Genomic DNA, 72,089 nt, shown 5'->3' with positions numbered 1-72,089 from the left:
TCTTGGGAGAGCTCTGAAGGAGTCTAGCCCATACCATGTGCAACAATTATCCTAGTTTTCTTTTTTCTTTTTCTTTCTTTCTTTCTTTTTTTTTTTTTTTTTTGAAAGAGTCTTGCTCTGTTGCCAGGCTGGAAAGCAGTGGCACGATCTCGGCTCACTGCAAAGTCCACCTCCCAGGTTCAAGCAATTCCCCTGCCTCCGCTTCCTGAGTAGCTGGGACTACAGGCACTTGCCACCACACCTGACTAATTTTTGTATTTTTAGTAGAGACGGGGTTTCACTATGTTCGCCAGGATGGTCTCGATCTCCTGACCTCATGATCCACCCGCCTCAGTCTCCCAAAGTGCTGATATCACAGGAATAAGCCACTGCACCTGGCTACAATTATTCTTACTGGTCCAGTGGAGAATCAAACTCCTATGTGCCAAAACTAACTATGCATGCATATACACATACACACATACATAGGTTGTGGACTGTTCATTGTATTATTTTTTGTTGCACATATTTGAAGTGTACAGCATGATGTTTTGATATACAAATATAAAATAAAATGATTACTATAGCCAACACAATAGACGTGTTTATCATCTCACATATTTAATTTTTTACTGGGAGTGTGTAAGAACAGCTAAAACCTACATTCGTAGAAAAATTTTAGTATGCCACACAATATTATTAATTATAATTATTGTGTGGCACATTAGATTTCTAGGCTTATTTAATTGATCATATATGACATGACTACAGTCTAACGACTGTTGTGATTACAATACTCTTTAAAAATAAGTCTATTCAAGAAAAAACTGGAATGACACCCACAAAAATTTGATTAAATGTTTATAATAAACAACTATGAAAGAAAGAAAATGTGCTTTGAAAAGAATTAAAATTACAGAATTTGTGTTAAATTATTTAACAAATGTTATGTTTTGGCTAACTTGCCTACATTTTATTTATTTTGATAACATTCTACCAAAGAAACATATACATTAAAACTAATATTTTAATGAAAGTAGATCATTTATGCTGCATGATAACTAAAATGTCACTGAAACACTGCATAGAAAGATTTGAGGGGGTGGCGGAGCAAGATGGCCGAATAGGAACAGCTCCAGTCTCCAACTCCCAGCGCGAGTGACACAGAAGACCGGTGATTTCTGCATTTTCAACTGAGGTACTGGGTTCATCTCACTGGGGAGTGCCAGACGATCGGTGCTGGTCAGCTGCTGCAGCCCGACCAGCGAGAGCTGAAGCAGGGCGAGGCATCCCCTCACCTGGGAAGCGCAAGGGGGAAGGGAATCCCTTTTCCTAGCCAGGGGAACTGAGACACACAACACCTGGAAAATCGGGTAACTCCCACCCCAATACTGCGCTTTAAGCAAACAGGCACACCAGGAGATCATATCCCACACCTGGCCGGGAGGGTCCCACACCCACAGAGCCTCCCTCATTGCTAGCGCAGCAGTCTGTGATCTACCGGCAAGGCAGCAGTGAGGCTGGGGGAGGGGCGCCCGCCATTGCTGAGGCTTAAGTAGGTAAACAAAGCTGCTGGGAAGCTCGAACTGGGTGGAGCTCACAGCAGCTCAAGGAAACCTGCCTGTCTCTGTAGACTCCACCTCTGGGGACAGGGCACAGTAAACAATAACAAAAACAGCAGAAACCTCTGCAGAAGCAAACGACTCTGTCTGACAGCTTTGAAGAGAGCAGTGGATCTCCCAACACGGAGGTTGAGATCTGAGAAGGGACAGACTCCCTGCTCAAGTGGGTCCCTGACCCCTGAGTAGCCTAACTGGGAGACATCCCCCACTAGGGGCAGTCTGACACCCCACACCTCACAGAGTGGAGTACACCCCTGAGAGGAAGCTTCCAAAGCAAGAATCAGACAGGTACACTCGCTGTTCAGCAATATTCTATCTTCTGCAGCCTCTGCTGCTGATACCCAGGCAAACAGGGTCTGGAGTGGACCTCAAGCAATCTCCAACAGACCTACAGCTGAGGGTCCTGACTGTTACAAGGAAAACTATCAAACAGGAAGGACACCTACACCAAAACCCCATCAGTACATCACCATCATCAAAGACCAGAGGCAGATAAAACCACAAAGATGGGGAAAAAGCAGGGCAGAAAAGCTGGAAATTCAAAAAATAAGAGCACATCTCCCCCGGCAAAGGAGCGCAGCTCATCGCCAGCAACAGATCAAAGCTGGACGGAGAATGACTTTGACGAGATGAGAGAAGAAGTCTTCAGTCCATCAAACTTCTCAGAGCTAAAGGAGGAATTACGTACCCAGCGCAAAGAAACTAAAAATCTTGAAAAAAAAGTGGAAGAATTGATGGCTAGAGTAATTAATGCAGAGAAGGTCATAAATGAAATGAAAGAGATGAAAACCATGACACGAGAAATACGTGACAAATGCACAAGCTTCAGTAACCGACTCGATCAACTGGAAGAAAGAGTATCAGCGATGGAGGATCAAATGAATGAAATGAAGTGAGAAGAGAAACCAAAAGAACAAAGAACAAAAAGAAATGAACAAAGCCTGCAAGAAGTATGGGATTATGTAAAAAGACCAAATCTACGTCTGATTGGGGTGACTGAAAGTGAGGGGGAAGATGGAACCAAGTTGGAAAACACTCTTCAGGATATCATCCAGGAGAACTTCCCCAACCTAGTAGGGCAGGCCAACATTCAAATTCAGGAAATACAGAGAACGCCACAAAGATACTCCTCCAGAAGAGCAACTCCAAGACACATAATTGCCAGATTCACCAAAGTTGAAATGAAGGAAAAAATCTTAAGGGCAGCCAGAGAGAAAGGTCGGGTTACCCACAAAGGGAAGTCCATCAGACTAACAGCAGATCTCTCGGCAGAAACTCTCCAAGCCAGAAGAAAGTGGGGGCCAATATTCAACATTCTTAAAGAAAAGAATTTTCAACCCAGAATTTCATATCCAGCCAAACTAAGTTTCATAAGTGAAGGAGAAATAAAATCCTTTACAGATAAGCAAATGCTTAGAGATTTTGTCACCACTAGGCCTGCCTTACAAGAGACCCTGAAGGAAGCACTCAACATGGAAAGGAACAACCGGTACCAGCCATTGCAAAAACATGCCAAAATGTAAAGACCATCGAGGCTAGGAAGAAACTGCATCAACCAACGAGCAAAATAACCAGTTAATATCATAATGGCAGGATCAAGTTCACACATAACAATCTTAACCTTAAATGTAAATGGACTAAATGCTCCAATTAAAAGACACAGACTGGCAAACTGGATCAAGAGTCAAGACCCATCAGTCTGCTGTATTCAGGAGACCCATCTCACACGCAGAGACATACATAGGCTCAAAATAAAGGAATGGAGGAAGATTTACCAAGCAAATGGAGAACAAAAAAAAGCGAGGGTTGCAATACTAGTCTCTGATAAAACAGACTTTAAACCATCAAAGATCAAAAGAGACAAAGAAGGCCATTACATAATGGTAAAGGGATCAATTCAACAGGAAGAGCTAACTATCCTAAATATATATGCACCCAATACAGGAGCACCCAGATTCATAAAGCAAGTCCTTAGAGACTTACAAAGAGACTTAGACTCCCATACAATAATAATGGGAGACTTCAACACTCCACTGTCAACATTAGACAGATCAACGAGACAGAAAGTTAAAAAGGATATCCCGGAATTGAACTCATCTCTGCAGCAAGCAGACCTAATAGACATCTATAGAACTCTCCACCCCAAATCAACAGAATATACATTCTTCTCAGCACCACATCGTACTTACTCCAAAATTGACAACGTAATTGGAAGTAAAGCACTCCTCAGCAAATGTACAAGAACAGAAATTATAACAAACTGTCTCTCAGACCACAGTGCAATCAAACTAGAACTTAGGACTAAGAAACTCAATCAAAACCGCTCAACTACATGGAAACTGAACAACCTGCTCCTGAATGACTACTGGGTACATAACGAAATAAAGGCAGATATAAAGATGTTCTTTGAAACCAATGAGAACAAAGATACAACATACCAGAATCTCTGGGACACATTTAAAGCAGTGTGTAGAGGGAAATTTATAGCACTAAATGCCCACAAGAGAAAGCAGGAAAGATCTAAAATTGACACTCTAACATCGCAATTAAAAGAACTAGAGAAGCAAGAGCAAACACATTCGAAAGCTAGCAGAAGGCAAGAAATAACTAAGATCAGAGCAGAACTGAAGGAGATAGAGACACAAAAAACCCTCCAAAAAATCAATGAATCCAGGAGTTGGTTTTTTGAAAAGATCAACAAAATTGACAGACCACTAGCTAGGCTAATAAAGAAGAAAAGAGAGAAGAATCAAATCGACGCAATTAAAAATGATAAAGGGGATATCACCACTGACCCCACAGAAATACAAACTACCATCAGAGAATACTATAAACACCTCTACGCAAATAAACTGGAAAATCTAGAAGAAATGGATAATTTCCTGGACACTTACACTCTTCCAAGACTAAACCAGGAAGAAGTTGAATCCCTGAATAGACCAATAGCAGGCTCTGAAATTGAGGCAATAATTAATAGCCTACCAACCAAAAAAAGTCCAGGACCAGATGGATTCACAGCTGAATTCTACCAGAGGTACAAGGAGGAGTTGGTACCATTCCTTCTGAAACTATTCCAATCAATAGAAAAAGAGGGAATCCTCCCTAACTCATTTTATGAGGCCAACATCATCCTGATACCAAAGCCTGGCAGAGACACAACAAAAAAAGAGAATTTTAGACCAATATCCCTGATGAACATCGATGCAAAAATCCTCAATAAAATACTGGCAAACCGGATTCAGCAACACATCAAAAAACTTATCCACCATGATCAAGTGGGCTTCATCCCTGGGATGCAAGGCTGGTTCAACATTCGCAAATCAATAAACATAATCCAGCATATAAACAGAACCAAAGACAAGAACCACATGATTATCTCAATAGATGCAGACAAGGCTTTTGACAAAATTCAACAGCTCTTCATGCTAAAAACGCTCAATAAATTCGGTGTTGATGGAACGTACCTCAAAATAATAACAGCTATTTATGACAAACCCACAGCCAATATCATACTGAATGGGCAAAAACTGGAAAAATTCCCTTTGAAAACTGGCACAAGACAGGGATGCCCTCTCTCACCACTCCTATTCAACATAGTGTTGGAAGTTTTGGCTAGGGCAATTAGGCAAGAGAAAGAAATCAAGGGTATTCAGTTAGGAAAAGAAGAAGTCAAATTGTCCCTCTTTGCAGATGACATGATTGTATATTTAGAAAACCCCATTGTCTGAGCCCAAAATCTCCTTAAGCTGATAAGCAACCTCAGCAAAGTCTCAGGATACAAAATTAATGTGCAAAAATCACAAGCATTCTTATACACCAGTAACAGACAAACAGAGAGCCAAATCATGAATGAACTTCCATTCACAATTGCTTCAAAGAGAATAAAATACCTAGGAATCCAACTGACAAGGGATGTAAAGGACCTCTTCAAGGAGAACTACAAACCACTGCTCAGTGAATAAAAGAGGACACAAACAAATGGAAGAACATACCATGCTCATGGATAGGAAGAATCAATATCATGAAAATGGCCATACTGCCCAAGGTTATTTATAGATTCAATGCCATCCCCATCAAGCTACCAATGAGTTTCTTCACAGAATTGGAAAAAACTGCTTTAAAGTTCATATGGAACCAAAAAAGAGCCTGCATCTCCAAGACAATCCTAAGTCAAAAGAACAAAGCTGGAGGCATCATGCTACCTGACTTCAAACTATACTACAAGGCTACAGTAACCAAAACAGCATGGTACTGGTACCAAAACAGAGATATAGACCAATGGAACAGAACAGAGGCCTCAGAAATAATACCACACATCTACAGCCATCTGATCTTTGACAAACCTGAGAGAAACAAGAAATGGGGAAAGGATTCCCTATTTAATAAATGGTGCTGGGAAAATTGGCTAGCCATAAGTAGAAAGCTGAAACTGGATCCTTTCCTTACTCCTTATACGAAAATTAATTCAAGATGGATTAGAGACTTAAATGTTAGACCTAATACCATAAAAATCCTAGAGGAAAATCTAGGTAGTACCATTCAGGACATAGGCATGGGCAAAGACTTCATGTCTAAAACATCAAAAGCAACGGCAGCAAAAGCCAAAATTGACAAATGGGATCTCATTAAACTAAAGAGCTTCTGCACAGCAAAAGAAACTACCATCAGAGTGAACAGGCAACCTACAGAATGGGAGAAAATTTTTGCAATCTACTCATCTGACAAAGGGCTAATATCCAGAACCTACAAAGAACTCAAACAAATTTACAAGAAAAAAACAAACAACCCCATCAAAAAGTGGGCAAAGGATATGAACAGACATTTCTGAAAAGAAGACATTCATACAGCCAACAGACACATGAAAAAATGCTCATCATCACTGGCCATCAGAGAAATGCAAATCAAAACCACAATGAGACACCATCTCACACCAGTTAGAATGGCGATCATTAAAAAGTCAGGAAACAACAGGTGCTGGAGAGGATGTGGAGAAATAGGAACACTTTTACACTGTTGGTGGGATTGTAAACTAGTTCAACCATTATGGAAAACAGTATGGCGATTCCTCAAGGATCTAGAACTAGAAGTACCATATGACCCAGCCATCCCATTACTGGGTATATACCCAAAGGATTATAAATCATGCTGCTATAAAGACACATGCACACGTATGTTTATTGCGGCACTATTCACAATAGCAAAGACTTGGAATCAACCCAAATGTCCATCAGTGACAGATTGGATTAAGAAAATGTGGCACATATACACCATGGAATACTATGCAGCCATCAAAAAGGATGAGTTTGTGTCCTTTGTAGGGACATGGATGCAGCTGGAAACCATCATTCTCAGCAAACTATTACAAGAACAGAAAACCAAACACCGCATGTTCTCACTCATAGGTGGGAACTGAACAATGAGATCACTTGGACTCAGGAAGGGGAATATCACACACCGGGGCCTATCATGGGTAGGGGGGAGGGGGGAGGGGGGAGGGATTGCATTGGGAGTTATACCTGATGTAAATGACGAGTTGATGGGTGCTGACGAGTTGATGGGTGCAGCACACCAACATGGCACAAGTATACATATGTAACAAACCTGCACGTTATGCACATGTACCCTAGAAGTATAATAATAATAAATAAATTAAAAAAAAAATAAAAATAAAAATAAAAAAAATAAAGTATAAAACTGAAAAAAAAAAGAAAACAAACAAAAAAAAAGATTTGAGAAGTGATTACTTATGTAAGAGGGCTTTCTTAGAGACACAGGACTCATTAACCATTTTCACAACTTCGAAAAATATGATTGCAATAAAAGCTGTTAAAAAGGTACATTGTTATGAGGAATCTAGACAAATAGTGAGAGATTCTCTAAATAGTTTAAGAACATTTTAGTTAAGTAAAAAGAAATTCAATTTTTTTCTATGTAAAACCAAATGAATGTAATAAACTTATTAATAGTGAAAATCAAGAATGAGATAACTTTAGTAGGGACAAGATGATATTTTAAATTGTTCCAAAAATGGTTGTTCTGGTGACATATGTATCATTATAAAGATAGATATATCTATACAAATATAAATGTATTAAGAGAATTTTTGATACTCCTTGATGTCTATGTATCATATTGTCACATATGTATTCATATTTTATCATAATACTGTTCCAAGTGTTTCATATGAAATGCAAAGTCAGTTATGGTTACTTTGTTGTGATGTCTGTAAGTCTTTTTTAATTTCTCTAAAAAAAACAGTTTTTGGCAAAAGGTGAATAACAAATAATGTGTGTCATATATGAAAAAAGATTATTCACATATAGATTTAGGAATAACTTATTTTGTCTTTCAACCAAATAATGATTATTCTAGTTGATTCAGTTCAATGACCAAAATACATGACATTTTGATATTTTTATATGCATATCTTTGATTATACTTCAGTTTTTGCTTCCACATTTATCATCATGTTTTAACTTTTAAATACCTTTGCAACTGGACATATTTATCTGCATGTTGTCTTTTGAGGAACAAAGGCACTGAACTTAACTAGCTGGCCTGAGGAGAAAAAGCAAGAGCAGGTCCAAGTCCTTTTTTTCCTAGGATACAAAAGGACAAGTCAATTCCTCTTATGCTTTGTTTTAAACTGTTCTTGCTAGATGGTTCTTTAAGCAGATGTTCATATTTGTATTTCCTAATGAATTTGCTAAATTCACCATAATATGTAATAAAAAGACACGTGTAAATCAATTATAATTGATTTGTCAGTTCCTGTAATATATTCCCACCTATGAAGGTATTTTGCTTGGCTTATTTTATATGGAAAACAAAAACAGCTTGGTGGCTTCATTTGAAACCTTCAGTGGTTTTCCACATCACAGAACCACTTACAATTCTGTAGCGGCATGATAGTCTCAGCTATTAAAATAGAGTTTTTAAGGTCAGATTTGAATCTGGGGTTACCAAATCAGAAATAAATCTGCTGATTTTGTAAATAAAACATAGAGATAATTAAAGATTGACCATAAGATATATTTGCCTTTGTTACATTTCTGTTTTCTTGTAGCATGGAAACAAAAATGAATAGAACTTTCCTTATATCCAGGTTTTGTTTGTTCATTCACACTTTTATTATAAAATCTACTTATTCACTTGTTATTTTAATTGAAATGAACATAACAAGTTGGATTATTTTCTACCCATTAAATGCAGACTGCCCAGTTAAATGTGAATTTTAGTTAAACGATGACTTTATGTAAGTATGCCACTTGCATATATTCGAGATATACTAAAAATCATGTGCCTTTGAAATTAAAATTTAGCTGGGCATGCTGTGTGTTTGTTTTTGTTTTCCAAATCTGGCAATTTTAATTGCATTTTATTGACAACTGCAAAAATAAAGTAGAGAGTCTTTTGCCCACACTTGGAAGGTCAAAGCAACTTCTTATTCCCTTTATCACTAAAGTGTCCTGGAGTTAAATTGAGAAAGCAATAAGAAACAAGGGTTGTCTCATCATATAAGACTTAAACTATGTAATACATTTATTATAGTACATTGAATTAAAATAACAAAATAATATCTGTGAAGTATTTTAATATGGAAAGAGAGCCCATTAAGTATGTTTTGGTGTAACTATTAAATTATTAACACAAAATCTGATATGTCTTGTACTTGTCAATTGCAATTTGAGATTTCTTTTTATTAAACATAATCCTATGTAAATAATACAATAAATGTTTGCAAATAAAAAGATTATTCAGTGATCCTTTGAATCTTTCCCATTTGCCTTCTGAAATGCATAATGATAGACAAACATGAAGATGAAATGATTTTAAAGAATATAGTCACCTTCTATTTTAAATTTGTTACAGAATCTCTATCACAAAAATAATAACTAGTAAGGCAATGCATATGTATGTAGTTAGATATAGTCAATCTACAATGTATATATACTTCAAAGTATATTGTCTATGTTAATAATATATAATTTTATCTATCAATTTATAAGATAAGCTAATAAAAAATAAATGAAACAAAACGATAAGAATGTAGGCAGGCACCTTCCAGTTTTGGAACATTCCACGGATGTCAAGAGAACACCCTTTCTTTTGTTTAAGAGAGGAAGAGAAAGTGACTACAGAGAAACTTGCAAAATAGTAAACTTCAAATACTAAAAAAAGCCGTAGGTGGATTATTTATATACTATTAAAAATATGCTTATTTCTCTTACTCAAACATTGTAGATTGTTAAAATGGACTCATGTTATCTATTATCGTCAAAAGAAATATACTTAGAAATAAATCTGCTGATCTTGTAAATAAAACACAGATAATTAAAGATTGATCATAAGATATATTTGCCTTTGTTATATGTCTGTTTTCTTGTAGCATGGGAACGAAAATGAATAGGACTTTCCTTATATCCAGGTTTCGTTTGTCCATTCATACTTTTATTATAAAATCTACTTATTCACTTGTTATTTTAATTGAAAAAATATAACAAGTTGGATTATCTTCTACCCATTAAATGCTTAATTGTTACAAATATATATATATTTTATATATATATATAGAATGTTTATAATTTCTGCAATTTTTCCTTGGGAAACTACAGTAATATATAAAAGCTAAAAAAAAAAGACAAAATTATAACTTATGCCTCTATGTAGATTAAATAAACTTTTATCTCTAAATGTAAATATTATTGAATATTACTTTAAAAATAAAAAAAATTACTAAAAAAAAATGTATGTTACCTTTAATAGCTTTTTTTGTTAACAGAAATCACATAGACATCTATACATACAGGGTATTAATTTTGTTACCTCATTTTTTTTTTATTTTAATGGCTTGTGTTTATACATGTGTGTGTGTGTATTTGTTGTCTGTGTATGCACCTGTATGCATGTGTCATATTTTTTTCCATAGAAACTTCAGGAAATGTTCATTATAATTTCAAGGTCTTCCTGTCATCTAACAGAGTAGTCTGAGTTTTGCCCATCTCAGATCTCCTGGTTTTGTATACTTTGATGATCTGATGAGTATATGATGAAGATATTTCTGAATGTCTGGCTTACTTTTGCCCCAGTATAATTTGTGGGAATGAAACATATATTGCTAAACTTTTTAGCATTGTATATATAGAAAATGCTATTAGGCATGCTATAACTTTGAGTAAATTCATCATATTTACTATAAAATCTGGTCTATTTTGTCTAATTTATTTATTTATTTGACTGAAACCAACATAAGATCTAGTATCTAGTATCATTATAAAAATATCAATATAGTTCTCTCCTCTGATTTGCCACCTCCAAAGCCAAGCACTTACTGCATTAATATTCAAGTCTGGTATAAGTCTTAGTGAATCTCTCAATCCACATCATTATTTTGTTCATATCCACACTCTTGAAATGGACTTGATAGATAAGGCTAAGAAATACAAAAGAATAGATTTGTTTATGTAGAGATTATTTTAAGCTTGCTGGAAGCAGGAGAAAAATCCTAGGGGAGGAAATAAGAAGCAGACAGGCAATCTGTGTGCCTCTCATCTTCCAGCAGTTCCTAGAGGTTACATATAAGAAGATTAGAAAGTAATACAGAATTGCAATTTTAAAACTTTCTAATGAAAATAAATTTACTGTGTTTGATTGCTTATATTTGTCATCGGTTTTTGGAAACAGCATACTATGGAATGATGATTCAATACAATAGAATTATTTATTATATAAATTGTTTGGGATGGTTTAGTTACTGAGCCATGGCTAACATTTTCATCATAGTTTTAAATTAGTGTGTTAGTGTTTATACTGAACTTCAAAAAAAAAAAAGCAGAAAAGAAAGAAGTCATTGGTTCTAATAAGTGGAGAATATTGTTAGCTACTTATTTTATGAATATTTGATGTACAAATTTAAAATGTGCAATGTCTAACATTATATATGCTTAGATGTCAATCATTTTTTTTGTTTCCCTATATTACAGGCTGCACAATAATGGTTTCCAAAATATTGCTGATTTCCATTTTAATGATAGTACAAATAAATATGTGGATGGTCAATAAATGTATAATGAGTGAAGTGAAGAAAGAACCAATGATGTCTATTGTTCTTAAGTGCACTGGAACTCTATTTAATTTACTGTGTTTAATTATATTTTCAATTTAGTAAATCTGGGAATTCCCTATCCTGTATGGTATCAGAATAAAGGCTGCTAGTGAATAATTCACATGAAATTTGGGAGGTAGAAGTAAAACAGTGGTCATAAATCTCTGTTGTGATCAGAAGTACTGATGACAGATACAATGGTGGCTTTTAGCTTCTCCTCTCGCTCTTCTGCTGCATGTCCAGCCCATCTTCCTGACTATGGGTCACCTCTACTGCACAAGTGCTTCCCTCAGCCTACCAACAGACATTAGGCAGTGGTCACTATAGAGAGACAACAGTTTCCCATAAACCACTCCACAAGTTTCCCTATGTACTCTGACTTTGACAGCTGGATATATGTAGCTTCCAGCATGTCTCTGCCTTTTCACCCCTGTAGATGCTTCAGAAAGATTAGTTGATGACTTGTTTGATTCCCCAACTCAGCCCCCAAAGACTTCCAGGTCTCTATGTCCTGAGCTCTGCCTATATTGGCATAGGGCCACCTCCTATAATAAATACTTTTCCTTCTAAGATCAGATAGTTTGTGCTTCTCTAACTAAAAAGATAATTGATTAATCAGCCTTTAGTGGCTTATATTCTGTTGTAGTGTTAAGACTGACACAATTAGTAATTTAAGATAGAACATGATTGAGAATAAAATTCAATTGTTTTATTTTAAAAAATATTTGGAGGAGCCAATGAACTTTTGAGTAGTCATAGAAGGCTGAAAAGAGAGAATGCTATTTTAGTTGGGTATTTCATGATAGATGGAGGGTGGAGGAATAGAGTGCAAAGAGAACATTATAGGAAGAGAAAACATGATGAAAAGTGTAAAAGGAGTAATGAATATAGGGTGAAGAGAGAAAGAGAGAGAGATGATTGAACTTTGTGCTATATTTAGGAAGAATATGCAATGAGTTTAGGAACAATAGACAAGTTTAAGGAGGGCTCTGAAGCTAGGAAAATTGCTGAAGTTTTTTGTTTTTGTTTTTGTTTTTGTTTTTTGATAAATTCCTAGACATGGAGGAGGGCCATGGCGTTATTTAAGTATAGATGGATGCCGCATGTTAAATTGTCAATTTCCAACTGCTGCAGAGACATACCGATTTCTGAATATTTGGATCATCTCTGTGAATACTCCTCTGCTTCGGTTACATGAATCCACTCCACAAGCCTGCTCACCCAAGTTCCTGTTGCAGCAAATAAGTGATACAATATTTACACCTCAAGGCATAACTCTCTTTTGAAAAGATTTTGCTGCTGGCTTCTAAAAGGTCTGCTCTACCTGATCTCTTCTTGCTCTCAAATTTCACTTCATCATTCTCTCCAACTTAATCTTCATTCATTCTGCCTGATCTCAGTTGTTTATAATATTTTACACAAATTTTGCAATTTATAGATTGTGCCTGTCTTACAGTTTGACCAGGTATGAGGTATACTGGGAAATACATACATATATACATAGATGATAGATATACATAGGTAGATACAGATACACATTTATATTTAGTTGTCAAAACCTCTTTTACAGTATTCTTGTCAGAATCGACAATTGACTGGTGTGGTGACTCACGCCTGTAAACCCAACACTTTGGGAGGTTGAGGTGGGAGAATTGCTTGAGCCCAGGAGTTTGAAACCAATCTGGGCAACATAGTGAGAGCCCATCTCTACAAAAAACAAGCAAGCAAACAAACAAAAATTACCCAGATATGGCAACACATTCCTGTAGTCCCAGGTAAAGTGGAAGGATTCCCCGAGCCCGGGATGTTAAGGCTGCAGTGAGCCCTCATTACACCACTGCATTCTAGATTGGGCAACAGAGCAAGACATTGTCAGAAGGGAAAAAAAAAAAAAAAAGCTACAACAAAATAACACAGATAATTGCTGATATATTTAGCCACATTCAATTGTAAGTAACATAATTTTTAATCACTTTACGTCTTAAAAGTTTAGCTTCCTAAAACCCACATATATTATTCAGATTTAACCACGTCAGTGTTACATGGTACAGGCCAATATTAGATATTGACCACCTCTGGATGCATTATTTTGTCCTTCAGTGTGTCTTTTGAGTAAATAGTTATAATGATTAACGAAACTTAGGGTTTTATTTTTCTTTTAGAATCACATAGATTAAGCCTATACCTTTGATACTTCTATCAGGACATTTAGCCAATACATTATCTTGCGATACACTATTAGAGCAGCTTTCTATCTCGTCTGTATCTGTAACCACTAGTAACAGCTGTTTGTGATATTTTCTGATCTATTAGGAATAGATCTTTTCCACTTCCCATTCCCCACTAACAACACAGTATACTATAAATCCACATTACATAATCTAATATGTACTGGAGATTTTTTAATAGAATACTAGCATATGTTAACATTCTTCCATCAAGATTTAATTTAAAGACCAACCACTTCCTTTTATGTATTACAAACATCAGTTTAGTTTTACCTGTTGCTACAATTGCCACTAAATGTTCTCTTCCTGAATTTTATTAAGGACACATGATTTTTATAATACTTTATTTTGACAATTAATTAGAATTATTATTCTCATTTTGATGATCACATTTTCCCAATGTGGTCAGGAAAATATCTTTAAAATGGTTTAATTTTTATTTTGATACTCCCTGGATAGTTTGAAAACACCTTGTTTTCTAGCAATACTGAGCATTATTATGTTAATCAGAATTTGCCTCTGTCTAGAGGTATGATATCAAGAATGATATCATGGTATGATGCCAAAGAACCTTTTGCTTATTAAAGTATTATAGCAGTGGAAACCAAACATGGTTATAACCTGAAGTGTTCTACTTGTATAGTGATGGTAGCAATGATCACAGCATCTGTGGACCCTTAGGAGACAGGACTAGCAAAGGTGAACCACATGCAAATCATAACTGTATATTTATACTTCTAATTTATCTTAGCATTATTTATTCTTATTTTAGTATAAAATGTAATTTGCATTAAACAATGTTACATGTTAGCCACCTAATTGAAATATATCTCCTAGATGCTATAATTTTATTAATCTTTATAATATTAACAATTCGTGTATTAAAACATTTTATTGCACTGACAGTATTATTAAACACAAAGAATTGTGATAAAGTGAAATATGGTTCATCAGATTTTCCACACATATCTAGTTATTCCCTGAGAATATATAAGCCATTATTAGAAGAACTCAAAAGATGTCATAAATTCTCACTTGTAAATGCTCTTTTTCTGCTGCAAATTTTTTTGCATTAACTATTAAAAACATAACAAGTGACTGTTTCAATACTTTGTTTTTCCATAAATACACATGCAAATATGTTGTTATATATTTATGTACATGTATATATGTAGGTATCTATCTGTATGTATGTGTACATGTATTACATTAATGTTAACTATATGCCCATATAAAATTTAATTTTAGATTCATATATTTTTATGTAATATATACTAATATCTTCCATTTTTTTATTCTAACAATAAAGTGAGCTTACTTTATTTAAATATAAGAAAGCTTTTAGTGGTTCTACTTCCACCAAGAGGAGACCTGGTGGAATTTGGGTGGAAAGCAGCGGCACCCTGTGCCAGCGTGCTGCTAGTAGGTCCGTGCCAGTAGCCAGTTGCAGCCTGGCCCTGCTCTCCTATACTATCCTGTAGGGTTTGGAAGCCACACAGAGACACTGAGAGGTGAGAGAAGAGGGTTTCTGAAGGCAAATACCCTCTAATACCTTTATCTCCCTTGACTTTGCCCCAGACTTTTAGATTTTTGTTTTATTCTTCTCTAAAAAGGAGGGTTTTATTTAGCAACATTATCTGAAAAGTTAAACCATTACAGGTAATTCTCTACATCTAATAAACATTCTTCAGTAACAGGATTCTTTGGGGTAGAACATTCATTATTTTTTTCCATTAATGAAATCACACATTTTAGCAGTTTCATCTGTTTAGCAGTAATTTCCAACATCATGCAACAAAAACAAACAGCAAACAAAACACAAAGTTCCTTAGCTTTGTATTTTTTACTATGTTAGTTTTCCTTAAAGATATTCTTAACACCTTATGTTTATTTGTGTATATGTATGTATGCATAATTATATAAAATATAAGTTTTTGCATATGTTTCTTATGAGGTTAAACTATTGGCAGTTTTCTAATTACTTAAAGGACAAGTTTGTTACTGTTCTACCAATATGCTTCGCTAATGCTCTGAACTTCTTTCACAAAAATATATATTATCTGAAAATAGAATTTCCAAACATTTAGAAAGCCATGTGCTTTAGGCTTTTTTTTTTTACATCATCAGCTTACGTTGCTATAAATAGAAAAACATACTTTGATAAGTAGTAACTGGAACTGAAGTCATTATACCATTGAGCTATTCTAGAATATAGTCACATCTATAGTTTTGTAATACACTTAGCTACTTTTAAAAGGGAAAGACATTCACTATTTTGGGACAAGTGTTATTGCAGCCGCCAGCATGAGACCTGTGCTTGATATTGGTACTTCATGTTCCTTATTAGGATTCATGTAGCATGGTCTTAATTAATAGTGCCTCAAGTGGCTTAATATTATACATTTATTTGACATGTTCTAGCACATTGTGTTGTATTATATTGTTTTGTAACATTTAAATGGTATATAACATTGCAATGATCCTAAGTTCAATTTTTTTGTGTCTATTTTATCTCAAGTCATCCTTAACTCCAAGAGGATTCCTTCAGAAGACTAGAATTATTAAAACTTTGCCATATTAGAAGCCTACCTTTCATAATTCAGTTTTATGTTTCATTGATTATATTAAAATTTCAATAATATAAAATATTTTGTAGCATAAGTGAGTCTATTTTATCTAGATGTAATGAAGTCTAATTACTTAAAAACTTTTTAGAATTTAATTATAATTTAATCTCACATTTATTATTTAGACAGTATAGGCAATTTCTAATATCTTTATATTAAATTACCAGACTGTACAAAATAAGAAAACTTAAATTGATTTTTCCAAACTCAGTAATAAGGCAAATAGCATGTTTATTCCTTTAAGTTGAATTCGACTTCGGTGTCATAATCCGTGATAGTTGCTAAAGACAAAATTTTTAACAAATCATGGAATTTTCTTCATAGAATATGCAAGGTTTGGGGGAAGACAGACATAAAACAGAATATCACACAAATTAACATATATTTACAAGTGGATTGATTGCTATGAAAGTGAATTATATAATTGTATTAAAGACGTTATCTTGATAGTTATTAATACAAAATAAGCAAAGACCAGAAAACTTCCTGAGGACTTGAGAGGTTACATGACCGTATCTCTCTGAAACAGCTAAGAGCAAGTAAATATGAGCTTATTTTAAGATTACAAGAAATAATTTACGTACCATGACATAATTTCCAGCAATACAAATATGACATCTTACGATTTTTAATCATAGGGGATAAATCAAGCATTTGCTACATTTATTTAGACACCAAACCATTATTGAGAATTCACAGTGTTGCAGACAGCATGCAAATACTAGGAATACCAGCAAAACTTGTTGACTGTGTACATCCATGATCTTACCACCTATATGACAGGCTGATATACATTGAATGAACGTAAGGCTATATGACAGGAACAGGACAGCGGTGAAAGAAAAGCATCACCATCTTACGCAGGAAAGACCATCTAGTTTAATTTTGCTTGTTTGTTTATTTTCTGGAACAACAAGAGAAAATATTTTCTGCTGAGCCTGTTAGCATGAATGAGGGTGAACCTTAAAATAATACATGGAAGTGTATGTCAGGAAGGAGAAACAGCACTAACAAGGTATGCACATATAAGAGTATGTGACAGAGTTAGGGAAATAGAATGACTTGATGTATTGAGCTCAGGACACCTGGGGATAGGAGGGAGCTGGAGCCTGGTTAAACAGAGTATCTTTCTTTAAGTAACATTGCAAGTTGGTTGACAGTGTGCTCCCTGGAGTTAGAACTAAAGCAAGTCTCAGCACTTCTTATGACATTGTAACCTCAGAAAAATTACTTAAATTATCAAATAATGGTTACCTATCTGTAAATTGGGATAATCGTAACAATTTACTTATATGACTGTTGGAAAATTAAATGAGGTAATAGATTCAATACATTTGGCACAGCACCTGGCAGTACCTGTGCTGTGACTAAGGGTAGTTATTAATATTATTGTTTTCATACACTATGCATTCTGTTTACCTTAGAACCCAATTTGAGAAAATAAGGAATTATTAACTTTTGCATTTAATATTTTGAACTGTGTTCACACATTCAAAGTAATTTTAAAAAGTTCCCACCCCAGTAAAACAACTAATTAAACACAAATTACAGCCCCAAATAATAAAAGTTTTCTGAATTAAGCTCCTTTTAAGTAAAATATATGAAACCTATATTTTAACAAAACCACTGGTTTAAAGTGAAGCAAATTTACAAACTTTTAAATCTGTATATGATTTGTATTTTTTGAATATTTGACAGGCCTATGTGAAACAGAAAAAAAATAGAGCCACATAGATATTTATCTACCCAGTTGCCTATATTTTTGACTTTTTTCCCTCTCTTTTTGACATCAACTTCTCAGCAAGATGGTTACAGTAGCTGTGGTGCCTGTATAAACTCAATGCAGTGCAACAATCTCCATACACAAATTCATATCCATAGGCAGAAATTCAAAGGTAACTACTGTGTCACAGCATGGGAAACATTCTTTTACAACACACTGATACACATCAATCTCTTTATAATAGCCAACAATAACCACTAAAATCAGCATGCACTCATTCTCTGAAATTCTCTTTGGACACAAAAGGGCCTTGGTTTCCACTAAACTGTACCTCCTCAATAGATTCTAACACTGTATGTTATGCATCGACACACTTAATGTCTTTTTTGATTTTTGAATCAGGTAACCAAGGTCTAATTTACTAATGATTCCTGAATGCTTTTTTTGTTTATGGTTTGGGGCTATTTGCATGGCAGTCATTTAGCAAATTAATGTAGATGAAAAGCAATAATTTTACAGATGTTTGTTGCAATCATGCTGTCATCCCATATTTAAAATGCTAATCTATTGACATCTATTCATTAAAGATGAGCTCCACTTACTTTGTAACATTAGTATTTTATAACCTGGGGTGTTTTTAAGTAGGCTGAGAGTCAGAATTTTAACCAACCCATTCAGAATGTATTTTTAAAGGGTGAAAGCATTTTATTCTTTACTTTAAAACTATTCTTCCTCATGCTGACATTACCCGATCTTTGATTGAATCTTTGCATTAATATAAACAACAGTACTGAGTAGGTGCTTATATTAATTTTGTATTTTAAGTAGCAGAAGTCTAGCTATCTTGCTTCAGGAAAAAAGGGGCCCCCATTGCCTGGCAAAATCCTCAGAGGTTTCAACATTCGATTCAAGTGAAAGGCAGATATGTAGAAGGACGCAGAAAAGGAGTAGGACTAAGATTGAATGGCACCGGAATTCTCTGTCCCTGGTTGGAACTACTCGGTGTAAATCGGTTCTACTCTCCCTGCGGCTTTGTTGGTGGTGGTGCTGTTATTTTCAAGGGACTCATGATCTTAGGAAGCGGCTTGTCCGCCTGTGCTAGAGCAAATGCAAACTCCTGAACTAATCAACTGGAAAAAGAGGTCGGGATAACATAAAAACACTGCAGCTCACTCTGGAGCCCAGAAAATGGGATGAGGGCGGGGGTGGGGACTCATTTCCCAGAAGGGCTGTGCTGCCAGAAAATCCACAGAACTCGATAAATGTGAGGACTAAATGTATAGAGATGATCTTCATTTTTTAATGATGTTGGAGATATAAATGTGTCGGAACGATGCAGTCTTTTATTTTCAAAATTAATCTTCTGATTGTAAAGTGATTATATTATTAAAATGTATCATCTCTGTATTTTCCATCAAGCCTTATCATATGCAAGTATGTATTTATACATATGATTTGTACATACATGTATACATACATACATATAATTTAGAATATATATAATATACAACAAAATTATACAAAATTTGTATACAAAATTATATGTATACATTTAACTGTATAAAGATAATATACAGCAGTCTTTCAGTGCTTTGAAAAAGTTACTTAAATATATGTATTTGATTTAAATTAAGTAAGAATTTATATTGAATTTCATTAATTGGTTGTGTCTTCGTGTTCTAGTCTAGCCATCATAAGTTTGGCTAATCAAAGACTGGGTAAATTATCATGAGAGAATATGTTGAAGATGATGAACATAGCAGTTAGATAAACTGGTGTGAACAGAACTTTAATCTTTATGTTACACACAAAAAATCCCTACAATTCTTTTACCATTTGAACTTCATCTTATAACCAACATTTGTTTATTCATTTATTTTCATGCAGGTATTATGGACAAAATCCTATACTAACACAAAATAATTAAAATTGATTTCTACACTTTCTGTTTTTTTTAACTAAATTTCCTGAAGTTATTGTTTATACATGTTACCGTATCTCCACCCTGAAGACTTCAATAATTCTACAAAGTTGAAGTTAAAACCCAGAGCCCATTAGCTTGATTTTATTTACCTTATACAAATTTATTTCTTATCTATGCTTTCAATCATATAAACCATTACTCCTGAAACCGCAATTTCAGGCCAAAGAAAACTGTTTTTCTCCAAATACACAATGCACATTACTGATTTTATAGAAAGCAATAATATGCCCAGTGGTTAAAATTCAGGCTCTTGTGTTAGACGGTACAGGGCTCATATCAGCTTGGGCATGTATTAACTGTGAGAGTTTTGACAATTAATTTGACCCCTCTATGCCCCATTTACCCTTATCTATAATAAAAATGGAAATAGTGAAAGCACCTACTTAATGAGATTAAAAGTATTGGAGGGGACAATCAGGCAAAATCCTGAGCACACTGCTGGCACCTCCTTGTCTGTTTCCCCTCCTTCCCCTCTTTCTCCTTGTTTTTCTATTTAGCTCACCATTACACATCTGTTGACCTCTGCTGGGGAAAACCATACAGACAATGAGTTAGCACCTCTCCAAATTAATCATAAGAAATCTTACTTTGGTGCTCAACACTCCACTCCTTTTCCTCTCTTATTTTTGGTGCACTCACTGCATCAATTCTGCAGTTGCAACTGCACACTTTCTCCTGCACACTTACTCCTTTACTCTTCAAAATATCTTCATCTCTTAAGACTCCTAGTGAATGACTTTTTTTTTTTGATGAACAACCTGAGCAAATATAATCTTCCATGTATCCGATGACCAAATGTACACAATCAAGCAAACAAAAGTCGTATCTACATATATACTCTTTATTTTTTTAAAAGGAGAAAATTTCCCTCTCCTTGCCAATCCCTCACCTATTCTCAGTATCCCACTCTACCATCCAAATGTTCACCAGAATCATAAGATGCTGAATGGCTTTTCTTTTTTTGCCTGTTCTTACAAACTCTCTTGATGTACTGTCTTCTTATCAGCAAACAAGCTTGCTCCACTTTCTCTTTCTTAAGAAGAATTAAAAAACAGAAAAGCCTCATAAGCAAATCTTACAGTATTCTAAGCCCCCTACCCCAGGGAGATCACCTTGATTTTTCCTTACAGAATACTCAAAATGTTTTTCTACACTTTCTGAATATGTTGATACTTTTTCAGCTTATCCTGCTCAAACCATTCTCATCTGGTTTCTGCCTACACTTTTCTACTACAGTGCCTCTAGGTTGATTAATAATCATTTATTTTTTTCCACTGTGTAGATAGCTTTTGTCCTCATCTTAAATGCCAACAGTAATTAATGAAGATGGGCATTTCCTTCTTGAAATAGCTGATTTCTGTGACTCCGCGCTCTCCAAGGTTCAAATATATTTAGTCTCTTCTTTGATGTCTTCTCTGGTTACAAGATAAAAGTACCTGAGGCAGAATCACACACATGTTGTGTTGAATCATCCTGCTCTCTTTAATAACCAAAATTGTATATGAATTATTGTGTATAATTTTAGTTTTAAGTTGTGTTATATGCATTGCTGGCAAAAATTAGTGGTAGAGAGATAAAAACAGAATGAGTCAAAATTTAAACCAAACGATCTCCTTACATGAGAAAATCCCATGTACTAATTAATACAAATTACAAAACTATAAAGTATGAAATGCAAAGTGTTTACATTTAATTGCATTTTAAATTGATACAACTTTTGTCACCATAGCTAAAGGCATTTATGAATAATAATGAGCTCATCAGTGTGATTCTTTTTCAATCCTTAATGAATAGGAATGAGTTAATTTATTTTAACTGATTCACCCTTTGTTTCAATTAATCATAAAAACACAAGAAAGATAATGCCCCTTTATTATGTCTGAGTTCTTTTGTTTTTCTTTTCCTGATTTCAAAATAATTAGAATATGACAATGAGTAAAGCAAACAAGTAAATATGAGCTAGAAATTTAACTTAAAGACCATAGAATTTGAAAATGAAAGCTCTTTTATATCTAAAAATAATATATTAAATGACACTTTTAAAACTATTAATTATTGTCATAATTCTTCAGTAGTTGAGGCAATCAGAACTGATGACTCAACCAAAACAAATTGGAAAAACTCTATCATAATAAATAGGCACAAACTTATATGAATACTAATTAGTAGCTTATGAAACATGTTCTCCAACTGCTACCCATTTAATTCTTACAATGGTCTGAAAATAAAACAGTTATAATTACATAGTTCATTTTGCAATGAAGGAAATTGACCTAGTTTAAACAATTGACTGAGGACTTTAAGCCTACGTACTCTGACTCTGAAATCCTTTTGCATTTTGTTCTCAGGGATTCAATAAAGTCAGTATTTAAAAGTGTATACTCTGGAGTCAGAATGCTTTTTGAAATTCTGGGTCTAGCTTTCTCTATTTGTTATTTGAGGCAAGTTTCTTTACCTACAAAAGGAGGATTAAACATAGTGCTGAGGTTAGGAAATTTTGTAAGACTTCAGTTAAAAATATGAAGAAACATGATTCCTACCTACCATATGATAAGTAGTTACTACATGTTACTTATTAATAGGTATTTCTCCCTCCTCATCATTTTCTTCACTATTACATTTCTGATACATAATATTTAAGGGTAAATGTAGAAAAAATAAAAGTTTAAAGCCTAAAAATGTTTAAAAATATATAAATAAATTTGAAATATTTTAAGGACACATAATTAACAGAAAGGTTGAAAGGTTATCATATTCATTAAAAAGTTAGATATTTATTTATTTGTAAACATTAGACCTGACTTTGTATTGTAAAGAGATTTTCGAAGGTAGAATTAAAAATTTCATTGTTTTGGAGTTGTTATAATTCACTATCTTTTTTTTTTTAACATTGTGCTTTAACAACAAAGAAAAAAACATCCCATACCACTAAAGTATTTTAAAACAACCTATTAAAAGATCATAAAATAAAATTTTGTTGCTATGTTTTACATTTTAATTATTCATTTCTTATTAGGATTATGTTACATTTAATCATTCAGAGAAGACTATTTCAATGTATACTCAATTATTTAAATTTGACATATATTAAATATAAAAAATTTGATGCTGTCCTGATGGCTTCCATTATATACTATAACATTTCATTATTAAATATTATATATATGTTAGTAATCATAACCTGTTTTTGTATTTATCTTAAGTTCTAGGGTACATGTGCATGTTACATAGGTATACATGTGCCATGTTAGTTTGCTGCACCCATCAACTCGTCATTTACATTAGGTATTTCTCCTAATGCTATCCCTCCCCCTTATCCCCACCCCACGACAGGTCCCCATGTGTGACGTTCCCCACCCTGTGTCCAAGTGTTCCTATTGTTCAATTCCCACCTATGAGTGAGAACATGCTGTGTTTGGTTTTCTGTCCTTGTAATAGTTTCCTTAGAATGCTGGTTTCCATCTATATCCATATCCCTGTAAAGGACATGAACTGATTCTTTTTATGGCTGCATAGTATTTTGTGGTGTATATGTGCCATATTTTCTTAATCCAGTCTATCATTCATGGACATTTCGGTTGGTTCCAAATCTTTGCTGTTGTGAACAGTGCTGCAGTAAACATACGTGTGCATGTGTCTTTATAGTAGCATGATTTATAATCCTTTGGGTATATATCCAGTAATGGGATTGCTGGGTCAAATGGTATTTCTAGTTCTAGATCCTTGAGGAATCACCACACTGTCTTCCACAATTGAACTAATTTACACTGCCACAAACAATGTAAAAGCGTTCCTATTTCTCCACAACCTCTTTAGCATCTGTTGTTTCCTGAATTTTTAATGATCGCCATTCTAACTGGTATGAGATGGTATCTCACTGTGATTTTGATTTGCATTTTTCCGATGACCAGTGATGATGAGCATTTTTTCATATGTTTGTTGGCTGCATAAATGTCTTCTTTAAGAAGTGTCTGTTCATAGCCTTTGCCCACTTTTTGATGGCATTGTTTGCTTTTTCTTTTTCTTGTAAATTTGTTTAAGTTCTTTGTAGATTCTGGATATTAGCCCTTTATCAGATGGATAGATTGCAAAAATTTTCTCCTATTCTTTAGGTTGCCTGTTCACTCTGATGATAGTTTATTTTGCTGTGTAGAAGCTCTGTAGTTTAGTTAGATCCCATTTGTCTATTTTGGCTTTTCTTGCCGTTGCTTTTGGTATTTTAGTCATGAAGTCTTTGGCCATGCCTATGTCCTGAATGATATTGCCTAGGTTTCTTTTCTAAGATTTTTATGGTGCTAGGTCTTACCTTTAAGTCTTTAATCCATCTTGATTTAATTTTTGTAAAAGGTATAAGGAAGGGATCCAGTTTCAGCTTTCTACATATGGCTAGCCAGTTTTCCCAGCACCGTTTATGTAATAGGGAATCCTTTCCCAGTTTCTTGTTTTTGTCAGGTTTGTCAAAGATCAGATGGTTGTAGATGTGTGGTATTATTTCTGAGGCCTCTGTTCTGCTCCATTGTTCTGTATATCTGTTTTGGTACCAGTACCATGCTGTTTTGATTACTGTAGTATAGTTTGTAGTATAGTTTGAAGTATAGCCTTGTAGTATAGTTTGAATCAGTCAGGTAGCATGATGCCTCCAGCTTTGTTCTTTTGGCTTAGGATTGTCTTGGTTATGTGGGCTCTTTTTTGGTTCCATATGAACTTTAAAGTGTTTTATTCTAATTCTGTGAAGAAAGTCATTGGTAGCTTGATGGGGATGACATTGAATCTATAAATTACCTTGGGCAGCATGACCATTTTCACGATATTGATTCTTTCTATCCATGAGCATGGAATGTTATTCCATTTGTTTTGTCCTCTTTTATTTCGTTGAGCAGTGGTTTGTAGTTCTCCTTGAAGAGGCCCTTCACCTCCCTTATAAACTGGATTCCTAGGTATTTTATTCTCTTTGTAGTAATTGGGAATGGGATTTCACTCATGATTTGGCTCTCTGCTTGTCTACTCTTAGTGTATAGGAATGCTTGTGATTTTTGCACATTGATTTTGTATCCTGAGACTTTGCTGAAGTTGCTTATCTGCTTAAGGAGATTTTGGGCTGAGGCTGAGACACTGGGGTTTTCTAAACATACAATCATGCCATCTGCAAACAGAGACAATTTGCCTTCCTCTTTTCCTAATGTCTCTTGCCTGATTGCCCTAGCCAGAACTTCCAATCATAACCTATTTTTGTTGGAATTATTTTCCTAGATTCCAGAGTAACTCAAACTAAATAAATGGGAAATGTATTTCAAGAAAACTATTTTGTTTATGAAACTAAGAATAGTAATGATTTGAATTAGAGATTCAAATATTATCAGACTATTCACTCTACCTCTCATTTATGCTTCTTTCTGTGCATCTATTTCTCTCCTTTTTCTTTCTCTGAACAACAGAATTCTCCAATTTTCATGATATTTGCAGGTAAAATGTAGCTTCTCTTGGAATCCAAAGCTTAAGCCTCACAGCTTCATCTACCAGCAATACAGAGCTTGTCTTCTGTATACCAGATTCAAAAGTTTCAGGGAAAGAACTCATTAGCTCATCTCCGTTTTTATGCCCAATACTGAATGAATCAATTTATCCAGGAAATAGAAGTATTGTAGGAACATGATAGTTTCCACTGGCCTGCTTGCAATTAAAAGCAATATTATACAATCCAATGTTTTGCAATATTTTAATTTGAAATACTCAGATATCCACATGACTTATAGATAACCATTAATGACTAAATTATTAATTAATTAATTTTTAAATAATTTCTTGCTTCAATATAAAAACTTTGATAGATTTCAAAAAAGGCTGATTCATCATTAGTTTTCCTTTTCTTCTGTTTAGGAGAGGAAAAAGGAACTAAAAACCATATGAATGGCATAATTTTATTTAATTAACATAAAGAAATGAGAACAATTGGTTTATATATCTTAATAAATTGGATTGAAAAAATATTCCCTTCCATGAGCCCAAATAGCTTCTATAGTGGGTGAAAAGACATCAAAATTGAATAAAGTTACATATGCTTGTACCCTGTATTAAATGTCTGATATACAATGGCAACAAAAGTCTCACATTGTGTTACTGAAAAAAGAAAGGTAATTTTTGAGAGTAGATATTCTATATCTTTTGAGCCCACCGATAGCCATGCCATCTATGGATCTGCCTGGATTTTAAAGCCAGCTTTTGGTCAATTCATGAACATTTGTGAAGAAGTTGTGGAGCTGGAGGCTGGTCATAGAAATTACCTAGAGATAACCAGTGACATTAGTAATTGTATTTTAAGGAATTAGAAAAAAATAAATGAGTGAAAGACATCTTGATCTTTAAAGATTCTCAACTTCTAAAATCCCAATACTCTAATACTGCTTACTTGAGCAGTGTCTTGGTCTGTGAGCAAATGGAGAATAATATATTTTGAAATACATAGATTATATATCTATGTATGTCATTATTTTTATTCATCTGTAAATATTAAATTGTAAATGGGCACAAATGAGTTATACATTAGAAGAGTTAGTATGTAAACACTGATTTTGTGCTTAGGGACACTGTATACACTGAGAATCTTAGAAAACTTTATGCTACATGGACTATTTTATACAAGAAATTACCCTCAGGTATTGACTAAAAATCTAGTTATGATTATATGCCATTATATGTCAATATAATGTAAAATAAAAGTAACATGGTATAATTTTCAAATTATGGCCTAAAGATGGCCACATATAGCATACATTTCAAAAATCAATATGGTGTATATTTCAATCAACTGGCTTCAATATTAAGTAATACAGTTATCCAAGGAAGGACAACCACAATATGCAGATTAGTTTAAAGAGGCTGAATTGAATAGTTGAGGTTTGATATGGCAGAGAGCTGAAGAAGCCTTGGACCTAGCTGGAGAGAAATGCTTAAAGATGAAGCATCAAAATCATTCTTTTACAAACCAATCTCTCTACTGTTAATAACATCCCTACTTAATAAAAATATCTATTATTCATGATAGGGACTTGTTTCTCTATTTCACTTATTTAAATTATAAATTTTATCCACTATTTTTACAGTTTTGTAAAACAGGATAATTTCCCACTGAAACTACAAAACTATTCCTCAGCTCTCCATCCCCTCAAAAGCCTAATAATTAATTCATCTAAATATGAAGAATTTTTAAGTAGTCACAAAAACATCTGAGGTCTAGCCTTTGATATAACTGATGATGACACATTTGCAAATTGCATTATCAAAAACATTCCTGTAATATAAGTAAAAGAAAACAAGAGCTCTCTGTTAATAACTTTTTTGTATTGTTAATACCTGCATTTTCCATCAGCAGATGATAATAAAAATATGCTTTGGAACTGATAAATTTACTACAATCTGTTTCATACTGTGGGTTATGTAGAATTAATATGATCTATTCACCTAAAAATCAGTAAAGTCCAATGTACTAAGTACTAGAAAAAAGGTAAAAATAATAAAATATATTGTATCAGGAGGATTATGACAGAGATTCCAGTAACTGGAAGCAGCATGAACACAGATAGGGAACTATGAGAAATTAAAGCACTTTCAGGAAGGAAAGATTATTCAAGATAACAGATAGAATATGTATACATTCAGGTGACCAGAAATACACGGCAATTTGAGGGAAAGAAACTGTGTGTGAACGTATTTGTATGACACACATTGTCTAAGAAGTTGGTAATTACTTCACCAGGCAACAGATAAATGTTGAAAAATTTTATCAAAAATATTATTTTTGACTTGTAGCTATATAGAATACATAGTTAGAGTACGTAGAATATACTGATGTCAATTTTAGGATGAATTTGAAGAAGGTGAGATTCCAGATATGCTAACTGTTTAAAAGGATTAATATTATAGTTTAGACAAGAGGTGATGAACCTTAGAGGTAATGGAAGGTTTAGGTATACTAAATAGAGTGTATACAGAGGTTAAGAATGTTTATTTCTAGCTTTAAGTGTTAGATAGTTGTGATGTATATTTTTAAAATTAATACAAGTTTATTAAACAAATGTTGAGAAAGAGATATTTAATAGTACATTATGCATGTTGAAATCTGTTTTAGGCATGTAGAGAAAAAGTTTTGGCAGAATATCCTGCAGCAATACATCAGAAATGTATTCCTGCAGACCAAGCAGTTATCTGGTCTGAAGATGTAGAGTTAGTATTCATTAGCGTATTGGTAAGAGCTCAAAAGTGAAGCATGGATACAAATAAAAAATGAATGTATTAAAAACTTGAAGTGAAGAAGGATGAATATATAACATTTGAGCAAGAGCATTTAAGTAGAAAATGGAGAAAAATACCAAAAACACAGATGATAATAAAAGAAGAAATGAAGGAAAATGTTTATTCAACGTTTTGATCTAGTTTGCCATAACATTCCCTGACTCTGAGCAGTACAGTTTTCTTCATCTTCATTTTATCGAGAGAACTAGGATATTTTTTATGTTTCTGCCTGTGTCTAGTATTCCGTGCTAAATGTAGAGCATATATTTAAATAATTCAAATTCTGATGAACAAGCCGGAAATTAATTAGTGCAGAAACGATCTAAAGTATCAGATTTCCATTTAAATTTCTTGTTGAATGGTTTCAACATATATGTTCTATCTGAATCTGGATTCTATTTGTGGTTTTGGCTCTTGGCATTGTGTTGCTTTTTCATAATTTCTTGTTGAATTAGTCATCATGTATAGACTGTTAGAGACAGGTATTATGCATGCCTGGAAATAAGTAAACCTTTTCTGCCACTAGGCCCATATTGGCTGATAACAATCTCTTCTGGAGTTGCAGTGACTTTGACTTTGTTGTTGCTGTGTCACGTTTAGTACACCACAGGTTTCAAATTCATGTAGTCAAATCTTGTGTTAGGGTTGGAGGCTAGTTGACCAGAGGATTTTTCTCAATTCCTGCTCCAGCATCTGATGACGGTCTCCTTCTGTTTGCTTATTTGTGTAGCTCTTTAACACTTCATGGAGTATTTACACATTAATTATTGCTCCCTGCTTGTTAGCCTGGTATGGGTGGGAGTGCAGGAAAGTGCCGTTGTTCTGGTTAAGCCTCAGTCAGGCAAGCATTGTATGCTGGGTCTTGGAGGTGAGTCCTTTTCCTTGTTCCTGTTCCTTCCACAGCTATAGTTCTGGGTTCAGCACATATTCCTGGCTTTTTAATTTTATGTTCATTTCCCACAGCTGCATTTATTGTTCATTATTGCCATAAGAGTGAAAGCATATGCAGGTCTATATTTCTCCTTCACATTTTGTGATAAATCTACCATAGGCACACAGTCCTAAAGTCAAAATCAGTAATTATTGTCATAGCTAGTCAATTAAATTAAAATAAAATATTTGGAAATTTTTTCTATAGGAATTATTTTAACTCAATTTTAATTATCTGAAGCACAATAAATATGTAGATAACTATATAGATAACTTGAAATTATGTAGTTTCATCAGTTTATATGTATATATTACATGTGTAAGTAATGGAAACATTTTTTTAGTTAATTGCTTCCACATGCAAATCCAGGTCTTCCATCTTCCTTTAATGACCATGAGTAGCATTTCTGAGACTCTCAAGAGTCACCTGTGCTTACAAAAAGTATGCTTCCATCTACCTCTTCATATTCCCCAGAGCATATTCCTAGTACAAGATTCTATTGAAAACATGCAGACTTCTCTCAAGTTGTGTGATCTCTTCAGTGTCTGGATACTGCTTTTCTGGTGCCCGCAGAGAAGAAAGCTGTTTCCCTGCTGAGGGAAAGTTGAGAGTTACCTAACATGCAAAACCTTGGAAGTACTAAGCCTCACTCATTTCCATTCAGTTTCTACTTCAGCTTGGCCATGCTATAATCTAAACCAAAACTGGAAGAAAAAAAAAAAAAACCTCAAATATGTGCCTCACATTTAGACCAAAAGAGTGCCATTGTTTCTACCTTATCTGACAAATATTCCCTACAGATTTTCTGGGATTAAATAGAGCTATTTTCTTAGGCTTCACTATTCTGAGCTCATTAATTAAGGGGGTAGATTTAGTTAGGCATCACATTTCATGCTGTTGTTTCTATTTTTATTTCTCTCACATTCTTGTTTTCATGTCTTTCTGCACAAAATTTATGTGTTTCCATAAAACCTAAAAGTTCCTGGTGCTGAGCCTTCTAGATCTTAGGAGAGGTTCAAATAAGACTCTACTGCATGTGAAAAAAACTGGTTCTAGTGATTAATTTTATTACAAGACAGATAAGAAAATATTAACTAATTAGTATTTGCTTAGAAAATTTGTTTACCTAAATAATGTGTCATTCTTTGTTCAGAATTCCTATCTTCACAAGAAATAATTACTAAGGGATTTTACTATGATATTGTATCAATTGTGAAGTGTACATTTTCCACAATATAACAAGTCTCAATCAATATGTATCATAAGTTGATGGTCCACTATAATTTATTCCAATGCATTTTTTTCTTAATGATGTATAAAACAATAGTTCATCTTACAATCAATGGCAATTTAGATTTGAAAAATTTTGAAATTGCTTTATCAAGTGGTTTTTATGACTGTCAAGTACAGTTGTTACAAATAAAATATAGGAAAACAAAAATAGACTTTGTTATGTGATAAAAATCAGTTATTATTATTAGAAACACAAAGATTATTTTAAAACTCTTAAATATTGCTATGTCTTGGGAACAAAGATGTTAAAAGCATAGAGGTTATCCAAGAATTAAGGTAGGGAAGATTTAAACATACTATCGCCTAGGTCAGTACATTAATAAGTTACTTTGGGTAAGGGAAAAATACAAGTGTTTTCTAGAATAAGATATTAATGATGTAGTTTTCTTTTTCTTTATTACCTTTGATGCTACCATGTTATAACTATGATTTTTTTGTGACACATTACAGAGGCTAGGAAAGTCAGCAGGTTATTGCAAATATTACAGAAACAGGAATCTTTAACAATTATCCTATATTTATTATGTAACTATACAAATAATGTATTTAACAATTAAATAATTTTTAATTGTTTCACTTCTGTAATCTCAGCACTCTGAGAGGCCGAGATGGGTGGATCACAAGGTCAGGGGTTCAAGAACAGCCTGGCCAAGATGGTGAAACCCCATCTTTACTAAAAATACAAAAATTAGTGGGGCATGGTGGTGAGTGCCTGTAATCCCAGCTACTTGGGAGACTGAGGCAAAGAATTGCTTGAACCCGGGAGGCGGAGGTTGCAGTGAGCTGAGATTGCACCACTACACTCCAGCCTTGGCGACAGAGCAAGACTCCATCCCAAAGAAAAATAATAATAATAATTTTTATTGGATGTCTACTAAGTACAATCTTAATTTGTTTCAGCAGCAGCAGATGGTGAAAAGGATAATATAAATTTAATTATCGAATTGTACTATATGAAGAAAAACTATTCAAGGTACAGGAAAATATATTGATGGAAGTGTGCCATTTTAGATAGTATGATTAGAAAATATTTCACCGAAGAAATGTCTTTGGAGTATAGAATGATTGAGTAGAGTGAGTTAGATATGTAGATATGTGAAAGAAGAGTGTTCTAAAAAGAAGTTATAGTATGTGTAAAGTCCTGTGGTGGTATAAGTTATAGGATCAGCAAAGAGTTTTGTGTGATTAGAGAGTAGTGAGCCAGGAAGAAATTAACCAGAGGTCAGTTGATGTGGAGCCTGTGTATGTCAAATTAAACACCTTGGATTATATCCTATTTGTAATAAAAATTAACAGAGGTTTTGTGCAAGTAACATGGTTATGTGTGTATGTGTGTGTGTGTGTATATATATATATATATAAATTCATCTAAGCTGCTATATGGAATATTTACTGTAGGGGTTCAAGGAAACAACAGGGTCATATAGAAAGCCACTAGGGTAGACCAGAAGGCATATAATCATGGATTGTGCTAGAATTATCAAGATATTGATGATGATTAAATTTGAGATGTTTATGCTATATTGGGTAGAATAACTTGCAGATGTATTAGGTTTAGGGTGTGAGAATAAAAAAAATGGGATAAGTCTAAGAATATGTCCTAAACAACTGTGAAAATGGCATTGCTGCTTACTGAGTTGGAAAACTTGAGGGAGGAATAGCATTGATGTAGGTAAGAAGGAACCAAATTGGGGTTTTACATACTGTAAAGGTTAACATTAGATGTCAACTTTACTAGATAGAGGGATGCCTAAGAGGCTGGTAAAGTATTGTTCCTGGGTGTGCCTGTAAGAGTGTTGCCAGAGGAGACTGACATCTGAGTCAATGAATAGGGAAAGACCCATCCTCAATGTGGATCGGCACCATACAAACTGCTGCCAGCACGGATAGAACGAAGCAGCTGGGAGAAGGAGGATAAGCAGCTTGGTGAGTCCTCTTGATCTCTCTCTTCCTGTTTCGGACACTTGCTTCCCCTCCTCCTGACCTTGGACATCAAACTCCAGGTTCTTCAGCCTTTTTACTCTGGGACATTAACCAGCATCCTCCCAGGGGCTCTGAGGCCTTAGGACTCAGACTGAGGGCTACACTGCCGACTTCTCTGGTTTGAGGCTTTCAGACTTGGACTGAGCCATGCTACTGGCTTCTGTCTTTCACAAGCTTGCAGATGGCCTATTGTGGGACTTTGCATTGTAATCACGTGAGCCAATTCTCTCTAACAAACTCTTCTTTACGTATACATATATCCTGTTGGTTCTGTCCCTCTGGAGAACCCTAACTAATACACATATTACGTTTGAGTCATCTAATAAATATTCAAGTGGAAATGTCGAGGAGATAGTTGGATAAGTAAAACTAGATTTCAAAGCCAAAGTTGAGGCTAGAAATTAAATTTGGGAAAAGTAAATATACAGATGCTATTTAAAGTCATTGGGCTAGATGGTATCATTCAGAAATTATTTAGATGCCTGCTACAGCTCCAGCATTGAAGTTTGGACAACATAAAGAAGGACTAGCAAACTAATCTGAGAAGGAGCTATTAGACCAGATCCAAAAAAGCCCATGTAGAAAAGATAATTGGTGATAATTATGACTCAGATTTGTTTTATTGTTGATTTCACTTCAGTTTATTTCTACACCAACGAACAATAGGACAGAGGAAATACAAAATAAGGTGTAAATAAATGAATGCAGAAGCTCACCAATGTCTCTAAAATTTTTTGTAATTGAACACGTGTATTCCAACAGTCAGGACACACTCTCCAGGAAATGAGAAACTTCTCGGGATGAAGGAGTAAAGGAGCCAGGAATGCTGCATTTTATAACATTAGAAAATGCAGCAGAGTCATGTTAGTGCTCAAGGATGTAACTAATCACAACAAAGGTAGTTACTCAGAGCTGTACATTTATCCATTTCTATATTTCTGCCTTTTTGTTTTGTTTTGTTTTGTTTTGTTTTGTTTTGAGACAGAGTCTCCCTGTCTTGCTCTCTCGCCCAGGCTGGAGTGCAATGGCATGGTCTCGGCTCACTTCCACCTCCGTCTCCCAGATTCAAGCAATTCCCTTGCCTCAGCCTCCCTATTAGCTGGACTACAGGTGCGTGCCACCACGCCCGGCTAATTTTTGTAGTTACTTTTAGTAGAGACGGAGTTTCACCATCTTGGCCAGGCTGGTGACCTCAAGTGATCCGCCCCCCTTGGACTCCCAAAGTGTTGGGATTACTGGCATGAGCCACTGAGTCCAGCCCTCTGTCATCTTTTCAACACTAAGCTATTGGACTTTTTGTCAAGGCATGCCATTAGAGGCTGCCACACACACACACATAAAAAAAAGATAAAATTCAAAAATAAATGTTGTCCCAGAAGCCTAGTAAGAATAATGTATATATTTTTTAAAAGGTAAGATTGAATTTCTTGGGAAAATGAGGTCATACAACTAACCATCTGAGTTGGCAAAATGGAGAGAAAAACTGAGGATCTTCTGAACTCACAATATTTTTATCACTTAATGGAAAACTCTTCATTATTAAGAGGCTAACATTAAGCCAACATCACATACCTTGCAAGCATGCAAAAATGTTTTCACACACACACACATACACACATGCACACACACACACACACACAATTTTAAACTCTGGTGTAGTGTCAATTCACTCCCAAAAACAAACAAACAAACAAAACCAAACCCAGGTAGAAAATGGCAGAGATAAAATAATTTAGATACAGTTAAAATGTCCACAATTACTGAAAATAGGTAATTATGTTTTTAAATAATCATTTTGAGGAAAATTTTAGCCATTCGTTGTCAAACATAAAATTAATAATCAATCATAAAGAATGATTTTGAAGAAAAGGTAAGGTTACTGAGAATATAGTAGTAAGTCTAAATAACTTTCACTTGGAAGGTAAGAAACACATTTTAAGTATAAAGGTGTAAACAGTAAATAGAATATTATATAATTAGTTTGATCTAATGTAAAAATACATAAATTTCTCTGTAAAACTGGTCCTAATAATAGATTGATCAACCTGTAACTGAGCCATTAATTATGATACATTTCTGGTATAATAAAACGCCATTTTAATTGCCCATCTCTAATCTGTTTTAATAAGTCAAACAAATATTTTAAACAATCTTAAGTAATATGATGAAACTGAACTCAACAAAAGTTAATTACAAAAATAATGTGGTAAAATTAATGTGATAAAACTGTGCCTGCATTACACTAGAAAATGTTCAAAGGCGATATATAGTGTTCTAGTAACAAAGCATTGTGGCCTTTTCAAATTCCAGAGGGCTTTGAAGACATAAAAATAAAGTCTTATAAGAGCCAAATACATAATAAATATCTAAGATGTCCTTTAAATTATAGTAAGCAGTTATACAGAATATCTTATGCTTGTGTACAAATTTGATATCAAATTTGTAAGATCTCTTAAAAACTCAATTAAAAAAAAATGGGTAGGCATTTCTTTCCATTTTTTCACTGATGTATCTTAATTGCTACACCAGTTCCTGGCACATAATAATAATGCTTGACAAATGAATGTGGAATAAGAAAATCAATGTCACAAACACTCAATAAATATAAATAAATTTGAATTTTATACACTTTAATAATGCTTAATGATTTACTTGAGTATCTTTTATATACTTTGTTGGTTTGACTATTTAAAACATCAGATTAATTGATAACAAATGTATTTCAAGGAATATTGATCCAAAAGCTTAAATATGCTCACTTTATTGCCTCAAAGTTTTTGAAGGTTTATTACTTGATGAAGAAGGTCCAACAATCAAATAAACTGTCCCAAAAATGAAGTAATGAAACCTTGGAAAAACCAACCTTTAGTGAAACACTTTAATATTAGTCATAGATATATATGAAGTGACATATCACTGTAAAAATATGACATATATTTATTTTGCTTTGAGTTTATGTTGAAGAAAGAGTCAATATTAGTTGATACGGAAGAAACCAGTCAATCTATGAAAGAAAGAAACTGGGGAAAATATTCGTTACTGTCTTGTTATATATTGACTGCAGTTTAAAATGTTTGCTATGTGAGAGTCAGATAGAACTTCTGTAACATTAGTTTATAGAGTATTCTCTAGTGACACTCAGTTTAACATTAATTTTTAAAGAAATAATTTCAACTTATATTGGAAATAAAATTAATGGAAGATTAAGATAAAATTAAGATTCTATCCTATTTCATACAAAATACACTTGATATTGGTTTCATTTTGAAAATGTTCTAATATATTAAATCTGTATTTAACATATGTCGATGTAAACAATTATATTTATATTATTAATTACATATTATGTTTATATTACATATTGATATTTTAAAATGTATTTACTATTTTATCCCTAGTAATTATTTTGTGCTTTTATTTTACTTTATTTTTAATTATATAGCATTTCATAATAAACACAAAATTAGTGTCATAGATACCTCAAAGAATCTCTTCCCAAAATCCACAATCCTAACACAATGTGAGAACTCAGGGAAAAAAAAAAAAAATCAGTATTGGTGATTTTCATTGTTCCTCAATGCATTTCTATTGCTTTATTCACCTGAATAATTCTCATTAAAAATGAAAATTCCAACAGAAAATTAAATGTTATGGTTGTGCTGGGAACTTCTACTTTATGGTCCAATATTTTTTACAGGTTATAGTTCTTTATTCATATACTTTTTACATTCAAATTTTGTTGGAAGCAATACAAAACTTTTGTTTTCCATTTTGAGTTAAATTAAAATTTAGGCACACTGGCTATTTACCTCACACATGAATATACTTAGGAAATAAAAAAACTGTTATAAGAGATATTAATTAGATTAATATGATACAGCAATAGCTATATTAATTATATCAATACATGTATTATTCCAAAATATATAAAATATATTCTAACAAGAAATAAAAATGCTAACTCTAAAAATTTTCACTTTGATGTTACAATAGAAACATTTAAGATATTAAATAGTTTCCCCTGTTAAATCTACCTGGCTCCAGTATTGATGATCCTCCCTCTTTTTTATTTATTTATCCTCCACGTAGTTGTCAGGTAGATTTGTGGATTTAAGAGATTTGTAGATTTCTTTTTTAGATAGGCTTCACTGTCACTGTTTGCATCCCTTTCAAATTCATTAGCATGAGATTTATGGTCCATTCTTTATTCTAGTCTCTCTCTCAAGTTATTTTCTGCTTTAATCGTATGTACATTCTTCTCCCATACCATTTTAACATACTTAGAATTTTCCATAACTTACCACCTTAAATCTCCATCATTTTAACAATGCCATTGCTCTATATAAATATGATATTTTCTTTGTTTAGATAGGAGTTAATGGCTTTTTTCCCTTCGATTGAGGTCTAGTATCACCTTTTCCTGAAAACATGATTTCATTTCTCAAGATGGCATAATGTACTGATTTTTCTATTTGCCTATAAATTCCTATAAATAATTTCATACATATTGTTACCTTTATTTTATTAGTGGTATGACAATATTTTTTTTCTGCTTCCCTTATATCTAGTATATTGCTCTACTAATAGTTCTTGAAATATTTGCTGCTGTTAAACAGAAGAGTCCATAAAAAAAAGTATCTCTAGGGCAAGTAAGATCTGCAACAACAACAACAAAATAAATAAATGGGATTTGGATAAAAACGGATTTTGGATGAAAATAACATAATTCTAAATTTTTTAAAAATTAAAAATAACATCAACAATTCTCTAATTATTGCCCAATGTAAAATTCAGAAAATTGACACATTTTTTCAAAAGAAATCCTTAAATGCAGTTGTGAACAATGGGTCACTGTAATGAAATAATATGTGCATCTTTTCTATGATTAATTTCTCTACTTTCAGAGATGCTCTAATGTGTTTTCTGCCAAAGTAAATAAAACACTTTACTTTTAATTATGCCCCATGAGAGAGAACATCTCTTCTAATTAAGTTTACAGAGCTAGGTAATCTTATTTATCTAGGAAGTATAGCAACTATGCATATAGCTTGACTGTAGAAGCATAACCAAAGCTTTTAAATTTATCAAGTGATGTTAAATTTGGAATATAAATGTATGTGTTAACCAGAAGGTGGATGAAGATAAAATTTTAATATTAACATAATGCTAAGAAATACCTACATGTATTTTAAATATCCTTTCAAAAGTTAAGTGTTTGCGGTTGTGATAATTTAATTATGAGTGTTTTGGCCTCCTTACACAAACCATGAATACTCTTCCAGAAAACAAGCCAATTCCAGGGACGTGTGAATTCCCACGAGTCCTAGAGTGCAATTAACTCTACTTCTAACCACGCTGTAGCACCTGCAGACAATGAAGAAATCTGTTACAAGAACTATTTCCATAGCATGAATATGCAAGCACCAGAATTAACGTAATTCATTCAGCTGCAGATTATCTAGGCTCCAGCCACAATACATTTTATTGCCATGTGTCACTTCACTGACAGCTTCATAAATCCTACTCAATAAACATTAAGTGTTTACATTCATTGTCTAGCAAATAGAGAAACCTAGGGAAAGTTTTCCAGGATAGGGCAATGTAGTTTTACATTCATACAACAATTGGAACTATTCTTATCTAAAGCTTTAGGCACTATGTTGGTATATATTTTCAACATTTGACGGGTATTATTATCTGGAACAACAAACTCCTGGCTGGATATAAACTGATCTTGCAGACAGAAAAGAAGTGTTATTTATTTTTATGTCATATGTATTTTTATTTTTACTTTTCTCCTTAAATATTAGTTTGAGCTCTGGATTGCAATGCAATGCACATGTTGTAATAAATAAAAGGGGCTTGGATAAAAATGAAAACAGGGAAAATGAGATTAAAGTGTTTGACTTAAAGATTAGTTATCCATGGTTCAATTTTTAATTCAGGTTGTTAACATTATGTTTCCGTGAGAATTGCTACCCTTTTTTTCTGTGATTTGATTGAGTGACTATTTTCAATATACATATTGAAATATACAATATACATATTCAATATACAATATACATATTGAAAATAAGTGAGAATAATTTTTTTCACAAATACCTCAAAATTAAATATATCTAGTTTTTCTGCATTCATTCTTTACAAGACGAGACGTGAATCTAGACACTACCGGTCTTGTGAGGCAACTGCACAAACCCTGGCTGTCTCGTAAATTTATAGTTCTTGGTTTCTTGCAGGGCTCAGTCTGCATGTATGGGAACGATTATTGAGGCTTTTTCTCTTTTTTCTTTCAGGCTTCAGTTTGCATATTACACAATATTTCTAGCATTTTGTTCACCCAGCAGGCAACCCTCTTTGTGAGTATATGCAGGATAATTTAAATTTCATGGGTCTATTTGACTCTCAGGGAAAGTCTGTAAGTTGCAAAACTGAAGGTGGGTGGGAAAATAAACTTCTCAGCTGGTACCTTGCCTCCCCCCATCAACTACGTTGGCTCACTTCAGACACATTTTTCAAAACAAAGCAGCACTCTCCTGAGTCATGGGTTCCCTTACTTTTAGAAGAGGTACAGTCAGAAGTCTCTAACTTAGGAGAAACTACTGTGAAAAGTGATTGTGTGAGCGGAAAGAAGCATATGTCTCCCTTTCTGTAATGGTGCTTACTGCCTTATGCTCAGAGATGATTCTTCTTCCTTCCTTTTGTGTACAATCTGGGGCAACCAGGGTGGAAGAAAAGAGTTTTCAAAAGTGGATGTGAAATTTTTAATGCTAGTTCTGCTGAAATAGCCCTCATCTGAATTTGCAGAATTGATCATGTCAGGCAATCATCACAATTACCTTGTTAATTGAATAGACTCTAGTGGTCACCCCTTAAAACAACAACAACAAATCTTGAAAGCTCCCACTCTACTCAGTAACTCATATTAATACAAGTCTGTTAATAAATGATTTGGTTTCAAATTAACAGTTTTAAAATTAAATGGTACTTATTTAAGACCACATAAAAAATAGAAAGATAATAGTATTAGAGCAATATGATACCAAAACACTATAGGACGCTATATTATATGTACTCTTTTAATTTTAAAATTGGCAAATTAAAAAATGGCAATTCTTAGAAATAAAAATAAATTTTAATATTTATTGTAAAAGTAACTCAAAAGCAGGTTTATGAATGGAGACTTCATAAAAGAAAGAGAAATAAGCAGTAAGCCCATGAAAAGTTATTTACCCTCACTAAAAATTAAGCACATGAAATCTAAAGCAAAAAGGTGATGAATTGTTTTGCTTATCAGAGAAAAAAGGGGAAAATAATTTATTATAAGACATGAGAGTGTAAGTAATGACACTGTAAATTGACACATACATTTTAGAGGGCAATTTAAAAATGTCTGTGAAAATATAAAATGCATATATATCTTGACTCACCATTTCTGTTTCTAAAAGTATATCCTAAAACATTTGCAAACTGTATATAGTTAAAAAAGATGTTTTTTGTTAATTTGATTATGAAGGGAAAACAGTGGAAACAAAAGACTAACCATATAAGACTAATTGTATAATAATGCATCCATACATGTGCTTTTGTACGTATCAAACATTTAGAAATATTATACAAGTGTGTTGTGTTTATTTTTGAAAATCATATTTGAAGGAAAGGGCATTTTATTCTTTTCTGGAAATATTTACTTTAAAAATATTAATTTCACCTTGTAAAATTACAATTAAAGAATCTGTTTCATGTTCTCAATAGATTTTAAAATATATATAGGTATATTTACATGACAATAAAGTGGTGTGATAAATGGCTGAAATAAAGTGCTATGTGGCTAAAAAGCATACAGAAAAAGAAAAGTAAAAGGTTTAAGGATTTCCCTATAAAAGAAGAGCTAAAAATAATAATATAGCTATCAAGTTTGGGAAAAGGAAATAGCAAGGAGATTAAGATAAGTGCACTAAATTTAAGTGCACTAAATTCTCATTTTTTTTTTTATGTTATAGAGTCAATAGATATTGTCCAGAGACATTAGACTTTAGAGTTCTAGGAATTAGAGTTTTAGAGTTTAAACATCAGAAGAAATAAAACTAGAAATATTTGAAGGTAATTGCCTTGGGAGAATAACCTTGGAGGTGAGGAGGTATGCAGCAGAAGCCTGTTTCTTTGGATCACAAGTTTTTGAGTACATATTTCTTTGATACTATTTTTAATAAAAATAAAAAATTCCCTGACGGTACTGACATGCCTGCCTTGACTCCTTCCTTTCTAAAATTTAGTTATTTCCTCTTCTACTTCTATGTATTTCCCATATTTACGAGAGTGCCAGTTATCGTCTTGGAATCATTTGCTTGTATTTCTCAATGTAAAACAAAGAATAGGTTTCATATCCCCATATATATGTAGATTATTAGGTAAGTATAGAGACGAAAGTTCAAGAAAAATAAAAATAGAAACATCAGTTTTCCATTAAAAGACAGAATAGAAAGATATGTTTTATTTACAAGCCACTTTTTAAACATTTAAATTTATTGCCTTTTAAATTTGCCTATTTAAAATTTAATTAAAAGGACAAATACAATATAGTCTTATCTAATATTTGGTATTGTATCGTTCTTATATTATTCTTTATCTTTTTATTTTGTATATGTTCTTCAAATAAGTACCACGTAAATTTTAAAACTGATAATTTTAAACCAAATTATTTTTCTGAAAGCACATAGTAGCTTTATAAAGGGAAAGGATAAATATATGGTTTTCCAGTCTAGTTTGTTCTTTAATCACACGACATAACCTCAAGCATAAACCATAAATAAGAATATTTCAAATCTGCATTTCAGAATAAAATAACAGGGAAGTGGACATGGATATCATAGAAATGGGGATATGTAGAAATTTTTCCTTTTCTTCAAGCTTTGAGTTTGTTAGCAGAGAGAAAATCCATTAGCACAGTATAAAGCATGATCCTGCCTTCTTCATTTGACAGATGAAAAAAAAATGCTTATCAAGAATACACAGACATTCAATACTTCAATCCTGGTGCTTTTATATGCAGTACCTATCCTTAATTAAACCAAGTATCTTTCTTAGTAAATCTCATTCTGAACTTCATAGGATTTCAAAACATCAATCATTAAAACACATTATTTACATTTGCCTCTAAGTCTTTGAAAAGGCCTGCAAAACCAAGGGAGTTTCACAGAATGCTATGAGCCATGGAGGTGAGAATTCGTGTAACATTACCTGTGAAATTATAAGTGACACATAAAATGGCATTCAATCATGAATTGAAGTTCTCATCCATTATCATGTTTGTAAAATATACTGTGGCCTTACACATTTTCTACTCTATTAATGTATACATCTTCACATTGTTTCATATTTCGTGCACCTAATTTTCAAAATGTGTATCTATAGTTATACATGTAATGTCTTCTAATTGGTTCCATTTCTGGTTCTAATGTGTGCCTTGCTCATATAATAGGGAACAGTGCACATTTCTTTTTGTGAGCACTGATTTTCTCTGACCCATATGATGTTGATGTGAATTGCTAAGATATATTCTTTTTTAAAAAATTGAAGATAATTGAAACATACAAGGAATGTAGGCACAATGAAACAAAGCTATTTAAAAATTAACCTAGAACCTACAATCAAAAAGCAAAACAAAGCAAAACCAAACCAAAAAAGCCATTGCTCTAGTGATTGTTGTGGTGTCCTGCCAGGAATCTCCCTTCAGGGCTCAGGTACTTTTTACCTCAGCTGAAGGCTCATAGGTAGCTCTCTCCTCAGCGATGCCCAGGGAATGTCTAGTTGATTTGGAAGCACAGAGGACTAGTCCCCTTTTGTTATTTTGGGATAACCCTGACTATGATCAATGGAACTGATTACTTGATATTCACAATAAGTGGAATAATGCCTGTACTCTTGTACTCTTGTTTGCTTGACTTACTTAACTTTGCACAATGATTTTTAGATTGATCCATATTGTTGAGTGTTTCAGTAGTCTGCTTTTTTATTGCTGAGAAGTATTCCATTATATAGTTACACCATAGGTCATTATCCTATTCAGTTGTTAATGATCATTTGAGCTGTTTCCAGTTTTTGTCAATTACCCATAATCAGCTTTATTTTTTATGGGGGGTGTGTGTGTGTGTGTGTGTGTTTTCCCATATACAGTTTAGGGTGACAGATGTTTCCCCCCCCAAGTACTTTAAGATGCCATGCCAATCCCTTTTGTCCTGCATATTTTCATAATGAGGCATTAGCCATCATTCTTATTTTGTTCTTCTGAATTTAATGAAGCTCCAACGGCTTAGTAGCTGTGTAGGCAGCTTAGAATTTAGTCAAAGACCTGTGGGAACTCCTATGTAGATTTCTGAAGCTCTTTCTTCTAAGCTGATCTGTAAGACTATTGTGCCCTACATGGATGACTCCTCCCCTCTCCAGCGCTGGTGAACACCTCTGGGTAGAAAACTGGACCGGCATGGGATTCTGTGTTTGGCTTCTCTCAGGGATTACAGTCCTGAATACCTGTTGTTCAACCTCTGAAAACATTGTTTCATACATTTTATCTATATTTTGTAGTTGTTTCCGGAGGAAGAACTAGTTCAATCTTGTGTGGCATGATGGAAATCCATCTCAATCAATTTTAAATATGCATTCTGGTGTTAACAAATGAAGTCAAATGCATTTTTATATAAAATATTTTCATATGTTTTATCTTGTGTAATAACTATTATTTTTTCTTGATTACATTTTGTCACTTTAAATTTATTTGGGGCTCTATACATTTAGAAAAAATTCTTTGCTTTTTATGTGGTACAATACTTCTCACATTTTGAGTGTCTTTTTACTCTATTTTGAAAAACAGAATGTCTTATTTCTAATCCTCTTCACTCTATCTTCAAAATATGCTTGATATCTGACTACTTTGCATCAATACCATTGCTACTACCCTGTTCCAAATCATATGCACTATTTCAATAACACTATAACTGCTTGTTTAAATTTTTTAAATTAATTTTGTTTTTGGTGGAGTTTCACTCTTGTTGCCCAGGCTGGAGTTCAACGGGCGATCTCGGCTCACCACAACCTCCACCACCCGGGTTCAAGCGGTTCTTCTGTCTCAGCCTCCTGAGTAACTGGGATTATAGGCATGTGCCACAACTTCCCTAAAAATACTTTCATAATTTCTTATGCCTGTATTTATTTTAATCTCTTAATCCTGTTATCTATGTAAACTGAGGATCTACCTCACCTCAGGACCGCTGAGATGACTGCGCTAACTGTACAGCCCAGGACCATATCTATGCTAACTCTTCCCTCTACAAACCTTTGCAGTCTTGGTTCCAGAGCCACCTAATGGCTCCCAGACCATACTACAATTTACCTGTAATTCTGCAGGCCGCCACCCGTCCACCACAGTCCCTCACCCTCCTGTCATTTCAGACCCTCAACCGGTCACTTTGCCATCCACTCAGCCTGCTCCTCTGTACCCTTCTTCAGGCATTGATGCCAATAATCACCAGTATGCTTCTGCCTCTTCTGCTCCCTCAATGTGCCTTTCTCACACTCTCATACTGGTCTGACCTCCTCAACCTCAGGTTCCCTTATCTACACATGCTTTTCCTGTCACTTCTATGCCAACTCTGTCTCATGTGCATGCTCTTGAAACTTCCATGCAATGCTTATTACGCCAAAACAAAGAAACAAGTGGATTAGACACGTGGGCTTATCCGGTCGCGCTGGAACCTCCAAATGCTCAAGAGGTACAAGGGCGTTGATATGCGCCACTTAATCTTACCTTTTTAAAATAATTCAAGGATGCTTGTACTCAGTATGGTCCTACTTCTCCATAGGTTACAATGGTATTACAGACTCTTTGTACTGAGCTCATTTTGCTTCCTTTAGAGTGGCACCTTTTGGCCAAAGCTGTTTTAACTCCATCTCAGCATTTACAATTCATAGCTGCTGGCCAGAGGAGGCCCGTCTGCAGGCCTCTTCTTCTGTCTCAGCACAATGCTTGTCTACCTTCACATTAGGCGGTTGGGCGGTCCATCTCTGTAGTACCATTCCTCTAAATTTATTACTTAATTCTTTGCCTTTAATTGTTCCCATGGGGTTCACTAGCCCTTACCTCAAGGTTCAGTGGGCCTGGTGTTAGGTAGGGAATCCACCTCTGCTAAAGGAATCACCATTCATACTGGTCTCATTAATTCTGATTCCTCTGATGAGATTAAACTCATGGTGTTTGCCAAGGTTTCTGTTTCCATTCCAGCCAGTGAGTCAATTGCTCAATTACTTTTACTACCTAATATTGTTTTAAACAAAGGAGATGAGACACGGGGCCCTGGGATGGGCTCTGGCAGTGAAAAAGCTGCTTATTGGATTAATGTAATTTCTAAACAATGGCCCACCTGCACCATACACATTCAAGGAAAAAAGTTTGAGGTCCTAGTAGATACTGAGGCTGATGTTTCTATTATTTCCTCTAATTTATGGTCTTCCTCCTGGCTTAAACATCCCACTAACATGGGACTAGGAGGGGTTGGAAAAGCTGATGAAGTTCACCAGAGCATATTTATCTTGCTTTGCAATGGCCCTGATGGTCAAAAGGGTACAACTCAGCCTTATATCATGCCAATCCCCATTAATCTTTGAGGTAGGGATTTGCTGGTACAATGTGTGTGGGGGGGTGCTGAAATTAATATTCCACATAACTCTTATAGTGCTCCCAGTCAACACAAAATGGAAAACACAGGGTTTGTTCCCGGACTCGGTCTCGGTCCAAAATTTGAAGGAATTACTAAACCCCTTCAAGTTACTGTAAGACAAGACAGGGCTGGTTTAGGTTATGCTTTTTAATGGCGGCCACTGCCGTGCCTCCTAATCCTATTCCTTTACAATGGAAATTGGAAACACCTGTTTGGACTGAGCAGTGACTGCTCTCTGAAGAAAAACTGGAGGCTTTAACTCAATTGGTTTCCGAACAGTTACAACTTGGAAATGTGGAACCTTCTCTTTCCCCCTGGAATTCTCCTGTGTTTTCTAGTAAAAAAAAAAAAAAAAAAAAAAAAATCAGGCAAGTGGTGGATCTTAACTGATTTAAGGGCCATTAATGCTGTAATTAAACCTATGGGAGCTGTCCAACCCAGCATGCCTGCCCCTGCTTTAATACCTAAGAATTGGCCTCTCATAGTTATTGATCTTAAGGATTGTTTCTTTCATATTGCTTTACATAAATCGGATTGTGAAAAATTTGCTTTCACTGTACCATCTATCAATAATCAGGAGCCTGCAGCTCATCATCAATGGAAAGTACTTCCTCAGGGAATGCTGAATAGCCATACCATCGGCCAGCTTTATGTTGGACAGGTGCTTTCACCAGTTGGAGCTCAATTTCCCCAGGCCTATATTCTTCATTCTATTGATGATATATTAATTGCTGCCCCCACTGATAAAGAAGAAATTGACTGTTATCAATTTTTGAGCCACAGTGTTACAGAGGCTGGATTACACAGCACTCAGGATAAAATTCAACACACCACTCCTGTTCAATATTTAGGAATGGTGGTTAACAGAGAATGTATTCAACCTAAAAAGGTTCAGATTAGGAGAGATTCTTTAAAAACTTTAAATGACTTCCAGAGACTCTCAGGTAACATTAATTATTTAAGACATACTTTAGGCATTCCAACATATGCGCTAACTTGTTTTCTACGCTGCATGGAGATTCCAATCTCTGCAGTCCCAGGACTTTGACTCCTGAGGCTTCACTGGAACTGGAATTCATAGAGGAAAGAATCCAAACTGCCCAGTTATCTAGGGTACAGTCATCTCAGTCTTTTCAGTTTCTGGTTTTCACTTCATGGCACTCCTCTACTGGGCTAATAATTCAATGTAATGATTTAGTGGAATGGTGTTTTCTTCCTCATTCTTTGTCAAAAACTTTGTTTATCAGGACCAAATGGCCACTTTAATTGGACAAGTTCGGTCTAGAGTACTTAAAATTTCCAATTTGATCCAAATTTAATTGTGGTTTCTTTAAATTGGCTGGAAGTTCAAGCTGCTTGTCAACATTCCATACTGTGGCAAATTTACTTGGTGGATTTTATCATTGTTACTGACTCTCATTATCCAAAAAACAAATTGTTTGATTTTATAAAAATGACTTTTTGGGTGGTTCCTCGATTGACCAAGGATCAGCCTATTCCTGAGGCTGTTACAGTGTTCAATGATGGCTCCAGTAATGGAAATGCTGGTTATATGGGTCCTATAGACAAGTTTGTTTCTATTCCTTATACCTCTGCTCAAAAGGCAGAGTTAGTTTCTATAATTACTGCCTTACGGGATTTCCCCAAACCTTTAAATATTGTCTCTGATTCTGCTTATGTTGTACATGCCACTAAAAATATAGAAACCACTACTATCAAACATGTTCATAATTATGAATTGGCTTCTTTATTTTCAAGGTTATAATAAACAGGTGGTTCGCCAACGTAGACACCCTTTCTATATTACACATATTAGATCTCATACTTTACCGGGACCCATGTCTGCTGGTAACCATTAAGTCGACTGTTTGATCTCTTTTATAACCCAAGAAGCTCAGGAGTTCCATAATTGCACTTTTGTCAATGCTGCTGGATTAAAAGATAAATTTGCTCTCACCTGGAAGGAGGTTAAGCTTATTGTCCACTGCTGCCCTCAGTGCCAAGTATTTGTACTTCCAAATCAAGAACCTGGCGTTAATCCCAGAGGCCTAACTCCTAATGATTTATGGCAAATGGATGTGACACGTGTTAGCTCCTTTGGCAGACTTTCATGTGTACATGTTTCTGTAGACACCTTTTCAGGCTTTATTTGGGTTACTTGCCAAACGGGAGAAGGCATGACCTATGTTAAAAGACATCTGTATTCTGGCTTTGCAGTTATGGGGCTTCCATATCAGATAAAAACAGACAACACCCCTGGATGTGTTAGCAAGGCTTTTGATTTATTTATGCAACAATGGGGAATTTCCCATATTACCGGAATCCCTTACAATCCTCAGGGACAGATTGTGGTGGAATGAATCAATTGCCCTTTAAAAACTCAGTTGTCCAAAGAGTCTAAGCAACAAAAGCATAATTTAACTACTCCTCACTCCCAATTACATTTACCATTATTTACTTTAAACTTTCTAAATGTTCCTAAAGAAAACACTATGACTGCAGTTGAATGCCATTATACAAGCAAAAAATTCTCCCTGAATGAAGGCAAGCCAGTGTTACGGAAAAACTCCCAAACCAATACCTGGGAACCTGGAACAATTATAATGTAGGGAAGAGGGTATGCTTGTGTTTCACCAGGAGATATCAATCCCCTGTCTCGGTGCCCACTAGGAGACTTAAACTTCATGTGAATACTGACAATGAAAACCACAGGGAAAAGATGTCCATGTCAAAGACTGCCCTCATACGTGGTGAGATCCGTGCCGACTCCTCAGAAACCGGCATGCCAAATCGAAATGGGTAGGGTTCAATCCTCCCTAATGACAACGGAGACCCCTCTAACTAATCCCATTTCTCCTAAACCTAAAAATCTCACCATTCCTATTATCCTAAAAATAACATCCCTCTGTTCTTCTCTTCCTCCCTCAACATTGGATCTCGCTTACAATACGTTTTATTTAATAATTCTCCTCCTCATACTTTGTCTCACCAGTTTCCCCTCACACTGATTTACCTGCTACACAAAATTATTCTTATTGAGCTTATGTGCCTTTTCCTACACGTATCCGACCTCTCACCTGGATGGATGCTCCTGCGGAAATCTATACTAATGATAGTATGTGGATCCCTGGAGCTGCAGATGACCATTGCCCCACTCAACCAGGAGAAGAAGGCACTGCATTTAAAGTTATTATGGGTTATAAATACCCTCCTCTGTGCCTCGGACATGCACCTGGTTGTATACATCTAGAAACTCAAGTCTTGGCTGCTTATCTTTCAGAGAGATTAGCCACAGGGGAATGTGGACATTTGGTCTCTGGCCTCTCCCTTTCTCTTTTAAGACAAATGAAAAGGGGAATAATAGGAGATACCCCATACTTTCAATATAAACTTCCAGGAAAACCATGTCCTAAAAATTTTGAGGGCCCATCTAAAACTTTAATTTGAGAAGATTGTGTTAATTCACATGCAGTAATATTAAAAAATGAATCCTATGATTTAGTAGTAGACTGGGCACCAAAGGGCTATTTAAAAAACAATTGCTTCTCTGGCAGAAGGGAATGCCTGGGAGCTACTTATTTTATTTCTTATTGGGAGGACGAGAATCATCATTCTACTTCACATAGGAGGTTCAGCTCATTCTTTCCCTTAAAATGAGAAGATAAAGACATTACCCCCACAAGGTCTCATATGATATTTCCCATTCTGAGCCCAGAATACCCAGAACTTTGGAAATTGGGTATTGCCATTTCCAGACTGTGAGTATGGGAAGGGGAAACTTTTCTCTGTTGTCCCCACTACCGCCCCTCACATCTGTGATTCTGAACACCATGATAAATCCCCTTTGAGCCCTTTTCCTCTTTTTGATGCCAATCCTCTTTATGGGACTCCAACTGGCATTATGATAATTCTTATCAACACAGGTATGCCCCTTTACCTCTTTGGCTTCCCCGGGCATCTTGGTTTGCTTCTTTATGGCAGAGAACATCTGGCGCGGGCACCACCGCTCCTCTCCCTCAGTATCAATGTAGCTTCAGACTTTCTGCTTTGTTTACCTCAACTTGACTATTCCTATACAGAGTTGTGTTAAGCCTCCTTACATGCTGCTTGTGGGAAATATCAAAATTTGGACAAACAATCAAACCGTCCAAAGCATTAATTGTCATTTATACACTTGTGTTAACTCCTGTTTTGACCCTAGGAAAAGTATAATGTTGGTTCGAGCTTGAGAAGGAATCCGGATACCGGTAACCTTATCCAGACCTTGGGAATCTTCCCCCTTAGTAATTTAATTAATGAAGTGTTACAATGAATTATCAAAAGATCTAAGAGATTTGTTTTCACTTTAATTGTTGTGATCATGGGCCTAATTACAGCCACTGCACTGGCCACCACTGACAGAATGGCGTTACTTCAATCTATTCGAACGGCTCATTTTGTTAACGATTGGCAAGCCAATACCACCTAAATGTGGAATTCTCAACAAGGCATTGATCAAAAATTAGTTAATCAAATTAATGATTTAAGACAGTCTGCTATTTGGCTTGGGGATCGGCTAATGAGTCTGGAACATCACATGCAAATGCAGTGCAATTGGAATACTTCTGATTTCTGTATCACACCATATTCCTACAATGAGACCCATCCCTCATGGGAAATGGTCAAAGGACACCTTCTGGGTAGGGAAGATAATTTATCCTTGGACATAACTAAATTAAAGAAACAACTTTTCAAAGCATCTCAGGCTCATTTATCCATTGTGCCTGGAACTGAGGCGATAGATCAGGTGGCAGAAAGCCTTTCTGGACTAAACCCCATGACTTGGATTAAGTCTACTGGGGGCTCCACTGTAGTAAATTTTGGAATTATGTTTATCTGTTTAATCAGCTTGTTTTTAGTGTGCTGGACCAGTCAAAGAATCCCGCATCAAAACCGAGAGAATGAACAAGCCTTCAATACCATGGCACATTTATATAAAAAGAAAGGGAGAATCCCAGCACTTTGGGAGGCCGAGACAGGCGGATCACGAGGTCAGGAGATCGAGACCATCCTGGCTAACATGGTGAAACCCCGTCTCTACTAAAAATACAAAAAATTAGCCGAGCGCGGTGGCGGGCATCTGTAGTCCCAGCTACAAGGGAGGCTGAGGCAGGAGAATGGTGTGAACCCGGGGAGGCGGAGCTTGCAGTGAGTGGAGATCGCGCCACGGCACTCCAGCCTGGGCGACAGAGCGAGACTCCATTTCAAAAAAAATAATAAAAAATAAAAAAAAAAGAAAGGGAGAGATGTTGTGGGAAGTCAGGGACCCCAAATGGAGGGACCGGCTGAAGTCACATCAGAGGAACATAAATCATGAAGATTTCATGGACACTTATCACTTCCCTAATAATACTTCCATAATTTCTTATGTCTGTCTTTATTTTAATCTCTTAATCCTGTTATCTTCGTAAGCTGAGGATGTATGTCACCTCAGGACCACTGTGATGACTGTGTTAACTGTACAAATTGATTGTAAAACATGTGTGTTTGAACAATATGAAATCATTGCACCTTGAGAAAGAACAGAGTAACAGCAATTTTAGGGAACAAGGGAAGACAAGCACAAGGTCTGACTGCCTGTGGGGTCAGGCAAAATAGAGCCATGTTTTTCTTCTTGCAGAGAGCCTCTAAATGGACGTGCAAGTAAGGACGATATCGCTGAATTCTTTTCCTAACAAGGAATATTCATAATTAAGACCCTGGGAAAGGTATGCATTCTTGGAGGGAGGTCTATAAATGGCCACTCTGGAAGTGTCTGTTTTATGCTATTGAGATAAGGACTGAAATACCCTCTGGTCTCCTGCAGTACCCTCAGGCTTATTAGGGTGGGGAAGAAACCCCACCCTGGTAAATTTGAGGTCAGACTGGTTCTTTGCTCTCATATTCTGTTTTCTGTTGTTTAAGATGTTTATCAAGACAATACGTGCACAGCTGAACATAGACCCTTATCAGGAGTTTGCCCTTTGCCTTGTGATCTTTATTGGCCTCAGAAGCATGTGATCTTTGTTCTCCTTTTTGTCCTTTGAAGCATGTGATTTTGTGGCCTACTCCCTGTTCTTGCACTCCCTCCCTTTTTGAAATCCTCAGTAAAAACCTGCTGTTTTTGCGACTCAGGTGGGTATCGTGGTCCTACCGATATGTGATGTCATCCCTGGAGGTCCAACTGTAAAATTCCTCTCTTTGTACTCTTTCTCTTTATTTCTCAGCTGGCCAACACTTATGGAAAATAGAAAGGACCTACATTGAAATATTGGGGGCTGGTTCCCCCGATAATTCTCTAGAATTCTAGCAGCCAGAATAATTTTCTAATTGTAGCTAGTATATACAAATATAACTAATATTTGGATATGGACTGTATGTTTTGTAAAATTGCTGTGCTATCTTAATTAACTTTAATCATTTTTCTGTAGATCCTTTGGGTTTTCTGTATAGGCACTTGTAGCACTTCTAAACAATGATAATTAAATTCTTATAATTCCTATCACTTTTGTACAGTTTACATACTGCACAGGTTAAAACTTTGTAGAGCATTGAATATAATTGGTTACAGCAAGCCTCACAATTTATTGATTTTTATGAGATTTCTTTTATATAAAGACATGAAAAATGATGGTTCCTGCAATATTTTGGAAGTCATCATTTGTTAGTTTGAAGATGTTGCAATTTATTCTAAGTTTCTTGCTTTTTTAAAAAAAAAATCATGATTTAATAGTGAATTCTAGCAAATGCATCGATTGAGAAAATTTTATTGTTTTAATTTTCACCATTCATGTGATAAATTATTTTGAGATATTTCAAGTGTGAACATTCTGTGACAGTTTGTAGAATACTAAAAACATATTAATGCTATATTACATTTTTCTGCTACACTTTTAAAATTGATGTACTTTATTGTGTTTAGGATACTTACATATACAAACATAAGTGAAATTAGTTTTCATTTATCCTGGTATTTATACTGGGTTTGATATTAAATTCACATTAATCTCAGAATAATTTGGGGAGTCTTCCCTCTTTTTACTATTATCTGAAAGAGTTTATTTTTTTGGGGGGGGGGTGAGTCTTGATTATTTGACAGATTTCAACTGTGAAATTGCTCATTCTATTGTTTTCTGTATGGAATTTTTAAATCCTTGTTCAAATGTGTAAAAGTGCTATCATCATTCAGGATTCTATTTGTCCCTAGTTCCGTGTTGAGCTGGTAAATTTTTAATAGGAACTTTCCAGGGGAAAAAAAAACAAAAACAAAAACAAAAGTAAACAAAACCATAATTTGTAGTGTTGGCCAATGTCCATGGTGTGAATATTCACAACATGGCCAAGTTTAATCTACCAGTGCAATGTAACTGAATCCAGAGTTAGGAAGAATTGTACCTAATCAGCTCTTCAGAGTCAGCGCAAATTGGCTCCAGAACAGTTAACTACTCTGAAGATCTGAGATTTTACCCTGTTTGCAAGCTGAAAAGCTATGGTAAGTCACAGTTTTTTGAATGGTGAGAGAAAACACGAGCCTCCTGATTCAAGAAAAAAAAAAATATTACCCATATGCTACTGCTTGAATGTGTCTTATCAAATTTTATGTGTTTGAAACTTGCCTCATTGTTGAGAAATGGGACTTTGGGGAGGAGATTGGATCATCACAACTCTGCCCTGGTAAATAGAGTAATCCATTCATGAATTATTGAATTATTAAATTAATGAGTTATCCAGGGAGTAGATTAGTTACCCTGAGAGTAAATCTGTTACATGTCACTTGATCTGTATACTTCTGTAAATTTTTATTCTGTAATCTCTATAATATCATTCTAGTTGTGTTGTTTTCCTATTGCTGTTATAACACATTACCACAGATTTAGCGGCTTAAAAAAAAACACATCAATTTGTTATCTTACAATTCTGTAGGTTAGAAGTCTACCATGGGTATCTGGACTAAATCAAAGTGTCAGCTTAGCTGTGTTCCCTTCTGGGAGCTGTAGGGGAAATCTATTTCACTGCCTTTTCCAGCTTCTAGTACCACCCACATTGCTTGGCCAGGAGCTCCTATCCTTCATCTTCAAAGCTGGCAGCATAATATATCTCTCACCCTACTTGCATCTTTACAACTCTTTCTGTAACTTTCTTTTGCTTCCATTTAAAAATTGCATGATTATATTGGTCCACCCAAATAATACAGGATGATCTCCCTCTTTTATGATCATCTGATTAGCAATCTTAATTTCATCTGCAACCTAAATTCACCTTTGTTGTGCAATATAACATGTTCATTGGATGTAAGAATTATAATGTGGACATCCTTGGAGGGAACATTATTCTGCTTACCACATTGGCCTTTTAATATTATGTATTGAATATTTTCAAGTTTAATGATGGTTTTAGAATGAGTGTCTGTTTTGAATGATATTAATAATTTTTCGGTAAGAGATCAGCAGGATTTGTATTTTACACACTACTCACTACCCTGCTGATCAAAACAGGATCTGATCAAAACAGGATGCAGTAAAAAAAAACTACTAAAACGTTAAAACCAAGAGGGTGGTGAAAGCAACCTCTGGTTGCTTTCATTGCTCAGTATATGCTAATTGTAATGAATTAGCAGCTAAAGACACTCCCACCAGTCCCGTGACAGATTACAAATGCCAAGGCAATGCCCAGAAGTTACCTTATATGGTTTAAAGGGGGAGGAACTCTTGGTTCTGAAAAACTCCCCATCTCCTTCTCTAGAATATTAATGAATAACTCACCCCTTATTTACCATAGAGGATGGAGTTAGTATAAATATAGCCAGCCAGCAATCCATGACTGCTACACTGCCTATAGGGTAACCCTGCTCTGTGTATGGAGCAGCCACATTCTTCTACTCTGTTGCTGTAATAAATTTGCTTTGCTTTCACTTTACATTGTTGACTCTCTTTTGAATTCTTTCTTACACGAAGTCAAGAACCCTCCTGGGCCCAGCCCCAGTTTTGGGATTCACTTGCATCAGTTTTATCAATTTTCCTCTAGGTAGTACCTGCTTGGCATATCTTTCTACTAATGTTTCCTCATCCAAGTGAGTTTTAGGTGTTTCTCTTGTAAGCAGATAACTGGATTTGACAAGAGACACAACTAAAGTATCTAGACAAAGAAATATTACTAGATATTTAGTAAATATTATAGAACAAAGTCAACCTATGTCTGTCTAACAGCTATTATTCTTGTTTTAAGCCATCAATGCTTATTTAAACTAACTAAGTCAGTAACTCCTTTTATTCACTCTACCCTTCGTGTCCCAGACTGTTCCTCTTGGACCATCTTTTTTCTTTTATTTATTTATATATTTATTTACTCAGTTAGTTAGTACTTGTTCTTGAATTGCATTCAACTCCAAAACCTGAATGGTTCAAATATTTTTGTTCTGAACCCACTGATGCTCTAGGCATAAATTTCTCATGTCTTCAAACAGTTTTCCCTTATTTTAGAATATTCTTAAAATTTTTTTTCAGGCATGAAAGAAAAATGATGTTTTAAATATCACTTCAAGAACTTTTAGAGATTATTTGTTAGGAAGTTTACAGCATTCACTATTTTCATATTGATAGAAACAGAAGGCCTAAAATAAGCTCTCACAAATTCTAGTCCATACTTCTTCACTTTAAAACACTTTTAATTATTTTACCTTTAGTGTATGCTCATTGAGGAACTTGCCCATATATTTGATATAATATTTAATATAATATAATATAATATAATATAATATAACATAACATATAAATTACTCCTTGCCAGGCATGGTGGCTTAAGCCTGTAGTCCCAGCTGCTTGGGGGACTGAGATGGAAGAATCACTTGAGCCCAGGAGTTGGAGGCTGCAGTAAGACAATGTCTTACCACTGCACTTCAGCATAAGTGACAGAGCAATACGGAACCTCAAAATAATAATAATAATAGCAGTAATAATCATTACTCTTAATGTGAAATAATACTCATACAAATAAATAATAATGTCAAAACATACATAGTACCATTCTAAATTTGCTTTATTGAAGTATATATCACAGTTATGCGCTGCCTAGATGGGCGGATCACGAGGTCAGGAGATCGAGACCATCCTGGCTAACACAGTGAAACCCCGTCTCTACTAAAAAATACAAAAAACTAGCCGGGCGAGGTGGCGGGCACCTGTAGTCCCAGCTACTCCGGAGGCTGAGGCAGGAGAATGGTGTAAAAACCCGGGAGGCAGAGCTTGCAGTGAGCTGAGATCCGGCCACTGCACCCCAGCCTGGGCGACAGAGCGAGACTCCGTCTCAAAAAAAAAAAAAAAGAAAAGAAAAAATGACATTGGCAGACCCGATGCAGTGGCTCATGCCTGTAATTTCAACACTTTGGGAGACTGAGGTGCTGAGGTGGTCAGATCACATGAGGTCAGGAGTTCAAGACCAACCTGGCCACCATGGCGAAACCCCATCTCTACTAAAAACAAATTAGCCAGGCATGATGGTTGGTGCCTGTAATCCCAGCTATTCAGGAGGCTGAGGTAGGAGAATCGTTTGAACAGGGGAGACGAAGGTTGCAGCGAGCCGAGATGGTGCCACTGCACTCCAGCCTGGGAGAGAGAGTGAGACTCTCTCACTCTCTCATTTGTGAAATCACACCACGATCATTTGCGAAATCACACCACGAATTAAATACACAGCTATCATAGCGAATATAGCAAATATGTACAACAAACATAGAAACATATATCAGAAAAGAACTAAATTTTAGAAAAACATGTTTCAGACTAAGTTATGCCCATGTATCCATAAGTAAGGCACTTACATTCTCGGAAAAATAAGATTGTAAATCTTATATCACATGGTCACTTCAAAGTATAAATGAGATAGAGAATTTAAAAGTATTATGAAAATTTTACTTATTCATTGAGGTTTAGTTAGTTCATGGATAAAATCAAGACTGTAAACCGGAGAAAAAAAATAAAAGGAAATCTACCTTGTCCTGATATAAAGTGTTAAACAGTTTCACAGTGTTAGAGTTTACCTCTTCCCTAGTGTAGGTAATATTACCTAAACATAAGTGCTTTAGAAAAAAAAAATATTGAAATTTTAGAATTTCCTTTGTAGGGAAAATTATTTCCAAAGGTCTTTTTATACCATTTGCTCATCAAACATTAGTGATCTTCGTAATTTTTTCCTCTTATGCCTTTCCTAACACAACAACTATCTCACTATCTGGGTGTTATTTAAATTTCAACTTGGTAATTTATATAAGATCTGAAACTGAGAATGTCAAAATTGAGTAATTATTATTATCCACAAAACTCACTGTCTTCCTTCTCAACTTAGGCTTTCAGTAAACACCAGCAACCTTTAACCATATGAAAACGCCCAAGTTTGGCATTCATCCCAGATTCTCCTCAACATACATAACTAGCCAGTGTTCTCCTACATTTCATCTCCTTCATAAACCCCATCCATCTTCTATCTCTTTGTACTCACTTGTTTTGATCCTGGATTTGTGCTATTTTTAAGTTTTTTCTTATTTTTATTTTTTAACATTGTTTTTACTTAGAGATTTTATTAGCCAGGGTTCTCTTGGGGGACAGAACTAACAGGAGATATGTGCGCGCGCGCGCGTGTGTGTGTGTGTGTGTGTATATATATATGTATTGACATATATACAAAGGAGAGTTTAAGTATTAACTCACATGATCACAAGGCCCCACAATAGGCTGTCTGCAAGCTGAGGAGCTTGGAGAACCAGTCTGAGTCCCAAAACTGAGGCGCTCGTAGTCTGATGTTCGAGGGCAGGAAGCATCCAACACAGGAGAAAGATGTAGGCTGGGAGGCTAGGCCGGTCTTGTCTTTTCACATTTTTCTGCCTGCTTTATATTCTAGCCAGACTGGCAGGTAATTACATGGTGCCCACCCAGATTAAGGGAAGGCCTACCTTTCCTAGCCAACTGACTCAAATGTTAATCTCCTTTGGCAATACCCTCACAGACACACCCAGGATCAATTCTTTTCATCCTTCAATTCAATCAAGCTGACACTTAGTATTAACCATCACAGAGAGGCTAAAGAAAAAAAAAAAGCTGCTAATTCTTTATTGGAAATGCAATACCAGGGAAGCAGGAGTGAGAGAATAAACGGAGGAAGGCAGGAAAGCAAGAGTGAGAGAATAAAGGGAGTAAGGCGGAAAAGGAATTACAGTGAATATAAGGGAATACATAACTACAATTTTTCAAAACATACAGCTGGTTGCTTTATCCTTTCAAAGAGATCGTATACGGCATCTCTAAGGAGTTCATTGAAGAAGAACTGGGAAAGATTAATTTGTTATTTTTGTATTAACAAAATTTGAACCTCCCAGTCCTTTTGGTTCTGCAAGAAAATCTAGAGCCCATTACAGAAGTAGTAGCATCCAAATAGAAAGCCACAGTGCACTGGTCAAGTTAATACACATCTGTAGCCACCAGTGTGACTCACTGGAACCTCATGCTTTGGTAGCACCAAGGAAGTCCTGGGGTACACAGGGAGAGATGCATAGCAGGTCATGAGGTAAGGTTATATCTGATTACTCTATGAGCAATATGAAGGACCTGGAGCAGCTGCAGCTATCTGAATTTTCAACTTGGCTCTATGACCTCGGTGAAAAGGCAAACATTGCCTGGTCTGTTCAGCCAAAACACATGTAAAAGAGTGAGAGTCATACAGCTTTACTCCCTAAATCTCTACCCACATCTTTGAAGTTTCTCCAAATTACATTAAACTTATGTTATAATATTATAGTACTACAACTCTTCTTTATGTTCTTATTTTCAGCTAACCAATTATTTTGCTTATTAAACATAGCCCTCCTGAATCATCTCCCTAACTTACTAACATCCTGTGTACACAGATGGATTAAGGTGTGTGCTGGACAACCAGCTGCATAGAATACCAAATGCTAAGTGGTAGCAAACAATTCTTAGGTGAGAGTGTGTGTACCAAAACTTTGGTGAAATTCTAGCATAGTAGAAGGTGTCTTGAAAGTCTTCCTAGATAAAAATAGTATATGTTGGAAGGAAATTTTTGGTAAGTGTGTGCCTGTTTTATTATCTCCAATATCAAATAGATTGCATTTGCTTTTAGGATCAATAGGTCTAGTTTCTTCTAGGATTATGTTGCTGAGTCAGGTTTACAAGTTTGTAACCAGAGTCAAATTTTCTCTGACAACTGAGTTATCAATAGGGTTTTCCTTCTTCATTCTGTTCTCACGAACTCTTCTAACACTATGCGGTGACATCATATTATCAACCTGCTTTGTTTCTTAGCTGTCTTGGTAAGACTACTCTTTCTAGAATGCCCACCCTAAGCACTTCTTCTTTAATAATTTGGTACTATTCTTGTTTCTATGTCAAGTCAAATGTTTCCATTTGCGTATCTTTCACTTGCTAACTATACCTGTCTGAACTCTTCCTGCTAATATTTTATGTTTTTTCTTTAGCCCAAATCTGTTCCCTGATACTACATTACTTGGTAATTTTGTCTAAATTCAGTTGCAAACCCACTCCAGAAAGAGTCTCCTGAAATGCAGTAATGCCATTTTTAACTTAATTTTGACAATTCAGAACTTATGCAGAATATCCTATATTGCCTCAATTGCCAGTTTAGCACATACAAGGAAAATTTAAAACTAGCAATGGATTGATGTAATATGTTAAATTCTTAAATCTGGATTATGTCAAGTTGGAAAATCCACTTTTATTCCACTATCAGAATAAGTTGATTAAAGGTAATATACCTCTTAGTAGATAATAAGAATACTGGCAAAATATGTAACTTTCAATATGATTAAACACAAAGCTTCAAATGTTAGACAGCAATATTAGTCACACACTTTACTTGATTTTATTCTATCTTTCTAAGTACCTATACCTTTCTGTCTACTCTTTTATGATACAAATGATATAAATCTAGATACAGAGGAATTTGTGAACAGTCCCCTGGGATGGCTGTGGAGAAAAGAGCCAGACCGCTTTTGGTCTCTCTCTCTCTCTATCTCTCTTCCTCTCTGTCTGTCTCCACACCCTCTCCTCTTTTTGTTTGCTTCTCCCCATGCTTACAGCTTATTTCTGCTTAGCTCCATTCTCAGCTACTAAATGTAGATTTTCTTCATATTGCAAGCAACAATTTAATTAAAAGTTTCCTATATTTGACACCCAAAGGCTCTACAATGATAAAGTCAAACACAAGGGATCAATATGACAGAGCTTGAGTAATGCTTGTGAGATCTTGGATCAAAGTGGCTAAGGTTTTGTTATCACAGCCTTAAAAAGGCATTGAAAAGACGTGGTTTCTAAAGTGAATATAAATGTTATTCAGACCTAAAGAATACAACTACTACCAATACAACTACTACCAATAAACTGTATTTGTAGGGTATTGCAAAGTTAAAGTACCAGAAAATTTGTGGGTTTTGATAACTACAACAAAGTTACTGTATAAAATAATGGCATTTAAATTAAATTTATGAACTCTATTTCAGCTGCATAACACAGTCCACATTCCAGAATTTAGCCAGGAAGACTTCGATAAAAGAAATACTTCTAACATAGATTATGTTTATATTTTCTCCTTTGACTCATCTCTCCACCAATATATTGTCTTTAAGTACAGCATAGTAAATGTCTTTTCTTAATGACAATTTTTTCATCATATGAAACTTAGGTCTTCATACTGAAATTCTTCATTGCCATTTGAGCATTATAAGAAAGCTATGAAGTCATAGTTGTATGAAAGGGATATAGTACTTGCAAAAGTATATGTATTTACATTCTATAAAAATATATTATTATCTACGTGTGTTACTCTAATGTTATACTTTGCTGTTACTTTTCCATTCCAATTGCATGTGTTGATAGAAAAGAAAATAACAGATATGAAATTACATAGGTTTGACTATAGTTCACTTTGAACATCAGGCAGAAATTGTTTATTTCATGAATCACCTCTGGAGCTTGCTTTAGTTATTCTACAAAACAGGCATACATTCTTAATATAAAAAGCAGAACAAGACACATGAAGTTTACTTGTTTCCAAGTTAGAGAGATTTTTTAATTTTTTTCTTCTAATTATACTAAGCATAATAAGCTCTATTGATGAAAAGCTGTTTTTCATTGGCATAAAATACATAAGATATTGTGGCATACCAGTATACTATTTAAAGCCATGGAAATGCTGTGTGTATGTATATGTGTGTCTGTGTGTCTGTGTGTTTTATTTTATTTCTTGCCTTGTTCATTTGGCTTGTGCACCTTTGATTTCTCCCTCCCATCCCCACTGAAACTGAGTTATAAGCCTCTTTGATACTTACTGTCAACATTTTATTTTTCAAACATGTAGGTTCTCATTGGGAAATATTGCTGAATTTGGGAAGAAATAAAGAATGAAATTTATTTTTAAACCCAGAATAATGATTTACATTGATGATGTATATTTATTTTTTTTAATTAATCTTATTCAAACAAGTAGAGCATTTATTTGGATGCTAAAACAAAATATAATGTTATGGTCCATTTCATGCAACTGAAAACAACAAATCTATTTAGCCACCATTTAGTGCACATAGCACAAAGATACGTAAAAGTGCATTGTTTATAATCATCTAAATGAATCAAACTGCCTTTAGAAAAAATGCCGCAGCATTTGCCAAAATTTGACCACAATGAGGAGTATAGCACAATTGCTAATTAATTAATCCCAATTAATTAAATAATTAATCCCATTCGGCCTTTCTTGTGAGCCAGGACACTCTCAGCTTCCTTCTCAGAAAGATACACTTATTAGAGCCATATACAATCAATTAAATATAATATATGAGGTTAAAACTTTCTTGTCATTCCCAGTAAACCATACTTGCTCTTAATCATAATCCATGTATGTGAGTCTTTAAATTTTATTTATTCCAGAAAACACTATAAGCATGTATAAGGAATAAACACTATTGGCTTTTCTAAATTTACTATCTATTTAAATGCTAATGCTTGCATATACACAATGATATTATTCAGAAGTAAAAAATAGAAATCTTGCCATTTTCAACAATATGGATGAACCTAGAAAACATTGTACTAAGTGAAAAAAGTAAGACACAGAAACACAAACACTGTATGACCTCACATATATGGGGAGTCTAAAAAAAACTGAATAGAAGCAGAGAGTAGAACGGTAGTTGGCAGAGCTAGGGAGTGAGGAAAATCAAAAGTTGTTGGTCAAAGTATAAAAATTTTCATATTAAAATGAATAAATTCTGGGTATCTAATATATAGCACGCTGACTATATTTAGCAATACAGTGTTGTTTACTTGAAATCTGATGAAAGTAGATTTCAAGTGTCCTTACCACACACATAAAATGGCAACCATGTGTGGTGTGGATATGTTAATTAATTTTATTGTAGTAATCATTACATAATGTATACACATATAAATTTATCACATTGTACACCTTGAATATATACAATTTTATTTGTTCATTATACTTCAATAAAGCTATAAAAATAGATTGTAATTATGTACTTCCCTGTTCAACACTAAAGATTTGAGCAGAACAAGCCGGTGAGAGTACATATAATTGCATTAAGAAAATCCTTGGGAAAAAAGAAGCAACTAGTACCCAACAGATCTGGACAGGGGTTTAAAATAAAGTACTGTTACCTGTAAAAATAGACAAGTCAGTTATTATCAATAGGAAACAAACATTTATGAGAAACCTGTATGAATATCTAATCTATTTCTCTTTTTCTTTTCATTGTTTTTTTTTTTTAACTTTAAGTTCTGGGATACATGTGCTGAACAGGCAAGTTTGTTACATAGGTACACATGTGCCATATGATTTGCTGCACCTATCAACCTGTCATCTAGTGTTTAAACCCCACATGCATCAGGTATTTGTCCTAATGTTCTCCCTCCCCTTTTCCCCCACCCCCAGACAGGCCCAGTTGTGTGTTGTTCCCCGCCCTGTGTCCACTTGTTCTCATTGTTCATCTCCCACTTAGGAGTGAGAACGTGTGATGTTTGGTCTTCTGTTCCTGTGTTAGTTTGCTGAGGAGGATGGTTTCCAGCTTCATCCATGACCCTGAAAAGGACATGAACCTTAGGAAAAGTGTAGTATCTGGGCCAGATAGCACAGTCTCTGACAGCTTCCCTTGGCTGGGAAAGTGAGGCCCCCTGCTTCTTGCACTTCCCAGGTAAGGCAATGCCCCACCCTGCTTCTGCTCGCTTTCCATGGGCTGCACCCACTGCCTAACCAGTCTCAATGAGATGAACAGGGTACCTCAGTTGGAAAGGCAGAAATCACCTGCCTTCTGTGTTGGTCTTGCTGGGTGCTGCAGACCGGAGCTGTTCCTATTTGGTCATCTTGCTAGCTGAACCCTGATCTATCTCTTACAACAATTATATGAATCATTATCATTGTCCAACAGAAGACAGAACGCATGGGTAGAATGGTTTGAAAACTTTTCAAGCTTAAGTAGATAATAATTGTAAAAGGCAGGAAAAAGTAAACTAATTTGACTTTCAAGTCTATATTATTTTGCCTGTGTTATGCCAAATCCTTCAAATGTGTAAGTTAAGGAAATCAGAAATATTAGAATATAGTCAAGAACTTACTCTAAAAGGAGTTTTTGTAATTTGAGAAATTCTAGAAGAAAAAAAAAATTCTGTGTAGTTCTAGTCATGATGTGAAATGGATCGATAAAATAACATACTAAAAAGCAAAATTAATTCAACTTACAAAATTAGGAAATAAAATAAAAGATGTCTTGAGATTTCACAGTTTTGTTATCTAATCAAGCTTATATCACCATAAGAGAAGAATTTTCACTTCATTTAATGTTAACACTTGATTCGTGCACTGTTTCCAAGTACAAATGAGTGTAAGTACAAAAGTGGGAACTGAAAGAGGTGTTTAGGAAAATGCTGGGAAACATTTGCTTATTTCTCATTTTCTTTCATTTCCTCAAAATGTATGGCACATTGACAACTGGCAATGATTTCACAATATTATAGTTAAATATTCAGACTTTCATCATTTAGTAGACTATTACTTCTCACCAAATAAAAAAATCTCTGATACATACAACAGCATGGATGACTGTCAAGAGTACTGTGCTAGATTAATTAAAAAAAAAAAAAACAAAGAAATTGGCTATTTTTGTTTCTATGGAAACCAATTTTGCAAAGACATTTACTTCAAAGTTCATATTTTTAAATTCCAGAAAATCATATATACAGTTTCAGTGATAAGACCCCAATTATGTATCCATTTATTTATTTATTCCTTTGTAAATATTTGTTAAGGCACTACGCTATGTGTTAAGAACACAGTTTGAATATGGCAAGTTTCCTGACCTCCAGGCACTCTTAGTCTATACAGAGGGACAAAATTACAAATTACAGTAGAATAAAAATACAAGATGATTGACAACCTCAAATAACATATATTACAGAGTACGCATACAGTTAGACTACTATGATTCACTATGAAGGAATAACTAATAAGGACATGAGTGAAGTATTATCAGTAAGAACTTTTAAGTGCAAATGAAAATAATTAAACTCTAAGATTTTGTAGGTTGTTAATCATAAATACTGGCATGAGGTACAGAAAAGTTAAATGATTTTAAAAAGTGGAAAGTTTTATCATTTTTAACAGTTCTAGACAAAAAGATAAGGATAGAAAAGACATAGTTTACTGTATATTTAATATAAAGTGAAGAATTCAGTTTTGAGAATTCATGTAGAAACGTAATATTATGGGAGACACTCTCCATTTTGAATCACTTCCTGGAGTTGTTGATGTTGTGGTAGAGTTATGTCACTGCTTCTGTGCATTTCCATTTGGCCCTGCTTATGCCAACTGTCTCAGCCAGTGCTTTCAATCTCAAACAACCAGCATGATCAGCAGAAAATGCCAGAGTGAATCAGTGGGAACCCTATTTTGTGTCTAAACAAAACACTTTGGCTACTGATTTGGAAGAAGATTCATCTTATTTACTGTAATTTCGCTTGACCTGTTTTTCACTTTATGTCTTTTTAGGCATTTACATACTTTTATTTTTCCTTTGCCTTTTTATAAGCAAATATTGTGAAATCAAAACTATACATATACATTGTAGGAACACCAACATATAATGAAATCACACTAATTCCCTTTGAATTATTTCAGATACTACTAAGGGCAAATTGTCCTAATGAAGTGTAACTGCCTTTTCTTAATTCCTCCATCAGAAATCCTGCCTATTGAATCCCACATTCTGTCAGAAAATCTTGTTGGCTCTATCTTCAAAATATATCACAAATATGATTGCTTCTTACCATCTACACCTCTGTTACGCTCATTCTAACCACTGTTTTCTCCCACCTGGATTGTTTAATGAGACTTTCACTTGGTTTCTTATTTTCTAGCTTGCCTACTACAGTCTGTTCTACAAAAAGCAGCCAGTGTGATTCTTTCAAATAGGAAATTAAAGAATCATATTCCTCTGCTTAAAACTATCTAATAGCTTCCCATCTTTCTCAGAAAATCCAAAGATCCTAAATGGCTTACCTTCCCATCCCCACTGCCTCTCTGACCTTATTTCTTATCACTGTCTCATTCATTTCCAACTGCTCCAGCCACAATGGCCAATTTTTGCTCCTTGAACAGGTCATGCTTTCTCCTCCTTCCCTGTGTCTCCTCTGCACAGAAAGCTTCCCCCTGCAGGCAGTCACACAGTGCACTCCCTTGTTTTGCTCCAATCTTGGCTCTCATCTCATTTTCCAGATTATTCCCTGGCTTTATTTTACTTCATAACAGTTAACACCACCTAAAATGTAATATACTGATTTCCTACTATCTTCCTTTTCCCCACCTTCAATCATTAAGAGGAAGCTCCATGAAAATTAAGACTTTTTTTTGTTCCACTTATAGCTGTATTTCCAATACCCAGCACAGTGTTTGCATGTATTAGGCATTCAATGAGCACTTCATGAATGAAAGAATAAATAAAATAAAGAAATTACATATGGATATATTTGCTCAGAAACAAAACTATTTTAAGAATGCTTGTTATGTATTAATACATATTAAGTTTAGGAAATAATAAGTGCTCATAATTTTTATTAACTGATCAGTAAGTGACAAGAGTTTGCTCTTGTCTACTTGTTGAAAGGATTGATGACAAGAGAAAAAAGAATTGGACCATCTCTAGATTTGCATGTTTTTGTGAAGGTTCAGAGAGACCCAGTCCAAGTAGAAAAATTTTACTCCATTTTGAAGGAAAACTTAAAATAAAGCTGGAAATTTTAAGTTAAATAAAAAGGTCATTTTAAATTAATCAGTAATCTATAAAAATGAGCTAATTATTTTCTGGATTTTTGTGAATTAAAGGTAAAGTGTTCAATGCAAAAATGTACACAAAAGAATCATTTGAGATGAAATAGTGTATCATAGATACAGAATTCAAGCTTCAGATTCTCCCTTACGCAAGTGTATCTTGGTCAAGTTAATTACACACTCTGAATCTCAATAGAGTCAACTGTAAAATATGGATTCCATTAATATAATTTCTCAGTTTATTGTAAGAAATAAGATATATAACTCCATTTATATACTTCTGTTATATAAATTTTAGTAAATTGTTCTACTTTTTATTTTTGAACAATGATGTCACTTGCCAATTAGTTAATATTGTTAATGACATAAATTATCTTGATAAATGCCCTGTAGGACTCATTTACATTTTAATATAAGTCAAAGAACCCAGGGTATACTCTAATAATAATGCAAAATTTTATGTTATTTATTGTTACCTAATACCAGAGATTTTTATATTGACATGTGTGTATCGAGGTACTTTTTTAAGAGGATCCTATAAAACTCATTGAAATTCAGCCATAGACACAAATGACTTATTTTATATTTTTCAAAATGTGCCAGATTTATGAAACTGCTAAATATTTTCTTTGTGTCTGGGAAAGCACTTAATAAAAGTAGTGAATTACTTATTATATATATTTATTCACTTTGTTAGAATTGTCTAAAATTCACCACACTTACATATATCTGTCTGTTTCTAAGGTTAATACACTGCGGTGGTTTGTCACCATCCACAGAGCTAAAAGTACTAGTAAGCAAATTAACAAATCAAATTTTAAGTGATAGTAGGCATTATAGCATTTTGGTACCAGCAGTGGTTCTAGAGGAACAAAATTTTAAGGATAGATTTCTTTAGTTGGCTTTGGAGTTTCTGGAGTTGGCTGCTTAATCTGATTAGACCCCAAAATGCTAAGGACTCTACTTTTAATAGTATGAAGAACACTAATAGCCCTTGATGTGAACTGTTTAGAGAGTTATGCAAAATGAATGTGAATGCATTTGACACTCTCGATTCATCACTCTTGATAGGTGAGGAGTTTAGTGACTGTATACATCATTCCTTCAACCATATGTGGAGAACCAAGGAATATAATATGAAGTTGGTTGGTTGACCGTATGTTCACTGGACAAAGTGATGAAAGTAAAAGATGAGCTTAAGGATTCTAACTCCCAGCCTCAGAAGGAGATACTGAGCCTCGAATCTTCAAAGATTGCCCTGAGTGAGAGTCTTATCTCCTGCAGACAAAGGGCAGAAATTGTGAAAATCAGACAGAAGCTCTTATCATGTGAGTGGCTGACCTGCGATGAAAGGTTCATGCACAGCCTCACCAGGTGTCTACTGTTAAAATGAGGGCATTGACTGGAAAAGAATGAGACCCTGCAACTTGGAATGGGGATGTGTGGGAGGACCCTGATGTGACTGGGGCACTGAGCTCCTATATTCTGATGAGACTTTTTATGAGGTAACAACCTGTTCACCCACGTTGTCCTCAGTGGTGGCAACATCCCCTCCCCCACCCACACTGCCATCAGCCTTTCCACCTTGGTCTGAGGAGATTAGCCATGCACTGCCTGAGGCTATAAGTGGCCTCCTTTGAGGCAGTTCTGAGGCAAGGCAATGTTGATTCTCCTCAGTAACCACCCCTAACACCCAGTTTGCTTCTACACCTATAACTTGACTCAAGTCCCTGCAGGCCCCACAGGTGAGGTTCAGAGTGTGACCATGAGGAAGTGTGCTACACTCCAAAAGAACTGCTTCAGTTTTCTAATTTATATAAGCAGAAATCTGGGGAACAGGCATGGGAGTAAATATTAACGGTGTGGGATAATGGTGGAAGGAACATAAATTTGGATCAGACTGAATTTGTTGATATGGGTCCATTAAGCAGGAATTCTGCATTTAATGATGCAGCTCAGGAAGTTAAAAGGGGTACTAATAGTTTACTTGCTTGATTAACTGAAATATGGATCAAAAGATGGCCCACTGAGAAAGAGCTGAAAATGCCTGATCTCCTTTGGTTTAATGTAGAGGAAGGAATTCAAAGGCTTAGGGAGACTGGAATGCTGGAGTGTATTAGTTACTTTAGGCCTCCTCATTCCAGCTGGGAGGGCCCAGAAGACACACCCTTCACCAACACCTTGTGAAACAGATTTTTGAGGGGAGAACCTGCATCTTTGAAGAGCTCTGTTATTGCTTTTCTCTGTATGCCAGATCTTACAGTGGGAACCACAGTCACTCAATTAGAAAACTTAAACGCAATGGGAATAGTTAGATTCCAGGGTGGCAGGCGCCAAGTGGCAGCACTTAACCATCAAAGGCAAGGTGGGTAGTTACCATAATAGACAGCAGAGCCAAAGGAACAATCAGAATAGTTTGGCTTGTGTAGAGCTCCAGCATTGGATAATTAATCATGGTGTTCCTAGAAGTGAAATTGACAGGAAACTTACTGCATTCTTACTTAATTTGTAGAAGCAGAAAACTTCCAGGTCAAATGGACAAAACAAAAACTTGAATTATAAAAACAGACGATCACATACCCTCAATTTCCAGACTTGAACCAGTTTACGGACTCAAAACCCCTTGAATGAAGGGGAGGCTGGATCTGCTTGAGGAGAACCTCACTACACTACTAACAATGTATACTGTTAATCTTACTCCCATCCTTCCCCAGGGAAACCTCTGACCTTTTAGCAGGGTAGCTGTGCATTGAGGAAAAGGGAATGATCAGATCTGGTGGGAATTACTAGACACTGGCTCTGAGCTGACATTGGTTTCAGGGGACACAACACATCACTGTAGTTTTTCAGTTGAAGTAGGGGCTTATGGCAGGTATTAATGAAGTTTTAGCTCAGGTCTGCCTTTGCAGTGGGTCCAATAGGTCCTCAGACTCATTTTGTGGTCATTTCACCAGTACCAGAATGCATAATTGGCATAGACATACTTAGCATACTTAGCATGTGGCAGAATCCCCACATTGGCTCCCTGACTGGTAGAATGAGGGATATTATGATGGGAAAGGCCAAATTGAAGCTATTAGAGCTGCCTTTGCCTAGAAAAATAGTAAATCAAAAACAATATTGCATCCCTGGAGGGACTGCAGAGATTAGTGCCCCCATCAAGGACTTGAAAGATGCAGGGGTGGTGATTCCCATCACATCTCCATTCACCTCTCTCATTTGGCCTGTGCAGAAGACAGATGGATCTTGGAGAATGACAGTACATTATTGTAAGCTTAACCAAGTGGTGATTCCAGTTGCAGCTGCTGTACCGGACGTGCTTTCATTGCTTGAGCAATATTAACACATCTCTTGATACCTGATATCCAGCCCACCCATTGATTTGGCAAATGCTTTTTTCTCCATTTCTATTCATAATGGCTGCCAGAAGCAATTGGCCTTCAGCTGGCAAAGCCAGCAATATACCTTCACTGTCCTACCTCAGGGGTATATCAGTTCTTTGGCTTTGTGTCATAATCTTGTTTGGAGAGATCGTGATAGCTTTTTCCTTCCACAAGATATTACACTGGTCCATTGTATTGATGGCATTATGCTGATTCGACCCAGTGAGCAAGAAGTAGCAAACACACTGGACTTATTTGTGAGACATTTGTGTGCCATGGGATGGGAAAAAAATATGACTAAAATTCAGGGTTGCCTCAGTGAAATTTCTAGGGGTCCAGCGGTATGTGGCCTGTCAAGATATTCCTTCTAAGGTGAAAAATAAGTTGATGCATTTGGCCTCTCCTACAACAAAGAAGAGGGCACCATGCCTAGTGGGCCTATTTGCATTCTGGAGATTACATGTTCCTCATTTGGGTGCCTTACTCCAGCCCATTTATCAAGTGACATGAAAGGCTGTCAGTTTTGAGTGAGGTCCAGAACAGGAGAAGGCTTTGCAACAGGTCCAGGCTGCTGTGCAAGCTGCTCTGCCACTTGAGCCATATGACCCAGCAGATCCAATGGTCCTTGAGGTGTCAGTGGCAGATAGGGATTGTTTGGAGCCTTTGGCAGGCCGCCATAGGTGAATCACAGCAGAGGCCTCAAGGGTTTTGGAGCAAAACCCTGCTGTCTGCTGCAGATAACTACTCTCCTTTTGAGAGGCAGCTCTTGGCCTGTTACTGGGCTTTGGTAGAAACTAAATGTTTGACTGTGGGTCATCTAGTCACCACGTGACATGAACTGCCTATCATGAACTGGGTGTTTTCTGGCCCATCTAACCATAAAGTGGGGGTGTGCAGAGGCATTCCATCATCAAATGAAAGAGTTATATACATGATCAGGCTAGAGAGGATCTTGAAGGCACAAGCAAGACAATGAGGAAGTGGCTCAAATGCCCATGCCCCCCTCCCTTCTCTCTCCCAGCCTGTACTGATAGCTTCATGGGGAGTTCTCTATGATCAGTTTACAGAGGAAGAAAAGACTAGGGCCTGGTTTACAGAGCAATCTGCATGATATGCAGGCACCACCCGAAAATGGACAGCTGCAGCACTACAGTCCTTTTCTAGGACATCCCTGAAGGACAGTGGTGAAGGGAAATCTTCCCAGCAGGCAGAACTTTGAACAGTGCATCTTCTTGTACACGTTGCATGGAAGGAGAAATGGCCAGATGTGCGATTATATACTGATTCATGGGGTGTAGCCAATGGTTTGACTGAATGGTCAGACACTTGGAAGAAGCATAATTGGAAAATTGGTGACAAAGAAATTTGGGGAAGATGTATGTGGATGGACCTCTCTGAGTGGTGGAAAATTGTGAAGATATTTGTATCTCATGTGACTGCACACCAGCGGGTGACCTCAGCAGAGGAGGATTTTAACAATCAAGTGGATAGGATGACTCGTTCTGTGACCACCACTCAGAATCTTCCCCCAGCCACCCCTGTCAATGACCAATGGGCCCATCAACAAAGTGGCCATGTTGCAGACATGGAGGTTATGCATGGGCTCAGCAACATGGACTTCCACTCACCAAGGCTGACCTAGCTACAGCCACCACTGAGTATCCAATTTACCAGCAGCAGAGACCAACACTGAACCCTTGATCTGGCACCATTACTTGGCTGATCAGCCAGGCTGATTATATTAGACATCTTCCATCATGGAAAGGGCAGCAGTTTGTCCTCACCAGAATAGACACTTACTCCAGATATGGGTTTGCCTATCCTGCACATGATGCTTCTGCCAAGACTACCATCTGTGGACTCAGGATGCCTTATCCACCAGCATCGTATTCCGTGCAGCACTGCCTCTGACCTAGGCACTTTACAGCTAAAGAAGTGCAGCAGTGTGCTCATGCTTATGAAATACACCGGTCTTACCACGTTCCCCATCATGCTGAAGCAGCTGGATTGATAGAATGATGTAATGGCCTTCTGCAGTCACAATTACAATGCCAACTAGGTGACAATACTTTCCAGAGCTGGGGCAAAGTTATCCAGAAGGCTGTGTTTGCTCTAAATCAGCATCCAACATATGGTATTGTTTCTCCTATAGCCACAATTCACGCGTCCAGGAATCAAAGAATGGAAGTGGTAGTGCACCACCCACCATGACCCCTAGTGACCATGAGCAAATTTTTGCTGTTGTTTCTGTGACATTACTTTCTGCTTGTCTAGAGGTCTTAGTTACAGAGAGAGGAACGCTGCCACCAGGAGACACAGCAAAGATTCCATTAAAATAGAAGTTAAAATTACCATCTGGCCACATTGAACTCCTCCTATCTCTAAGTCAACAGGCTAAGAAGAAAGCTACACTGTTGGCTGGGGTGATTGACCTGCACTTTCAAGATGAAATCAGTCTACTACTCCATAACGGAGGTAAGGAAGAGTATGCATGGAACACAGGAAATCCCTTAGGATGTCTCTTAGTATTACCATGCCCTGTGATTAAGGTCAATGGGAAACTATAACAACCCAATTCAGACAGGGCTACAAATGGCCCAGAGCCTTCATGAATGAAGATTTGGGTCACTCCACCATGTAAAAAAAAACATGACCTGTTGAGGTGCTTGCTAAAGGCAAAGTGAATACAGAATAGGTAGTAGAAGAAGGTAGTCATCAATATCAGCTACAAATATGTGACCAGTTGCAGAAATGAGGACTGTAATTGTCAGGAATGTTTCCTCCTTCTTTTGTTAAGAACATGTTTGTACATGTATACACTGTTACTAAGAAATTATCTTCGTTTCATTTCCTTTC

Source organism: Macaca fascicularis, chromosome 4, assembly GCF_037993035.2.
Source record: "Macaca fascicularis isolate 582-1 chromosome 4, T2T-MFA8v1.1".
NCBI classification, from domain to species: domain Eukaryota; kingdom Metazoa; phylum Chordata; class Mammalia; order Primates; family Cercopithecidae; genus Macaca; species Macaca fascicularis.
Note: the sequence above shows the minus strand (reverse complement) of the source record.